This window comes from Lolium rigidum, chromosome 6 (genome assembly GCF_022539505.1).
Source record: "Lolium rigidum isolate FL_2022 chromosome 6, APGP_CSIRO_Lrig_0.1, whole genome shotgun sequence".
Classification (NCBI taxonomy): Eukaryota; Viridiplantae; Streptophyta; class Magnoliopsida; order Poales; family Poaceae; genus Lolium; species Lolium rigidum.
The window spans coordinates 222,516,310-222,588,398 of record NC_061513.1 but is presented as its reverse complement, the minus strand read 5'-3'; the positions used below and the strand labels follow the sequence as shown (position 1 = coordinate 222,588,398).

General features: G+C 43.2%; 4 protein-coding genes across 7 annotated transcripts; 1 reads left to right on the top strand and 3 right to left on the bottom strand.

Annotated features, from left to right (window-relative positions):
- The first annotated feature begins 1,088 nt into the window (after window positions 1-1,088).
- On the top strand, window positions 1,089-8,200 carry LOC124666085 (kinesin-like protein KIN-14B). 4 transcript variants are annotated; one of them, XM_047203434.1, is made up of 14 exons: window positions 1,089-1,438; window positions 1,552-1,732; window positions 1,861-2,022; window positions 2,293-2,600; window positions 2,679-2,762; window positions 2,881-3,045; window positions 3,135-3,241; window positions 3,374-3,552; window positions 4,493-4,654; window positions 4,870-5,085; window positions 5,192-5,229; window positions 5,331-5,458; window positions 5,804-6,890; window positions 7,884-8,200. In XM_047203434.1, the coding sequence occupies exons 4-14, from the start codon at window positions 2,381-2,383 to the stop codon at window positions 7,997-7,999; spliced, it is 2,502 nt and encodes an 833-aa protein (XP_047059390.1). In that variant the 5' UTR covers window positions 1,089-1,438; window positions 1,552-1,732; window positions 1,861-2,022; window positions 2,293-2,380; the 3' UTR covers window positions 8,000-8,200. The 4 variants fall into 4 exon arrangements, with proteins under 4 accessions (XP_047059390.1, XP_047059389.1, XP_047059388.1 ...); XM_047203433.1 differs by having other exon boundaries at window positions 1,089-1,456; XM_047203432.1 differs by having other exon boundaries at window positions 1,089-1,456; window positions 1,546-1,732.
- Window positions 8,201-8,619: 419 nt separating this feature from the next.
- On the bottom strand, window positions 8,620-10,128 carry LOC124658959 (pentatricopeptide repeat-containing protein At5g56310-like). Its single transcript, XM_047196937.1, has one exon. It carries the CDS (start codon window positions 10,126-10,128, stop codon window positions 8,620-8,622), a length of 1,509 nt encoding a protein of 502 aa, XP_047052893.1.
- A 24,838-nt stretch (window positions 10,129-34,966) lies between these two features.
- LOC124665255 lies at window positions 34,967-37,003 on the bottom strand. The gene is made up of 4 exons (XM_047202675.1): window positions 36,825-37,003; window positions 36,326-36,372; window positions 36,067-36,211; window positions 34,967-35,486 (listed from the first exon to the last, which is right to left on the bottom strand). The coding sequence occupies exons 2-4, from the start codon at window positions 36,361-36,363 to the stop codon at window positions 35,220-35,222; spliced, it is 450 nt and encodes a 149-aa protein (XP_047058631.1). The 5' UTR covers window positions 36,364-36,372; window positions 36,825-37,003; the 3' UTR covers window positions 34,967-35,219.
- Window positions 37,004-57,000: 19,997 nt separating this feature from the next.
- On the bottom strand, window positions 57,001-60,673 carry LOC124661538 (mediator-associated protein 2). The gene is made up of 6 exons (XM_047199400.1): window positions 60,564-60,673; window positions 60,044-60,149; window positions 59,863-59,947; window positions 59,053-59,136; window positions 58,005-58,118; window positions 57,001-57,529 (listed from the first exon to the last, which is right to left on the bottom strand). Exons 1-6 carry the CDS (start codon window positions 60,581-60,583, stop codon window positions 57,252-57,254), a joined length of 687 nt encoding a protein of 228 aa, XP_047055356.1. The 5' UTR covers window positions 60,584-60,673; the 3' UTR covers window positions 57,001-57,251.
- Window positions 60,674-72,089: the final 11,416 nt, after the last annotated feature.

Below are 72,089 nucleotides of genomic sequence, written 5' to 3'. Positions count from 1 at the left end.
CCTTTATTATATTTAAAGGAAGAAAGGGTAAAAAGGAAAAACTGGTCATGTCTTTACTCACCTGAGGGCTCAAAACGTGCTTGCCAGCGAGAGACAAGGGAGCCAGGAAGACTATGGGCCATACATAGGGTACGCAGGCAGGTACTGTACTCATGATCATACGATTCTTGTGGCCTATGACTCCAGTTTATCTTATCTTCCCAGATCTATAAAGAGATCCTTTGTATCATTTCTCAGCTTTTCTGTGCCCAGGAATGGCCGAGCTTGATCAGACAGATCAGAGCTCCTAAAGGAAACAAATACGCCCATTCATAGTTGAGTGAGACTTTCAAAGAGTAGGAGCTCTGCCCTTTGTATCCCAGTATCTAACTATCTATAGTCGATTCTGAACATTCATTTCTCTTTTTTATTGGACAGCAAAGCGTACTTGAAAATACAGTTCCATAATAGTTAAGGACGGAGACAAGCCAGATATCTCCAAAGGAGTGACGGGCCCTTGATTTATTAGTCTACAGTTGGTCACTGCCTCACCGGTGAAACTTCACTGCTAAGACCCACATATATCAACACAATCATGTATGTCCTTGCTTAACTGCCTCACTGGATCCTCCGGAAAATTATAAAAACTACTATTGCCTCACAGGAAGAGACACTAACATTTTTAGGCAGATCACGCCTAGTTGCACTTGCACCCGAAAAATCCTACCTGCTTCAGTTCTACTCTATAGTCTGTGGAAGGCGTCAGTAATGTACAATTCCTGGTATAGCGCTACAATATAAAATCACAACCGGATAAGAAAAGATTCCCTCCCGAGGCTGTCTAACTAGGGAATCTCCAATGACCAATGTTCAGTTATACCATGGGAAGGGAGTTGTTTATAAGTACATGTATAATGAACGTACCTGGTCGTCTGCAAAGACTGGGAGCATCTCGTGAATGGACAGATACCAGAATGTGCCACACTAGTTGCTGCGATATGATCGGGAATAGTGCTGCTGCTAGTACAGTAGTACGAGCTTACTGAAAAATAGCATGGCATTTTGTTCTAAACGATGATCACAAGATTGATCAGAACCACCTGTGGCCTCTCTGAAAAGTTCAGCATGGCACATGGTAGGTGAGCTTTTCCATGACAGCAGAACAGGAGTGATTTCATTTGCCAAACACACATCACGCCCATTAAATATTGTCGCCATACGCCAGAGAACATAATCTATCATGGGCACCATCATACTTAATCACCATCACTTCTTTCTCTCTCCTCTCCCTGTGTCTTGGTCTCTCTGTCCGTCTCTCCCTCCCTCTCTTCCCCCTGTCCCTGAGTCCCTCCATCTCTCTCTCTGAGGCAGACACTCAAACACACACAGAGCAGGGGCTACTGAGCTGTTACGGTTCTGACTGGATTTTAGCTCCCTTGACCAAAAGATTCCAGTCATGGTGCATATTTTTCCTTTTGTGAGTCTCTTCATCATGTTTTGATCACATAGTTGTAGCAGCGCCTTGATGGTTATTTCCCACATCCAAGTCCTCTGATTCATCTGTAGCTGCAGGAATTGCTATGGAGGTAGCAGCTATGGCGGATTCTACAGTCAAGATTCAAAATGCTGAAACCGATGTAGAATTGCTGTCACCGGTTGTGGTTGGACACAGTCCTCTTTGATAGTGACACGGTGATGCATATGGAGTAAAGAAACTGTCTTCAAGTTGAGAGGGGCTACTTGAGGAATTGAGGTATTGCAAAGTTTCTTCTGTTCCAATGCTTGAAAGCCTTATTTGACACTTGAATTACTCTGCAAGAAAAAGCGATGTATTCTTTCCTTTATCTTGCTTCATGATGGTCTCTGTTTTATCTAACCTAGGAAATGCAGTAGTTGAGGCCTTGAAGTAGAACTGACCTTTCCTTGAAGAAGTGATAGTGACCTGGGAACTCTAAGAAGGATTTAAGCAATGTATGGGTTCTCCAGAGGAAACTCCTTTTGCTCTTGCACACTCTAGGCATTTGACGCGGTATGGAAGTGAAGGTAAGAACTACTGATACCTCGTTTATCTTCCAATATGTGTGGTGTCTTGAAATTTCTTCGCATCAAGCATCCTTCTCCAGTCTAACTGCAACGAAACACTTGGTCAGAAAATTATTAGAAACCATACAGCAGGTCTTGGATGTCAAATACATGTGGTAGACCAGTCGACTAGTCGTGCTGAAACAGTCTAATTAGGATTATGTTTGACTTCAATAAAAGCCAATCTGTTATATTTTCTGTATAATTTTAGAATCTCGTTCCAAATGGCAGGCTGGATCACCAGCAAAGAAGGAAACAGGAGTACCGTCATAGAGATCATCAATACTGGTTCTTGGTGACAGCTTGCTTGGCACCATATATGGATGGGCAGTCAGAGAAAACCATGCGGACTCTGCCAGATACACTCTCATCTCTCAAGGAGTTCAACAAGTACCTCACACCTAGTTGGGTTGAATCAGTGTCTCACATCATCAAGGAGTTGACACCAACCAAGCCACAGAAAGTAATGGAAGATAAGGCCCAAGAGATATCTGAGTGCGATGACACAGAACCAGACACTAAAATTGCAAAGATTCAAGGTATGCACTTCTAATTCTTTGCCCTCAGAACCTCTAGCCTTTTCTGAAATACTCTCTTCCTTTATTATCATATGACAGATGAAATGGTTTCACTGAGTGCTCAACTAAAGGAGATAACGCTGCAGAAAAGAGAGTCATTAAATAACTATTTGGATCTGAAAGGTAGAAATTTGTTACTGAATTTACTATTGACGTGAATTTAATTGTGTCTGGTTTAGTGCACTTCTAGAAAAAATATGGGTAAGCTTATCTGCTTACTATCATGCCTTTTATTCCACAGGAAGCATAAGAGTATTCTGCCGTATAAGGCCTTTCAACCATGAACAAAGTTACAGTTCCAGAACCATGTTCACCCTAGATGAGAGTAACATTTTCTTAAGAGTTTCTGAAACCAAGAGAAAACAATACAAGTTCGATAAGGTTTTCGACCCATCCTCAACACAAGGTATTGAATCAGAATTTCAATATGACTGTAGGAGCTGTTATTTTTCGATTGTTTCAATTCAAGTTGCTTATGATAATATGCTTCGCTAGGTGATGTATTTTCTGAAGTCGAGCCACTGATAAAATCTGCTATAGATGGCTACAACGTTTGCATATTTGCTTACGGTCAGACGGGTAGCGGAAAAACTTACACAATGGTAAGATTTACTACATCCAGCACTTCATTATCTCCCTCCTTCCACTCACACAAGAATAAATCAAATGTTTAAACACCATAAACAGACTGAAAGGCAAATGTTGCACTCACAATCCATTACCATATGAATTAGGAAGGCAAGCCTACAGATTTGGGTGTCATACCACGTGGGATTCAAGTACTGCTCGATCGAGCTTCAGAGAGCAACAACAGATTTCTGTTCACTTTCAGTATGCTCGAGATATACATGGGGAACCTAAGAGATTTGCTAGTTCCAGGGAGCAAGACCAATGGGTTTAAGAATGTCCCAAGGTAATTGCCTAAACTTGATGGAAGGAAAAGGAATGACTACTTTTGCAAGACAAGGAAATAGTGGGGTTCAATATGGTTTATTACCATAATACTCCTTCGGTCACATAATATAAGATGTTTTGTTTATCTTTTTAAGTTTGCTAAAACGTCGAGACGAGGGAGCAGCTAAAGAAACAGATATGCTGGTTCTGAACTTCCCACTTGGAAAAAATATAAGAGATAATGAAAAGTTGGGGCCAGTTCCTGAATCCTGACTGTAATTTGGAAGCAGAAATGAATCTCCACTGTGCAATTATGTTGAATCAATATCCTATAATGTTGAATCCATATAACTATGGTTTAATATTTTAAGGAGATGTGTTGGATGTCATTCCAATCTCTTTGGATGCCATCTCCGGCTAAGCTGTACCCTTGTTTCGAGTCTAATGGCATGAGAGCTTGCTGAGTGACTTGTCAATATTTTGTAATTTTGGATAGCATGTGCCTCCACTGATATCAGTCTGAATTGTGTTGCGATGCTTCCTAGATCAAACGAAAATGCATGTTAAAAGGCCCTCCTGTACATATATGAACTAAGAAAGCATATCTCATGTCAGTATGAACCTATTTAGAATAGTTACTTTTGTCACATGATTACAGTACTTGTCTTTGTCCCTATGCTACATAAATGTGCAACAGAGCCAAAATCTGAATGTGGTCCAAGTTTTTTGAACACTGTAAATACCAATATGTGGAGAATCCAACTTCGAATTTTTATGCCATTGAGGACCAAAGTGAAAGAGTCATGTCCTAGTAAAGAGAATCTTACATTATCTACTGGAGATGTGTATTGTTTGGGCTGTTCGGCTCTTCCTGTATTTTTTATAGTGCGGGTTAAATAATTACTATATATATTCTTATCTGTTATGTAAACAATAGTTTAATGCATCTCTGCATACAGCCTTGCTATTAAAACGGATCCAGATGGTGGCATTGAGATTGAAAACCTAGTGGCAGTTACTGTGAATAATTTTCAAGAAGTGAAAAGATTATATGGCGTGGGGACCCGGCTTAGATCAACAGCTTCGACTATGGCTAATTCTACATCAAGCAGATCTCACTGGTAACGTATTTTATATTATTGAATAAAACACATGTATTTTCTATGCCAATTGAGAGATATTAACCATGGAACCTGGCAGAAGAGGCCTGAATCAAACTGGATAACAAATTCTCACTAAAGCCTACTACGCTTGCATAAAGAATAATGAATGATTATAGAAACAGAATATGATGGACCTGAAGCCTTATTTTTTGGGATATTCATTTATGCAACAGTTTGATTCGCATTTCAATGACTTCCTTCGACGCACCTGAGAGAAAAAAAGCAAGAAACAAATTATGGATGATTGATCTAGGTGGAAGTGAAAGACTTGTAAAGACAAAAGCAACTGGAAAAAGGCTCAAGGAAGGAAAAGCTATAAATTTGTCATTGTCAGCCCTAGGGGATGTGATTGATGCATTACAGACAAAAAAAACTCATGTACCTTACAGGTGAGTGGAATTCATCACGCCCATGTTCAACAATTAGCACATAAAATTACCATTTAATCGGTGAAGTTGAAGACATTGATAACCTTTCACTTTGTCAATTTTGCAGGAATAGTAAGCTTACACAAGTTCTAAGAGATTCTCTAGGTAAACAGAGCCTCGGCGACTGTTTCAAAGGAAGCTTCTTACTTTCTTGTTTTACAAACCCAGATTTCTTGTAGTTCACCATGCTGTATTCATGTTCACAGGATGCGAGTCCAAGACATTGATGCTTGTCCATATTAGACCAAATGAAAATGATTTGTGTGAGACAGTTTGCACCTTGGGTTTTGCAACAAGAGTAAGAAGTATCCGTCTAGAAAGTGAAGAATCGCCGGTAAGTTTTTGCAGTTACGAATAACAATCTTGTCAGAAAAGTAATCATTAACAAGAACATACATCCCAGAAAAAAATCATGTTCATCATTGCTATGACTCAAACATTAGGTGGGTTAATGCAAAGCTAATGCCAAAACCTTCCAAATTGAAAAAAATACAACTCAAAATACCAATGTGAGGTTGTATTAGATCTGACAAAATTAATAAACATTCCAGAAATTAACATGATGGTACATTGGTATGTAAGCAGATAAGTAACCCAGTTATTTTAGATGCGGGATTTAGTTTTTATCCACTTGGGAACACTCTTTGCTACAGAAAACTGATATTTTGGTATCGGTCAGGATGTAAAAGCAAGGAAGGAACAGTTCTTGATGGAGTTAGGACAGAAGGTCAATGATTTGGAACAAGAATGTGATAATATTAAAAGAAAAGTTAAGAAGCTTGAGGATACAATGGAGCAGTTGAAAGGGCCCCAGCTAGCGGTTAGCACAAATTTCGTCATTTCGCCTCCATCCACTGAAGAGCTGAAGATTAACATGTCAAAGAATGTAAGAAGTCTGAAGAATCATAGAGAAGTTTCGTCTGGGTTACCAAGGTTCATGAGGCCAACTGCTGCTAGCCAGCATAGGATAGGCCTAAATAACAACGTTCCCAGCATTAACAGACTGAAACCACCAGTGCCCCCAAAGAGAAGGCCTTCCTCCGTTTATGCTGAATCTATAAGGCTTCCAGTAAATGCAGACACTTGGCAGTCAGAGTGTAGTTCTGAATGCAGTATCTCCATGACAAGTGACATTAACTGGACACCGAGCATACAAGATGGGACTGAATATAGCCAAGATGCATCAGAGTACGAGATCAAACAGGTTATTTTCTCTGAACATGAGAAACCATCACAGGGTCAGGTGATTTCCTTCAAAGAATGGCAACTAGCAGAATCGGAGAATATGCAGAACAAAACTGAAGAAAGGGGCATTATAGACATTGATAACTGGATCCACCAACAAATACTTGAAAGCACTGTCACGTGTCAAAGTAAAATGGGTTTAAATGTCCCCAAAGTAACTGGAGATGAAACTTCCAATATTCGTTCACCAATTAAGATTGAAGGGGCTAAAGGTTGTAACAAGGCACTCGATGAAGAAAACGACCTAGCCCTTCACCCCCCACCACTCAGTGCAAAGGATATAAAGCAAGCAAATGCAGATAATCATTTCTCCGGAGCAGAATTACGCAGCCCTCCATCAAGAGAACGTTGCAGCAACAATGAAACGAACAAACATACGAATGAAAGTTTTGCATATCATGGGAGGTCCAGGAGATCTCTTCAAGAAAAACTGGATGATTGCATGCTAAGGCAGCCAGACAAGGAAGCTGATCTAAGTGCATGTGCTGAAATCAGGTCCCAGGAAGAAGAAGAACACATAGGTAATCTTGTCTAGCATAATAGCATTGCAGAATGTGCTTTTAGGATAATGCATATTCCAAAAGGGCATTATACATCTAGTGACATCTGGATGGGTCGATTTTATTTCGTATAAACTTCAAATCAAAAATCAACGTAGGAGAATGGCTTAGTGTAAACAAATTCTAGTATGCATGTACACAAGTAGATTACTTACACAAGTAATGCTTCAAGTAATAGGCATTACTTACAAAAATTGTATTGTAGTCACAGTATTCAAGTTATCACAAAAATCTGCAATGATTTAATATCAATTCCATATGTGGTCTAGATCTATTGCCTCCCTCTTACCCACAGTCTTTATTTTGCTATTATAAAGCACACTGAGAGTAGTACAATGGTTCTCATAGTATGATTACTGAAAAAGTACTAATAAGCGCAGCTGACGCAAAATAAATCGAAAGAATAGACAGGCGATAGATCATTCCAAGACAACCATATCAGCTTGCAAAATAAACTTGAAAACAAAAGCACATCGTGTGTGCTTTACACTAATTGAGTAATTGGTGCTAGCTAGTACTGTTAAACATATACCAAAGTTATATACTAAGCTATAGAGTCACATCCCAGAGTGAAATTGGAATGAGCATTCTAGAGCTTCTAAATTATGGTCAATAATAAAGATAAATTCAAGCTAACACGAGTTTCTGTGATTGTTAGCTGAGAATATCGGTTAAACTTTTCTTGAAGCATATATTAAGAAAAATCATGTCTTAATAGGATAACAGTTTATAAAGTTATTAATGAAACATGATGGAATATACTTAGCATTACACTACAAACATGCAATGTAATTTTTTTTTGTTGTTATCATATTATTACATAAAAAAAAACTGCAAAACTACCATTTGTTCATTATTTAGTGGCGTCAACTTCCACTCCTGAACTTCTATGTATGTACAGATGATCCCTATTACTGATGGCCCTATGTTTACTGAGTTTATTCTTTTGCACAGGAAAGCTAACAAAGTTCTTTCAAGCACTTCAAATAGCTTGGGTCGGTGTTGGTCTAGGATTAGGCACTGCCAGCCTTGGTTTAGAGGACGACTTCTTTCATAGCTTGATGCTCTGAAGTAACTATAATCCTGTCATTTCTAAGATGTAGTACTCAGTTTTGAGAGTAAACTACGTCAGGAGATGTATTGCTGGGTTGACAAAGTGGCAGGGAATTGCTATCTCAATCTGCGTTGCTGCCACACTTGGTTGATTCTTGTAGGACCAAAATGGAAGTTGCAAAAAAGTGCAGCAGTGAACAAACTATGATAATGAGACATTTGACGTATCATTCTAAACAGAAGCTGTTATAGCACATAAATATGAAAATGTAGTATAAACTCAGAAAGTATTTTGTTTGCTGACATAATTACATCTCACAGTAATGCATGCAATAAGGACTTGTTCATTAAAGCAACTTAAATTATACAGCATATTTTTAGCTAAAGCTGAAAAGGGACCTATGTGTTCTATGTATGCTGCAAAAGAAGAAGCAAGAGGAAACAAGTAATCGGTAACTATCAAGTAAGAAGCTCGTGCAGTCAGGAAATGGTTCCCGTACCTGTAACCAAAGCTGAAAGGCTTGTTCAGTTTGGATTATAAGAACAAATCTCTCAGGCAACGCTGAGTTCAAAGACCAGCTATCTCAATTTTGACCTTCTGCACACAAACACCGCCTATTTTATTAAAAAATGTGTCTTAATGCTTACAGTCTTGCTCTTCTTCAGTACCATTCAGTGCATCAGGGAGCAAGACATAACCAATGGATTTCATGTCAGTGGTAATATCAAATAATACTTTACAAATCTCATGTAAGGACGGATGAGATCCATCTCTGGAAGTGAACTCATGAACCATGCCATCAAGCTCAATAGAACTTGCCCCTGGCACATTTGTTAAGCCGCCGTCTTTCATCGCCTTTCGAAGTTTGCCCACATCATCCCACCTCTCCTGCTCTGCATAAATATTCGATAGGAGAATATAGTTCCCGCTATTGTGAGGTTCGAGCCGAATTAGATGCAACAGAGCTTGTTCCCCAAGCTCAGCATCACCGTGGGTGCGAGCGGCAGCAAGAAGAGCTCCCCATATCGCTGCATTTGCCATGAAAGGCATGCCCTTAACCAAGTCCTGAGCTTCCATCAGACAACCAGCACGGCCGAGTAGATCGACCATGCATCCATAATGCTCGACTCGCGGCTTGATCCCGTACTGGGACACCATGATTTTGAAATACCATCGACCCAGATCGGTCAGCCCAATGTGGCTACAGGCTGACAGGATCGCAAGAAAAGTGACGTCGTTCGGCGCCACATTCTCCCTCTCCATCCGGCGGAACATCTCAACAGCTTCCGAGCCCAGGCCATGCAACGCGAACCCGGCAATCACCGTCGTCCAGGTCACAACGCTCTTCTGCTCCATGCCCTCAAACACCTCGACCGCCCTCCCGACGCACCCGCACTTGAGGTACATGTCGATGACCGCGTTCATCAGCGGTATATGCCAGCACAGGCCCCGCTTCACGACGGACCTGTGCACCCATTCGCCGAGATCAACGGCGCCGAGATCCCCGCAGGCCGACAGCACGGACAGCAACGCTACCCCGTCGGGCTGGATCCCCTCCTCCAGCTGCATCCTCCGGAACACCTCGATGGCCTCCACTGGCCGCTTCATCTGCGCGTACGCCCCGATGAGAGTCGTCCAGGACACCACGTTCCTCCGCGGCATAGCGTCGAACAGGTCGCGCGCGCAGGCCAGGTTCCCGGACTTGACGTAGCCCGAGACGGTGACGTTCCAGCAGAAGATGTCCTTGTGGAGCGTCTGGTCGAACACGGTGCGCGCGGAGGCTACGCTGCCGCAGGAGAAGTAGGTCTGGATGAGGCTTGTGGAGACGTGCGCGTGGGAGGCGAGCCCGGCGCGGACGGCGAGGGAGTGGAGCTGCGGGCCGAGGGTGCCGCGCAGGTGGGGGATCCGGGCGGCGGCGTTGAGGGATACGGAGGGGTGGATGGTGCGGAGGAGGGCGAGGGCGTGGCGGCGGAGCGGGAGGCGGAGAGAGGCGAGGAGCAGCGCGGAGAGGAGGCGCGCGTTGTGGTGGCCGCCACGGGGGAGGAGGAAGGCGTGCGCCTGGAGGAGGTGGCGCGGGGAGTCGAGGCGGGTGAGGAGGGTGAACGCGCGGTGGAGCGCCGGGGGCAGAGGCGGCGCCGGCGGCATGCGGGGAGTTTGCGCCGCCGCCGCGGGGTGACTGCCGGACGGTGACTGGACTTGGCGCCGTTCCGTTGGTGGCGCGGGCGCGGGGTACCGTGTTTGGAAGTCCGAGCAAATGTTTTCTAGGAAAGTCCGAGCGAGATTTTTAGTCTGGTCCAACCAACTGGGCTGGAGTTCAATGTCTGGACGTGCCAAACTAATTTCGGCCCGGCTTAGATGCATTATACTGTACATTGTTCATTCGTTCATTTACATGGTGCACTGTTTTCTCTTCTCCAAAAGAGAGAGAGATGGTGTACTGTTTATTTTGATGCGTGGTATATTTGTAGGACGAGTCTTAGAGCATCTTCAATAGCCTCCCCCAAACGGCGCCGGATTAAGCGTTTGGGGATGTGTTTTATTCGTGCCGCGTTTGGGGTTGTCGCTCCCCAGCCGCGTCCCCAAACTCAGCTCCAAAACTTAAAAATTAATTTTAATAGATAGAAGAAAACTCTTTACTAATATTCAAATCGGAGCAACATAAACAAATTCCATATAAAAACTTCGAAAAAATAAAATCAAATTACATATAAATTATTTTAAACTACTACTACTTCTTCTTCTTTGATGATGGCCCTGCCTCGTCGTACTCATCACGGTGGCGCTTCCTGCTCGTCACCTCTTCCGAAGAGGCGGTGTCGGTCGACGCGTCGGAGGAACTTGTGTCCTCCTCGTCATCACCGGTGCTCGCCGGCTGCGCCTTGGCCTTGGCCTTCGCTTTCGCGTCCGCCTTCGCCTTCGCACGGGCCGCCGCCGTCGTCGCCTCCTCAGACCCTTCCTCCTCCGTCTCCTCCTCCACGCCCTGCCATTCCTCCGCGATGTCCATTGGCGGCGGGGAATCATCGCCGCTGCTGGGCGTCCGGACTCTGTCCCACCAATGGCGCCATCCTGCAAGCTTGCCCTCGCTGGAGGTGTCAGATGGAAGTTCAGAGATGTAGCTCATCGTGAGGAGAAGTTTGGATGAATGGCGGCCGGTTGAAGATCCAAAAGCGCCTGCGTACGGGTCTTATTGAGCGCCGATGAACGGCGGCGCAGAAGTCGAAGAGAGCAGCGGTTGCTCTTCCGAGGAGTTCGTGCTCCATTCCGGCGGTTGGCGCGTCGGTCGACGCGGTTGCCAATGCGACGGTTCCCCTTCTCGGCAACTGCACCATCGCTACGTAGGCGGCAGTTGAGCGTCCGAGCCGCTGACGCGTTGGGCCCGCGCCTCCTCGCCTCTCATTTCGGTGTCCGGTGTGCCCGGAGCGTCCCCTATGTAGCGGGGACGGGCTCGGGTCGCTGGACACCGTATTGGGCCGCACCGGACAAAAATGGCCTTTGGGGCACGCGGTTGGGAACGCTTTTTTGTCCGGTGCGCCCCAAATCGATTTGGGGGACGGTTTGGGAGACGCGACTGGAGATGCTCTTAGGTTAAGATGGAGTTTCAGCCATTGATTGGCCCCTTTTCTTCTTTACTGGGTTGCGACGAGGTTTTTTTGATAGCTATGCGAGTGAGGAATGCGACAATGCCAAGCAAGCGAGCGGCGGCGAAGGGCATGGAAGACCCAAAGGCTGCCTTGCAAAGCTCGGCCATTTTGCTACCCAACCCATGGTTTGGTTTGTTCACATAAACTTGTTAACATAGCAAGTAGTTTTTTAGTTCATGATTTTGTTTTATGTTGTAAATTCATCATATAATCAGAAAGTTATTTTCAGATCCTTAAGTTGTTTAGGGGATATTTAGGTGATTCTTATGTTCATATGAGTGATGTGTTCAGTTAAAGTTTTGTTCGTTTGTCTTTTTTTTTTAGTTTTGTAACCTAGCAAGTAATTCTTTAGCTCAGGTGTTTGTCTTCGGTTGTGCATTCATTTGTTAGAATCATAAAGTTCTTTCACATCTTTCATATGCATAAGTTGCTTCACATCCTTATGTGTTCCTTCTACTCGCCTTTGTTTTGTTGACATGGCTAGCATTTTTGATTACGTCTTTTTTATTGGCGTGATGGATTACGGAGCTACCTAGTCAGAAGTTGTCACTATCCCATTTGTCGGACTATCTTCCGGCACAGTCCCATTTGCCGGCAGCTGGATTGAGGTGACAATGAGGCATCTCTCTCCCGTGGTTGAGAGAAAAGCTTTCAAGGAAGAACAGAGAGTAAAATTCGGAATTTTGACAAAAGAGACTACCTTCCCCAATTCATTGATAAAAAGGACCACCTCTAAGGCAAAATGACAAAAAGGACCATATTGTGTGTGGCGGCAGAGCCCCCAAGCGACACGTGGAGGGTGCCGCCATATTGCGTGGCGGCAGGGGCCCGCCGCCGCTCTCGCCGGCGGCACGTTTGCTCGTGCTGGCGCCGTGAAATCGCCGTTCGTTGAGGTGGGCCATGCCGTCTTTGCATGGGGCGGCAGGTCTAGGTGGCACTTGCCGCCAAACTCGGTGGAGGCAGGTCTCGAGCACAATCTTCCGTCGGCCGACCACGTCTGGCGCTGAAGCTGACTAAAGCTGACTGCACTGATTTCAAGGGCCTACTAAAACTGTCGGAGATTTTCGCTCGATACAGGAAATTAACCACCGAAAGCGGCCTATATGCGTAGGAATTCTATGCTGATACAACAATTAGAGCACCGACAGCCGATACCAATAATTGTGCACTAATTTTTTTGGTACTGCTCGCACTAATTGAAGGCTATATAAGTCAGCTTCCCCGCATAAAAATCGAAACAGCAGGATCAAGTTTGCCTTCTCCACGTCTCTGTTTCGTGCGCAAATTATTGGAGTGAGTATGAGTGTGCCTTGCTCGGACCAGGATTTTAGGCCGATGAAGGGGAAGAATGCAAGCTTGCCACAGGGGGTGAGAGCAGAGAGGTGTTGGTGCGGCCGCCTTGCGAAGGTGAAGGAGGTGGTTGATTTTTCTGATAAGTTCGGCATGAAATATTTCATGTGCGCGAGCTATGATCATGATCCACCTAGACAAACAAGTTCATCGTCCTCGAGGCCTGCGGTATGTTGTAACATCATGATTAAAAAAATTATTTGAATGTCATTAATTTTCATTTATTAACCGTACTATTTGTGTTGCAGTCTATCCCGCCCCTTTGCATGTGGTTTCACTGGATAGACCAGGAGCAGCCGGATTGGGCACGCCGCGAGGTGGAGGATAAACAACAGTGTGCATGGGCAAGGTTCCATGAGGAGGAGCGTTGGGAAAAGGCTGTTGCTAATGATAAAGCAGAGAGAGACAGATACAAAAATTAAGGGCGGAGCAAGCTCGAAATCGCGAGGTGAATCAGAAGAGGATGGATGATGAGGCTGCACGTAGGTATGCAGAGGAAGAGGTGCGCAGAGAGGCCCGTGAAGCGGAGAGGAAAAGATTAAGGGAAAGAGCTGCCGAGGCGCAAGCAGCAGAAGAACGCGGCGACAAGTCTGGTGATATGGGGTTGCCCGATCTTCTCAGTAAGCGACGGGTGTTGATGAACACGTGATGGTAGCAGCGGATGAAATCGATGATGATGAGGAGGATAATTTGTATGACGCCGACGAAGTCTCTCGATTGATTCCTGATGCCAATGCAACAGCTCTCAACCCTGCAAGATATTCGCAACTCCACACACTTGCGCACGTAGCCGCCGACCACGAAGCGGTAAATTGCAATCTTCTAATCCCCAATGGAACAGCAGATCACACACAAACTTTCAGTAGCATAAAACTCCAGATCGATGCGAATTGGAGAGTAGTATTCAATAGTTTTGCAGAGCAAACAACTAAGAACTAGGGTTTATCTTAAACGTGGTCTAAAGCAACTTTGGGGGCGTCCCAGGGACTTATATAGGCGTTCGAGACGACCTCATGTCGAAAAAGTACGGAAATAACCGACCCAGAATAGATCTGGTCGAGACAGACTCGGACTCGGCCGGTCTGGGGGCCGGTCGACCGGGCCTGGGACCGGGTGGTCCGGTCCTAGACCGGGTCTGTGACCGGGCGGAAACCGGACGAAGGGTCCGTGTTCCCTGGATGTGGCCCGGATGGCACCGGTTCAAAATCCGGTTGGTGACCGGGTGGCCCGGTGCCACGGCCGGTCCGACCGGGCCTGGGACCGGCCTGAAGAACTCCTCCTCTCGCGCATGCCTCCCGCTCCTCCCTCGCGCGTCCATGGGATGTCTTCACGTCCAGCTCCATGTCCAGCTTCACGTCCAGCTTCTTGTCCAGCTGCTCCTCTCCTCCTCGTGCGATGCTTGGTTCCTCCTCATACCTGATCATACATAAGTAATACGACTTAGGTAATATAAAGTTCTCGTCGATCAAAGTATCGTTTAGGAACAAGTTCACCTGTTGTTTAAGTAGCTTCGCACGAGCTCGTGTCATTGGTCCAATCCTAACTTCATTGGACTTGAGCTTCACAGCTTCATCTTCATCTTGCAATGACGGAGGTAGTAGTGAGGTAGGGATGTCCTCATCATCTCCCCCCCCCCTTCAAAAGGCGTCGACCTCGACGCTCCAAGGTCTTCTCCGTCATATGGTGCAAAACATGTCGAATATGTATAATATGATCAGATTCATTGCGGCTGTAGATTAATATGTGTTTGATGACATTTTGTCATGGTTTTACAGATTACAAATTTCAAATCACAATTGCTAATGTATGCAAAATATCATCAGGCTTACCAAGTAAGAGAGAGAGAGAGCAGGGAATCACATACATATGACAAAGAGAAAAGGAGGCGATTTGGTTCAGGTACGAACAATGATTTAGTATGCATGGAAGACATGCATACGTGCTAACCACAGGAGTTTGCATGCCATGATAATCTCAGTGGGACTCACTATTGACAGAGATAATAAATGCACATGTTTTAATCGATTGCTATTTAGGCTACTCACCAGCACGTACATGTGTATGTGGCTTCTCCTAAGCACATGAATACGGAGTACATCCGAACCTGCCGCTGGCCGAGTCAGTTCAAACCGATCTTTTAGTTTGGATCTATAAGCATCAACAGCGCCCGAGTTCACGGAGAAGAGTCTTCGCCAGGCGCTGCAGAGAGGTAGTTCGGCGACCGGCGGCGCAACCCCCCGCAAGACCTAGTCGCTAGAGGCAGATACGGAGTACAAAAAAGAACTGAGGGGAGAGGAGCAGGGGCGGATCTTTTCCCTGGAGCCGGCCGCCAGTTGCGCAAAGTCAGATCTTTCTTCCCGGCCGCACGCGACGCCACAGCTCGTTTCCATAGAAGCCGATGTACAATCGCCATACCACACTCTGCGCATTGTCTACCACCTATTCATCAAGCTACATGTAGATATCACCAGGCCCAAGATGCATACCGGCGAGGATCCGAGGAGGCAGAAAGATCGCATGGCGTGCAGGTTATTTAGCAGGGCATCTCTATCTCCAAGGTTTTGAGCCAGCAGTTTATTTGGCGAGCAATCTTCATATCCAGATCACGGCTTTGAGCCAACAGGTTATTTGGCGGGCGATCTGTATCCTGAATTATGGCTTTGAGCCAGCAGGTTATTTGACGGGCGATATCCATTTCAGATCATGGCTTCGAGCCAACAGGTTATTTGGCGGACGATCTCTACAAGCAGGTTATTTGACAGGCGATATTTATCCCGGACGAGGCTTCGAGCCAAACAGGTTATGTGACGGGTGATGACCATCCCTGATCACAACTTTGTGCCAAGTAGGTTATATGACGAGTGATTTTATCTCCGGTCACAGCCTTGAGACAAGAAGGTTATTTTACGAGATCTTATCACTGACCGATGCTCCATGTCACACATGATATCTCACGGGTGTCCAACGTACCGATCACGGCGTTGTGCATGCAGGTTTTATGTGTCGCCCTCAATGGCACACATGGCTTCCTGTCGTACAGGTCATGACTTTGTGCTTATAGGTTTTAAGTGTTTCCCTTGAAGGCACACGAGGCTTCTAGCTATACAGGATATGCGATGGATAGTCATACATGCTTTGAGTCATCTTTTCCATGGCCAATGAAATTTATTCACACGTCCTAACCGACGAGGCGGGATTCGGTTTGTTCGCGACCAACGATGCCGAATACTTATTTTGGAGATGTATGAAGAATTCGGCAGATGAAACATGATGTTGGTAGATTATGATCATAGACAAGGCCAAGCAAGCAGCCGATACAAGATCATTGTAACATCTGATCTGATGTAAACAAATATTCTCATAGTGGATTTGGCCTCTGTGCCACCGTGGTTTTTTACCCAATTTGGGTTTTCCACGTTAAATATGTGTCTCATATGTGCTTCAATTTTGCTATTCATTTCGATGGGTATTATCAGATTTGTTAAGTTCAATGAGCTAACAATATGAGAGTTAATAATGATGACCATGCTGACGGTAGTTTAATCGGAGGTATTTCATGGATCTAAGCTAGTCCATGGATGTAATTAACTGGAAAGTCTTTCGAGGCTCGAGGAATCAGGAATTCTGCAATCGTCTTTGTCAGATATATTCAGGCGCAAATATAGAAAATACATCTGAGATGGGAATCTTTAAATTGTCAAGAATCGATAACACCCATTTCTATGTGTTTGCAACCATTTTCTTTGTATACAAATGTATACTGGCACGCCCGCACCTTAAAATGCCACTGCAGATAGATTTAAATATTTATCTCGCTAAAACAAATGGCACGCCCGGTGGGACCTGATTCTCCTCCCATCTTCGCTGCGCTTCAGTGGTCATTAATAGCGCATCATTCTTCTAAGGTCACATCTTGCATTGGTGATGAGGTCGTGTGCTTATTCCGTGAAAACAGACGATCCAAGGAGATAAGTGTTTACCTGCACCAGGGCAGATAAACTCGACTGGTATACCCATGGAAGATAAAGAGCAGGAAAGAAGCAGTATTTAGTTTGATGGAAGTGTAGATAATATCCAATACCATATGTTTGGGTGCTGAGGAGCTAGCGTGGGAAAGCTTAAACAAATTGAGTGTGGTGGTGTGCCTTTAGTTTCACACAAGATCGTGCGCTGGAATATCTTATAGCTAGTGCCTCTTGCTGAAATAATCATGGAGTTGTCTATCCTCTACAAGGCACCAGGACTCGCATGCAGTACACATAAAGAATACACTAGGGCAGACGGTGTTTTATCACAGTGTCACCTCCAGGTACACTGGAGTTGGTCATACTCACTTGCTGAAGTTTCTCCATGGTGCCACAATTTGCCTTCGATATGAGCATAATTATTCAAGTTTCAATGGTGACTTGCTCTTACAGGATCTTGCTCTGGAACTCAGCTTAATATTCGTGCCTCTTGCTAAGTTATGATCATAGAGGGGCAGCGTGTGATGAAAATACAAGGAATTATTTCCCCAGGTTCACCTATACTACACACTCGGGGTTCAACTTTTCTCCACATATACACCCATCAGCACCCCGAAAAGATGCTTTGTTGTTCAAGAAGACACATATAACTGGCGAGCAAATAGGTCGATCACTTCATTCCATCATCGTACCTAGGGATGCAAGGCGGCACCGTGCTCCAAAGTCGAAATCAGTTAGGTGGTGGACAAGATGACAAGTTGCCTCAACATATTAGGTGCAGCGGACACTATAATGTTTAGCAGGTGAAGTGAGGCAGCATAATTACATTTTTGCAGTTTGCTCGGCGAGAAAAAAATAAAAATAATAGAAGGAGTTCGGGTCTCTATGTTGAAGTGGTCAGAAAGATTTTGAGCTCACTCATATCAGAGGTCGCCCATCGGCAAACGGCATGAATATATTAGCGCAGGTGTCCGCAAAAAAAAAAACAAGCATGTGCTTGCAATGGGTATTCTGTAGTTCTTTCAGGCAAAAAAGAGGCACATACCAGGTACCACAAGTGCACAAGACACACACATCAGTTTGCGGTGCTACAAATTGAAGTACTGCGCACATGTGTCTCAGATTTAAAAGGTGACTGATTAATTCCTACTAATACTCTATTCATCAGAGCATGAATACTATCAAGATACAGTATACATGATCATGGCAGAGTCATAGCATGTTGCCAGGAAAGCCATGGTAGGTTGCACTACTGTTAATAGAATGCATAGGGAGCCCTAGCATATTGCTAGCTTTCCTACGAATATGAATCAAAGGTGATGATAAGTAAGATCGTAGGGATTAAATATCAACACCATCCAAATTGTTTTGGGTCCTTACAATTTGATGAGGGGCATAAACAATAGCTTATACTATATATATGTCCTAACAAGAAAGGAAGGCATTGACACAGAGAATCTCATTCACAAGCTTGAAGTCATATATGTTTATGTGTGACCCCAGTGAAACACATGGTACATGTCATACATGTGCCACCTGTGACACACAATTGTCACACAAGCCTTCATGTCATACAAGTGCCACGAAAGGCACCTGATGAATACACATATGTCATATATGTACTACAAGAGGTTCGTTTTCGATGGCGGCACACACGGTTTGTGACACACATATTTTAGGGGTGAATCACAGCGGATGGTGAGTTATGACAGGTGCAGATCCTTATTGATGATGACACCCAAGGCTCCCAGCCATAAACAATTTTTAGGTGTCCATCAACGTCCATGGCGCGCGGGGTTGTGGCCATACACATATTTTATGGTTTTTGATGGTGACCCATGGGGCCTCATGCCTCAGGGTTTTTCAGGTTGATTGTATTCATGGCTATATGTCGGGTCTCGGGTCCTATAGAATCTGTATAGGCAAAGGGCAGATCACCACTTAATGGTGAGACACAGGGTTCTAAGTTATAGTGAGATTCTACTGGTGTGGATCATCACCGATGGCCAACATGCAAGGCCTTGGATCATACAGACATTGGATGTGGAACATTGCTGATGATCGCACCAGGCTTTGAGCCATACATATTTGGAGGGGAAGGGCAGATCGGTATACCAACAATGAGAAATAGAGTTTTGTGCAGGTGAGGGATAATGAGATCCATGAAATTAACTTCGCAACATCACAAAAATGTAGTGCCATGAAACATGTGGCGGTCAAGGCATGCATTTTTTTAAATCCAGGTTTACATCTATTTAAGGGAAATCCAGGGGCAAGCACCTGGGGCAGTAAGAGAGAATTATTATGTTCTCACCTATACTATATATTGAAGCCATACTATTTCCAGAAGCACAAAAGCTTACTTTGAAATGGCCTATGATATTGGAGAGCATATTCCAAACGTGGAGAACCATTGAAATAAGGGGGAAGATGTTAGCTGAGTTGCAAAAACACGTCCCTTATATTAAAAGAAGGGCTCTATTGGTGGAACCATGTCTCCATTTGTGCTCACACTTTCTGACATAGGTATATCTCAAGAATTTGAGCCGCTGCAAAAAGGGGGAAAATAACTTCCAATGTGGTATCTCATTGAAAACACACATTCAAGTTGAGAAAGTATTTGTCCTTCAGTTAGAGGGAGTATGTTCTCAACCAGGTAGAAATAAATTAAACATGAAGTTGCCCTAGATGTCTGAGGGCTACCACAACAAGCCTTGCACACCAAATCTACTTTATCATGGGAATTCACTTATTCTCCTAGTGGAGCTCAATTGAGGTGCAAGGGGCAACATGAAAGCCCAATATTCAATGTGTCAGGATTTGCCCCACAATAACACAAACAAAGGTTTGCATGTGTCGGAAATTTGATTGATGTATGTATGAATATCAAATATTCAACATCAACCGACAATATATATACAATATCTTCATGTCTCCACCAACTACTAAATACTCATCGGAGTTGGCAACCCGGTGTTTGATTTGCCACTATATTAAGGAACAGTGAAGCATGCCAGTGAAGTTCATGTGGAACCGTGAAACCTTTCAACTTCATTAGTTGGTTGTCATCACAGCAGCAAGGCAATTGCAATAGAGTCGATAAAATTACTTTGAGGTGAGGCATTCTCTTTAGCGCACCTCGATATTAAGGGAATGTCACATATATAGTATGAGAACCTAGCTGGCACTGCTACCAAAAGACAGTCACAGTATATTCTTGGACAATGTAATGGTATGATATTTCGCCACATAATGCATGGTATGATATTTCGCCACATAATGCATGGTATGATATTTCACCACAAAATGCAATGGTATGATATTTCGCCATGATATGATATTCTGAGGAGCAGTGAGACATGCCAACGCGGTTCATGTCAATCTGTGAAACCTTTAACTCAGTTGGCTGGCACTGTATCTTATAACAGTCGCATCGGGGTTAAGAAAAATCTTATGAGGTGTGGCAGGTTCTTTCGCCATGACTTCATGAAACTTTATCATCTCATTGGCTGGCACTATTATAGTCGCAATGAGATTGACTTTCTAATGTGGCTTATACACAACATGGTTTATTCGTTGTGGCTTTGCCAACGACATTTATCATCCTATTGGCTGGGATCATCCTGGTCGCAATGGATTTTTTTCTATATCAGGCCACGACATGGATTTCGTCATGGCTTTGCAGGTTCATATATGATATTTATCATCCTGTTGGCTGGCACCATTATGGTCGCAACGGGATTGACTCTACACGACATGGATTTTCGTCGTGGCATTTTCAAAATACAGGTTCATATATGACATTTATCATCCTATTGGCTGGCACCATTATGGTCGCAACGGGATTAACTCTACATGACATGGATTTTCATTGTGGCATTTCCAAAATATAGGTTTCTATATGAGATGTATCATCATATTGGCTGGGACCATCCTAGTCGCAATGGATTTTTTTATATCATGCCACGACATGGATTGTCGTCATGGCTCTGCAGGTTTACATATGATATTTTTCATCCTATTGGATGGCACCATTATGGTCGCAACAGGATTGACTCTACATGACATGGATTTTTGTTGTAGCACTTTCAAAATACAGGTTCATATATGAGGTTTATCATCCTGTTGGCTAGGAACATCCTGGTTGCAATGGATATTTTCTTATATGATGCCACGACATGGATTTTCGTCATAGCTCTGCAGGTTTACATATGATATTTGTCATCCTACTGGTGGGCACCATTACGGCTGCAACATGATTGACCCTACAAGACATGGATTTTTGTTGTGGCATTTCTAAAATATAGGTTCAAATGAGATGGACTTTCTATTATGGCTTATACATGACTTGGTTTATTAGTTGTGACTTTGGTGTTTCGCTTATCATCTTATTGAGGGAGACCATTATGGTCACCAGGAGATTGAGTCTCTACCATGGATATACACGACATGGCTTTCGTTGTGACATCGGCAAAGTTCAGGTTAAGATGAACTACAAGGTTAAGAGATAAACTTTATCATGGCATGGATCTTCGCTGTGGTTTTGTCGAACATACATGTTTAACCCCAAATAATGTTCTTGTAAGCTTATAGCATGGACTTACGCTATCACGCTGTAACACTCTGATGCTGCACTTCAGCTAGAAAATTATATGTGCATGTTTTAGCGCTGATTGACTTAGGTATACAGGACAGGTTCAGGTATACTTGAGACAATGCATGATCAGCTGACAGTATAAGGAAGTGCCTTGAGCGGGTTTCATTTTCAAGAAGAATGAGCTGATGTATACTCGCTTTGAGCGGGAATAGAAGTCAAAGTTCAAGTACATGGTAAGTTGTATGGCTACTAGATATGGGCACCCAGTATCAGGGGATTCGATCTACAGTTATGTGTTGAATAGCACGGGTGTTGCAGAAGAAATTTATGGCATGAAGACTTAAAAATATAAAAGATGCTACAAGGATGTTGCTTTCTATTATGAATCTATGACGGAGGTTTACAACATTTGCGAGCTCAGTTTCGCTAAGCACAGTCCGAACTGCTACGCATTCGCACTCCACTTAGCGAGGGGCATTTGTTTGATGACATTTTGTCATGGTTTTACAGATTACAAATTTCAAATCACAATTGCTAATGTATGCAAAATATCATCAGGCTTACCAAGTAAGAGAGAGAGAGAGCAGGGAATCACATACATATGACAAAGAGAAAAGGAGGCGATTTGGTTCAGGTACGAACAATGATTTAGTATGCATGGAAGACATGCATACGTGCTAACCACAGGAGTTTGCATGCCATGATAATCTCAGTGGGACTCACTATTGACAGAGATAATAAATGCACATGTTTTAATCGATTGCTATTTAGGCTACTCACCAGCACGTACATGTGTATGTGGCTTCTCCTAAGCACATGAATACGGAGTACATCCGAACCTGCCGCTGGCCGAGTCAGTTCAAACCGATCTTTTAGTTTGGATCTATAAGCATCAACAGCGCCCGAGTTCACGGAGAAGAGTCTTCGCCAGGCGCTGCAGAGAGGTAGTTCGGCGACCGGCGGCGCAACCCCCGCAAGACCTAGTCGCTAGAGGCAGATACGGAGTACAAAAAAGAACTGAGGGGAGAGGAGCAGGGGCGGATCTTTTCCCTGGAGCCGGCCGCCAGTTGCGCAAAGTCAGATCTTTCTTCCCGGCCGCACGCGACGCCACAGCTCGTTTCCATAGAAGCCGATGTACAATCGCCATACCACACTCTGCGCATTGTCTACCACCTATTCATCAAGCTACATGTAGATATCACCAGGCCCAAGATGCATACCGGCGAGGATCCGAGGAGGCAGAAAGATCGCATGGCGTGCAGGTTATTTAGCAGGGCATCTCTATCTCCAAGGTTTTGAGCCAGCAGTTTATTTGGCGAGCAATCTTCATATCCAGATCACGGCTTTGAGCCAACAGGTTATTTGGCGGGCGATCTGTATCCTGAATTATGGCTTTGAGCCAGCAGGTTATTTGACGGGCGATATCCATTTCAGATCATGGCTTCGAGCCAACAGGTTATTTGGCGGACGATCTCTACAAGCAGGTTATTTGACAGGCGATATTTATCCCGGACGAGGCTTCGAGCCAAACAGGTTATGTGACGGGTGATGACCATCCCTGATCACAACTTTGTGCCAAGTAGGTTATATGACGAGTGATTTTATCTCCGGTCACAGCCTTGAGACAAGAAGGTTATTTTACGAGATCTTATCACTGACCGATGCTCCATGTCACACATGATATCTCACGGGTGTCCAACGTACCGATCACGGCGTTGTGCATGCAGGTTTTATGTGTCGCCCTCAATGGCACACATGGCTTCCTGTCGTACAGGTCATGACTTTGTGCTTATAGGTTTTAAGTGTTTCCCTTGAAGGCACACGAGGCTTCTAGCTATACAGGATATGCGATGGATAGTCATACATGCTTTGAGTCATCTTTTCCATGGCCAATGAAATTTATTCACACGTCCTAACCGACGAGGCGGGATTCGGTTTGTTCGCGACCAACGATGCCGAATACTTATTTTGGAGATGTATGAAGAATTCGGCAGATGAAACATGATGTTGGTAGATTATGATCATAGACAAGGCCAAGCAAGCAGCCGATACAAGATCATTGTAACATCTGATCCGATGTAAACAAATATTCTCATAGTGGATTTGGCCTCTGTGCCACCGTGGTTTTTTACCCAATTTGGGTTTTCCACGTTAAATATGTGTCTCATATGTGCTTCAATTTTGCTATTCATTTCGATGGGTATTATCAGATTTGTTAAGTTCAATGAGCTAACAATATGAGAGTTAATAATGATGACCATGCTGACGGTAGTTTAATCGGAGGTATTTCATGGATCTAAGCTAGTCCATGGATGTAATTAACTGGAAAGTCTTTCGAGGCTCGAGGAATCAGGAATTCTGCAATCGTCTTTGTCAGATATATTCAGGCGCAAATATAGAAAATACATCTGAGATGGGAATCTTTAAATTGTCAAGAATCGATAACACCCATTTCTATGTGTTTGCAACCATTTTCTTTGTATACAAATGTATACTGGCACGCCCGCACCTTAAAATGCCACTGCAGATAGATTTAAATATTTATCTCGCTAAAACAATATGTCATCAAAATACACAACCACAAACTTGCCAATAAAATCACGCAAAACATGGTTCATCAGTCTCATGAAAGTGCTAGGTGCATTAGTTAAACCAAAAGGCATTACTAACCACTCATATAAACCAAATTTTGTTTTCAAGGCGGTTTTCCACTCATCCCCTTCTTTCATCCTAATTTGATGATAACCACTACGCAAATCAATTTTAGTGAAAACAGCAGCACCACTCAATTCATCTAGCATATCCTCTAAACGGGGAATAGGATGACGATATCGAATAGTAATGTTGTTTATCGCTCTACAATCTACGCACATACGCCATGTACCATCTTTCTTAGGAACAAGAATAACAGGAACAGCACAAGGACTAAGGCTTATGCGGATATAACCTTTGTCGAGTAGTGCTTGTACTTGCTTCTGTATCTCTTTCGTCTCTTCGGGATTCGTTCTATATGGTGCCCTATTGGGCAGCGATGCTCCGGGGATCAAGTCAATTTGATGCTCAATACCTCGCAATGGTGGAAGTCCTGCGGGTACCTCTTCCGGAAACACGTCGCTGAATTCCTGCAAAACATTAGAAACACCAAGAGGAAGAGGGGTCATGTCGTTAGAAACCAAAACCGTACCCTTGTACATGAGCACAATAGGCATGGCTGTAGGATCCTCACAAAATTCTCTCATGTCTTGTTTGGTGGCTAATGAGACTAAGGAATTCACTCTCTCACTTTTCGTTATATCACTCACGGCATTACAATTCTCTCGTCTATCTATGGATGCATCCTCCAAGTTCACTTCAATCTTCTGACGAGACTCATTGACAATTTGCTGCGGTGACATAGGCTGTAAGTTAATTTTCTTGCCCTTGAACTCCAAGTGATATGTATTGGCGCGGCCATTGTGTTGCACAGAACGGTCATAGAGCCATGGCCGGCCCAACGATGAGGTGACAAACCGTCATAGGAACCACATCAAAGTCAATGGAATCCTTATACGGTCCAATCTCAAAATCAACACGCACCATGTGGCTCACCTTCATCTCACCATTATTGCTCAACCACTGAATATAATATGGATGCGGGTGCGGTAGATACTTCAGTTTCAGCTTGGCACATAACTCTTTGCTTGCTAGATTGCGACAACTCCCGCCATCAATAATGACCTTGCAAGCTTTATCAGGACCAACTAGTGCCTTTGTTTGGAACAAATTACAGCGCTGTGTAGATGCACTTGACTGCACATTAAGAACACGCTGCGAGACAACAATAGTTTGAGCTTCAGAAGGAAAAGCATCATAACCATCACTATCATAATCATCCTCATCTGGAGCATTTGGATCAACATCATCTCCAGTTTCGTACTCATTGTCCTCATTAATTATCATAACTTTACGATTAGGACAATCCTTCTTGAAGTGACCCTTGCCACCACATGTATGACAAACCATATCACGGTTGCGCGCTGTCGACATGTTAGAACTAGTTCCACTTGCTGCAGGAGCGGGCTTCTTTGTGTTGGTGACACTAGAAACCGGCTTGCTAGACGAAGAAGGAACATCCGCAGGGCGCGATGATGGCGCCATGGAGGGCGGCGCGCGGGGGTGTAGCGCCCGGCGCACGTAGCACGGCCCTTCATTTGCAGTTCTTCAGCCAACTGTGACTCAGCTTCTCTTGCATGATGTAGCAACTCATTCATAGTAGCATAAGTGTGATGACGCACAATGCCCTTGATGTTAAATCTGAGACCATTCAGAAATCTCTGTAGTGTCATCTCAAGAGACTCACGGACACGGGCACGCTGCATAAGCATCTCCATCTCCATGTAGTAAGCATCAACTGTCAACACACCTTGTTTCAATTGGGTCAACTTGTCAAAGACGGAACGCAAGTAATTGGTAGGCACAAAACGAGCTCTCATTGCCGCCTTCATAGCACGCCATGTGATAATAGGCAGCTCACCATCTTCTTCTCGAGCACTCACAAGTCCATCCCACCAACGCAATGCATAGCCATCAAATTCAGAGGAAGCAAGCTTGATCTTCCTATCTTCAGTATAGTCAGGATGTAAACGCCATAATCTCTCAATCTTTAGTTCCCATGTAAGATATTCTTCAACATCAGTACCTCCTTCAAATCTGGGAATTGAGAACTTGGGCTTACCCAAACCATCGTCTTGTTGTTGTAGAACACGTTGGGCTCCGACGGGGACAAAACCACGACCACGGAACGCATCACCAACGCCACGTCCAAGACCACGACCAACACCACGCCCTTGAGCATGAGCAGCTTCGGCATTGTCACCTTGCACACTGCCATCTTCATCAAGTGGTGGTTGTTGTTGCACCATTGTACGTATCTCACCAACGGCGGTTGTCAAAGCTTGTATAGATGCTTGAAGAGTCGTCACCGATGTTTGAACGGTATTAACCGCTGTAGTAGTCTCATCGACCTTCAAGTGAACACTCTGAATATCCTTGTCCAACGCTTCATTGGCAACACGGATTTCACGTTGTAGGTGATCACGTAGTGCCTCATACTCCAGCCAAGTAACCGTCGTTGGCTGGATCCTTTTTCTGCATCACATCAACATTCTCGGTAGAAGACATGATTAGTAGGTTAGTGCACTAAACAAAAATCTTTGGTGGTACTCTCACAACTCACTCAAAACTGATAAGAAAGTTAAATCTTACCGCTCCAAAGTGAATTAGTATTGCTTACCAACTTGGATTGACGGACTAGTGCACGGATGTAGCGAAACGAATGTCAAGGGTATAAGAACAATCACACGACAAAGCAGGATATATGTGGGGCTGTAGGTGGGCTACCTATTTGCACCAATAACAAGCTCTAGCGCTGACCGTAGACAACCAATGATACTCACACAAGGCGATATAATGGAGCAATGCAACTATATGTGGGAAAAGTTGCAATGCACAAGAGAGACGCTAGCAAAGCTCAACGAGACAGGCACAAGATTGCTCAACTACGGGTGCAGTAAAGTAAACTTAGGCCTTCACTTGATTCAACTAGCACAACACTTTTTTTTTTGGATTTTTCTTTTGTATAACACACGCAGCTATGTAGCTCTTTTTGCTTCTTATCAATTTTCTCTTTTTTTTTTTGACTCAACTCCTTGATAACACGGCCAACAGAAATTGCAAAGCACCAAAACCCTAACGAGCAGCCTGTCAAGCGGTAAAACTAGTCTCTTCTGGGGAAGTTCCTAGTCACTTTATATCGATAGGCTGTGTCTATGGTTGGGAACAAGCACACTGTACGCTATGTGGACTCGGAGTAACAAAGCCGACACACTATGATAAACTAGATGATAGAGAAAACACAAACCCTAACAATTCTACTAGAAGAAAGATAAAGATACGCAAAAACAACTACGAAAAGCAACTAAAACTCGAAATTAGTGCAATCTAAGGCTATGGCAAACCCTAACCCTAACTTTTTATGGCTTTTTCTGGATAGGAAAACACTCACAACTCAACTATGGGGTGGATTGTTGATGGCTTACCGAGAAAAACTGGAAATCTGATACCAAGATGATATGGGGTTGCCCGATCTTCTCAGTAAGCGACGGGTGTTGATGAACACGTGATGGTAGCAGCGGATGAAATCGATGATGATGAGGAGGATAATTTGTATGACGCCGACGAAGTCTCTCGATTGATTCCTGATGCCAATGCAACAGCTCTCAACCCCGCAAGATATTCGCAACTCCACACACTTGCGCACGTAGCCGCCGACCACGAAGCGGTAAATTGCAATCTTCTAATCCCCAATGGAACAGCAGATCACACACAAACTTTCAGTAGCATAAAACTCCAGATCGATGCGAATTGGAGAGTAGTATTCAATAGTTTTGCAGAGCAAACAACTAAGAACTAGGGTTTATCTTAAACGTGGTCTAAAGCAACTTTGGGGGCGTCCCAGGGACTTATATAGGCGTTCGAGACGACCTCGGGTCGAAAAAGTACGGAAATAACCGACCCAGAATAGATCCGGTCGAGACAGGACTCGGACTCGGCCGGTCTGGGGGCCGGTCGACCGGGCCTGGGACCGGGTGGTCCGGTCCTAGACCGGGTCTGTGACCGGGCGGAAACCGGACGAAGGGTCCATGTTCCCTGGATGTGGCCCGGATGGCACCGGTTCAGAATCCGGTTGGTGACCGGGTGGCCCGGTGCCACGGCCGGTCTGACCGGGCCTGGGACCGGCCTGAAGAACTCCTCCTCTCGCGCATGCCTCCCGCTCCTCCCTCGCGCGTCCATGGGATGTCTTCACGTCCAGCTCCATGTCCAGCTTCACGTCCAGCTTCTTGTCCAGCTGCTCCTCTCCTCCTCGTGCGATGCTTGGTTCCTCCTCATACCTGATCATACATAAGTAATACGACTTAGGTAATATAAAGTTCTCGTCGATCAAAGTATCGTTTAGGAACAAGTTCACCTGTTGTTTAAGTAGCTTCGCACGAGCTCGTGTCATTGGTCCAATCCTAACTTCATTGGACTTGAGCTTCACAGCTTCATCTTTATCTTGCAATGACGGAGGTAGTAGTGAGGTAGGGATGTCCTCATCATCTGGAAAATGGCCACGGTGGACGAAGGGCAAATAGAGTGATCTGTTGTAGTAGCTATGTATGTTAATTTCAGTTTTACTTTCTCGTTGTATCTTAAAATTCGTCGCAGTAATTAGCCGTATTATTCATTACATGTTGTATCTTAAACGTTTTTACTTATGTTGTATCTTCATTATTGGAGTTAATTTAGAAATTAAACTTATTGGAACTAATATTAATATGTCTCCGAGATACATAGAAAAATGTCTCATACATAGATTAAATGTCTGTCGCGCGCATAGATAAATGTGTATCATTCCTCTCGACGACGACGACGTTACCGGAAGGCGACAACCGAGGATGAGGGGGATGAGGTGGACGCAAACCTCGGCCGTACTGATTTTCCTCATCCTCTGTACGTGTCTCATCTGCTGGTGATGGAGTATGAAATACGTATGAAGATTCCTGATTTGGGGGAATCAAACTGGCATCTGAGCTGAAAATAGCACCTCCAAAGAATTCTTCAACTATCCCGGTAACATCATCGCGAGGTTGTTGGGAAGTGTTGCCTTAGTATTATGGTTGCTGCGTCATATCAGGCCATGTCGGGACTAAAGATTCCTGCGTATTGAACGGCTCCGTCAGAAACATGCACGTAATAATCATGTTGGTAATTAACATGCATTAACCTGAGTTGGGTATTGCGATTGCATGTGGTCACGACCCCGCAGTGGGGGCATATTATGGCCTAAACCTGTTGGAGATATGCCCAAGAGGCAATAATAAAAGTGGTTATTATATATCTTTATGTTTATGATAAATGTTTATATACCATGCTATAATTGTATTAACCGAAACATTGATACATGTGTGATATGTAAACAACAATGAGTCCCTAGTAAGCCTCTTAACTAGCTTGTTGATTAATAGATGATTAGTTTCATAATCACGAACATTGGATGTTATTAATAACAAGGTTATATCATTATATGAATGATGTAATGGACACACCCAATTAAGCGTAGCATAAGATCACGTCATTAAGTTATTTGCTATAAGCTTTCGATACATAGTTACCTAGTCCTTTTGACCATGAGATCATGTAAATCACTTATACCGGAAAGGTACTTTGATTACATCAAACATCACTGCGTAAACGGGTGGTTATAAAGGTGGGATTAAGTATCCGGAAAGTATGAGTTGAGGCATATGGATCAACAGTGGGATTTGTCCATCCCGATGACGGATAGATATACTCTGGGCCCTCTCGGTGGAATGTCGTCTAATGTCTTGCAAGCATATGAATAAGTTCATAAGAGACCACATACCACGGTACGAGTAAAGAGTACTTGTCGGAGACGAGGTTGAACAAGGTATAGAGTGATACCGATGATCAAACCTCGGACAAGTAAAATATCGCGTGACAAAGGGAATTGGTATCGTATGTGAATGGTTCATTCGATCACTAAGTCATCGTTGAATATGTGGGAACCATTATGGATCTCCAGATCCCGCTATTGGTTATTGGTCGGAGAGAGTTCTCACCCATGTCCACATAGTTCACGAACCGTAGGGTGACACACTTAATGTTTGATGTTGTAATGGTAGAACTTGAATATGGAATGGAGTTCGAAGTATTGTTCGAAGTCTCGGATGGGATCCCGGACATCACGAGGAGTTCCGGAATGGTCCGGAGAATAAGATTCATATATAGGAAGTCATTTTATAAGTTTGAAAATGATCCGGTGCATTTATGGAAGGTTCTGGAAGGTTCTAGAAGGTTCTAGAAAAGTCCGGAAGAAATCACTTTGGAAGGCGGAGTCCCGGAGGGACTCCACCACCCATGGCCGGCCAACCCTAGAAGGGGGAGTCCAAGGTGGACTCCACCTAAGGGGGCCGACCACCCCCCCTCATGGAAGGGTGGGAATCCCACTTGGGTGGGAGTCCCACCTTGGGTAGGTTTCCCTACAACATGGAAGGTTTTGGGTTGGGGTCTTATTCGAAGACTTGTAGTCCAACACTTGGGGGTTCCACCTATATAATGAGGGGCCAAGGGGAGGGGGCCGGCCACCACAAAGCCACAAGCTGGCCGCACGCCATAGAGGCCGGCCACCCCCTCTCCCCAAACCCTAGCCGCCCCACTCCTCCCCCTCTCCCGCAACGCTTAGCGAAGCTCCGCCGGAGATCTCCATCGCCACCGCCACCACGCCGTCGTGCTGCCGGATTCAAGGAGGAGCTACTACTTCCGCCGCCCGCTGGAACGGGGAGGTGGACGTCGTCTTCATCAACACCGAACGTGTGACCGAGTACGGAGGTGCTGCCCGATTGTAGCACCGTCAAGATCTTCTACGCGCTTTTGAAAGCGGCAAGTGATCGTCTACCGCAGCAACAAGAGCCTCATCTTGTAGGCTTTGGAAATCTTCAAGGGTGAGTCTCGATCATCTCCTCATTGCTCAATCTTCTAGATTGCATCTTGGCTTGGTTTGCGTTCTCGCGGTAGGAATTTTTTTGTTTTCTATGCAACGTATCCCTACAAAACCAGCTCCCATGTTGGACCACGTAGGGTCAACAGATTCCTGTAAACGTCAACGACATGTCATTAGTAGGCATGTAAGTAATCACGTGTCGGTAGGTAATTATTAAATATGAGCATACCTGAGTGTTGAATCTTTGCGAGTATTCGCCTTCTGTGTAGGAGAATCATTGTCCAGATGGATATGACGGAAAATGATCGTCCTCCTAATACAATTGAAAAAAAAATATATCATTGTTGTAAGTTCAGGAGGAATGTATGTACACAAGTTGATTACCTGTGTGGCGCCATGGCGTTGAGATATGTGTGCGGACTTAGATCGGTCAAGTAAAGATGAGTCGCGTCGTGGATTAGATGTATGCGAGGTAGAGGGAACTGGTACGGTCGGTGTGGAGGATGGCTGGCTCACACGTACCATACTCGGTCTGTTCGACGGTGCATCCGGCATGTCGAATTCTCGGCTGACAACATCATCATGGCGGCTGCAACCAAGACGCCTAAGCCCTTTAATGGCAGTATTAAAAATACGTTTTACCATGGATTTTCCCTCCGTACTATCCATATTGCGCAAGTTCAAAGTGTCCTGGGTGTCCTGTGCGATCTGCCTGAACTCGTCAATCTGAATGAAATAAAAAAATTAATATTGGCTATAAACACATATTTTCTTAATTACATTTATATAACAAGTACCGAAGTGTCACGGTGGTAAGCTGAGGCCCATGTGAGGTGTGTCGGACTCGATGGTGGGGGACTGGTGAGCAGAGTGCATGTGCTAGCGCGATACCATTTATTATACGTTGGTAGTATCTCACCGTTGTACCGTCTGCATCAGTGATAAATTACATTAGAAGGTACATGATGATAAGATGAATTAAAATATATAATTACCTATTTTCGCGTACTCCATCGAACTCTGCTTCATCAATCCATTTCGTAATCCATGTTTGATTACGGTGACTCTAGTCGAAACAACTCATGCCTTTATTGTCTTGTCTACAATCCAATAAATTTTATTAAATAATGAAACCGATTAATTGAAGTGCAATTCATTGTTTCTATTAGAGTGACCGAACTTACGTATGAACATCAGCAACAAGGCGTCTTGGTGATGGTGGGGGAATATCCTGATGCAGACCAAACTGCCGCATGACACGCTGTTGTATGGCTCAACCATCCAAATAAAGAGTAGGTTGCATCGTGTGAACCACAACCGTAGGTCTCGCAACATATCTGATGGTGGTTTAACAAGACCCAGACAATGTACACATCATGTGCCGTATATGGGTCCCATTTGACCATGGTCTCCTGCAGCTCCTCAAACTGTTGGTGGTATTCAGGGTAGCAACCATGTGCCACATTATTTGACCACCGTTTTTTAGCATGTACCCATCGACTTCCAAAAGTAAGAGGGGCATATTGTTCGGTCTCACTGCCGTATGGGTGAATTGGTTTCAGGATGTGGGGACGCCCAACTGGTAGGTACTCCCACGACCATAACTGAAGAAACTCTGCGCTTACAGCAAGTATATGTCCCTTTGAAGATGCATTGGTTTTCTTTGTTGCATCACATAACCCCCTATAGGTATACGCGAGCATTGCAGAACTAAAGTTGTATATAGGGCTGGGTGGTGGGGGCGAATCTACTATCTTCTCGGCTATCTTAATACCCCCAATTTCTATCACTCTTTACCTCCCGCAAACCCCAACGGGCAGGTGTCCCATCATTCCCTCCTACGACGATGAGAGCCTCAACGGTCATCTTCTTCCCACGCATCTCACGCCCTGCAATTTTATCCATCTCAGAATGTACACCCAATGGATTATTTGATCCATATTGATGCAATGCGGCCAGATGAAGAAGACTGAGTTGCCTGTCGGATCAATCTCTCGTAGACTAGGCCTCTATGGTTATGGCTTTGAGCTGTGAATAAGTGTTAAGGATTTCGCTTCCTCCGTTGTGCTCGGATGCATCTTCTAACATCCAAAAATTCTCTATTGACCATGTCTGTCACTACAACTTTCATCGACTCGCAGCGCGACACATCGACACCAGAAAATTCGTCGCGTACGACGTCTCCATAAAACACTAACACAGTTTCCATCGTACCTACCGCACAACCATATTTTTAAAATAATATTAGATTACAACACAACAATATTTAACATGTCACTAACAATTTTAAATAATCGTAACGCAACAACATCTTTAATATTTTTAACAGCATTCCATAATAATTCTATTAGAAGCCTACCGCTCACTCATTCCATAATAAATTTAACAGCAAACATAAGACGACACTATTTTTAAATACGCGACAAATTTTAATACTACCAACTACAAACTAAATTTAAAATAAGTACGGACGGATTTTAATACCTCAACTTCAGCCCGTGCGTTACACTTCTAATTATATCTTAAAATACTTCCACCTTATTTTAATACTCTCCGCACATTCATATTGTCAGCATCATACTATTATATGTCTACTTTAACATGGATCTTGAACAGATCATTATTTACTACTAATATTCACCATTACTTAGTCCACTTAGTCCTAATATGCACCATTACTTAGTTTAATTAGAAGAGATTATTATTTACTACTAATGTTCACCGTTACTTACTCTAATTAGAAGTTGATCATTCATACGAGATATATTTCTACGCACATAGTCTATATATTTTGCATGTTGCATACATAAAACATAAATTCTAAACGGCCCATTCAATTAGCTATTTACTCCTAATCTACACCATTACTTTGTCTAATTACAACATTTTTTTAACCCTGTCTATGTATGCAACCGGAGCACATGCACTAATGACACAAACTAATTACGTTCTAACTACATAAATAAAATATAACGGATCTGCTTGTTAAAAACCTTACCTTGATCTATCTTCTCTGCAGCTAAATCAGCTCCTGCACCGTAAACATAATACTTGAGAGAGCTGAGAGAGAGTGTGAGCGAGCTGAGAGTGAGAGTCAGAGTGTGAGCAAGCTGAGAGTGACAGAGTGAGTACGCGCATAGAATGTGAGAGCTGAGAGTGAGAGTGTGAGCGATTTAAATAGAAGAGGCTGTATAGCGTGTACAGAACTCACATCTCTTACAGCATCCGAATAAAAATGTAGCAAACTTCAGTCAGCCTCGTACTCAACGCAGTCATGGAAATCAGCTAACTTAACCTCAAAATCGAATCAATCAGCTAAAAGTCACCGCCCTGCCTTCATGCACAGAAATATTCGAGCGGGAAAGCAGCCTCGGAATCAACGCCGTCAGTCTCGGGAATCAGCGTGTCTCCTTGTCTCCTGCCGATGATTCCAGGCCGGGCCCTGCCTCCACCGAGTGCGGCGGCAAGTGCCACCTAGACCTGCCGCCCCCTGCAAAGACGGCATGGCCCACCTCAACGGACGGCGACTTCACGGCGCCAGCACAGGCAAACGTGCCGCCGGCGAGAGCGGCGGCGGGCCCCTGCCGCCACGAATATGGCGGCACCCTCCACGTGTCGCTTTTGGGGGCTGTGCCGCCACGCACGACGTGGTCCTTTTTGTCATTTTGCCTCAGAGGTGGTCCTTTTTGTCAATGAATTGGGGCAGGTGGTCTCTTTTGTCAAAATTTCATAAAATTCTACTAGTTGCTCCCTACGAGTTAGGAGTGTTCACTCCATTAACTCTTGATAAGGTGACTTTTGACACGGGCAGTGGATTTTGGCTCAATTTATATTCAGCCTATCTATGCTTTCTAGGGCTTTCTTGATTCTTGCAGAAATTCCCTTGCCAGAGAATAATAACGTTTTCTTTCCGCGACAGTACAAAAATTGGTCCAGGACTCCCCATGTGACAAACATGGTGATGATTACACATTGTAGAATACTAGTAACAAATACACATATGATCGAGTATTTATTTATGCATGAATTTGATCAAACAAATCAAGGCTACAAATGTTGGGAGAGCTAGCAGCGCCTAATCTCTGACAGGAATTTTCAATTTTTTTTTCGTTGAAGATTCGTGGTGCAGCAGCAGAAAAACTTCACTGAACATCAAAACCCTTCTCTTCGAGTTCCTGCACAACCTCGTTCCTCATCCGGAACCAGAGCTTCTGCGCTTCCTGCTCGAACTTCTTCGATTGAAGCTGCTTCTGCATGTTATCAGAGTCCATGTTCGTGTCAGCGAAACCTTTGGGTCCGATCGTGGTGCCCAAGGCGCCGCCGCTCTTTATGAATTCCTCCACCGCCGCCTCGTCTCCAGGGTACGGGAACTCCCGGCGCTCGTATAGATGCGCCATTTCTTTCTCTTCCTGGAAAATGTTTTGGAAAATTGGTTTACAAGAAACAATATAAACTGGAAAGTCAGGTGAAAGGATAAGCCACACTGCGGCGCCTGCTTTGGGGCAACTAATCTTTTGCCTGTAATTATTTCTGAACTTTGTATTCCCTCGTAAACTCAATGAAATGATGCGCAGATCTACTGTGGCTTATCGGAAAAAAAAAAAGGTGAAAGGATAAGAATTGGTGGAAAAACCACATGAGGCTAGTCTAGAGAATATTGTAGAAGAGAATCACACCTCTTTGAGTGATCACTAGGGATAATCATATTTCCCCACAAGATAGTTTAGTTTTCGTACAAGTTCTTTTTCATTCTAGCCTCATGTTCAAGTGTTGGAGGTGGCATATGATATGAGAAGTGCTTATCAACTAGTAATATACTGGAGTACTGCGATGTATTGACATTCTCTATTGGCAGATCTGAATCGTAGGTAGTTCGAAATATTGAGCATACAGCAGGACGGAATCTCACAGTCAAAACAGAATGTCACAACAATTCATTTTCCACCTCTTCCGGAAAATAAACTAACGGCCACAACTGGCAATACGTACCTTGGGGCGTGGCTTGAGCGTCCACCAGCCAAGCGGCGACGTCTCATTCCAGACCCAGGCGGCGCCAAATAGTGCGTATGTGCAGAGCATGCCCTTGCCCATCTGCTTGAAGAAGTACTCGTCCCCCTTCTCGAACCCCATCCTCCTGAACCCCCCACAACAACAATGACAGAGATGGCATCAAGTATCAATCTATGCACAAACCGAGGAACTGTGGAGCCGGTGAGCTGCCTATGTGAGGCTCGTCGTACTAGCTCACCTGAGAAGCCGACGGGCTTGAGGGAAGGTGCGCAGCATCGCTTTCACCTGCAGAAAAGCAAATTAAGTGAAGAGGGTTCAATGCGGCATTTGGTCAAACAGGTAGGCATATTGATTTGGAACATAAAAGGAAGAAACACAGATCACTAAATATTTTACTTTTGTTAGTACATTTGATTGAAGACTAAGTATCTTCATATCGATCACTCTCCAAACATATATTTTCCTGGAGTAATACGTCCTGTGTAATGAGTTGGTTTCTGCCGAGTGCCATAAACTTGTAAAACATTCATCACGAACAAGACATGCCCAGGACAGGAGCAAGAAGCATGCTTCGCTTCAACATGACCGCCACACCCACAGAGCATAGCAGCACACTCAGTATTCAGTGATCTATGTAGTAGCATAACTGCAAGCAGGTTGCGTGCATGGAACAGACACATATCTAGAAAAAAATGTTTCTCGGTCACTCGGTGGTCGATTTAGGGTAATGGAATTACCTGTAAGCTTTGCTAGGCTGGGGCAGGGAGCGGGGAGCGCCGGTGGCGGTCGGGCGTTGGGAAGCCGGGGAGATCGAGGGGATCAAACTTCAGAGGAGGAGGCGAGGACGCCAGGCGCCTAGGGCCGTCGTATGGCGGAAAGGCGAGGGCGTGGCGGGCTGACGGCAGGGCGGTGAGCGCTACGCCGCCGCCGTGCGTGCGCAACGCCAATACGGAGTCAGGATAGCCGCTCGGCACTGGACATAGGTGGGCTGAGCAGCTTGGAAAACAGACTATCAATGGTGTCTCGGCCCAGGAAGACGACGGCCCATTTCCTCGAAAAAGAAGAGGATGAAGAAGACTCACGCCCTAACCAAAAGGAACACGTAACGTAGGAAGGCGCTATCGGTCGGAGGAAACGATTATTCTATTTCCATGTGACTATTTAAGACAACGGCGTTTGAGTCATTCTTTGGCTAAAAAATGGATGGAAATAAAAACTCACACCTCCATAATTTTGCTTTACCTTTGAATCCTTCTTGTGCAACCAATTTGCCACTTGTTCACCGTCGCAAGGCCCGAAGAGCTTACCAGGTCTGGCGTCACCTAGTCGGTGAAAGGTAACGACTAACGGAAAGGCACATGACTACTAGCTCCGGGCGAGTTTAATCCACGCGGAGTGTAGCCTGATCCAACATGAACCCATGCAGTTGCTGCGTCGATTAATAAAGTTCGGAGGGAGTACATGCTTACACAGCAACAATGTCCCACCCTTGTTGTGCAAACAGGTGCATTCTCACATCCTACAAGCAGTTAAAAAGGACACGATGTTTAGCAGCGTGTATCTCAAGACTTTAAGCATCCAGCTCTGTATATTGAACGGGCTGCAAGGACACGATGTTTAGGACTGTCTCGTTTAAGCGTTGTCGAAAGGCAACGCTCATAATGCTCTAGCATTTTAAATAATGTCATCTGCGAACTAAGATGCGTATGAAGAACAGAGTTTAGGCTCTCGCTTCGCTAATTACTGCTCAATCCTAAGAAACATCGGCCCGCCGGATGTGGGGCGCACCATAGAAAAGCATCCCAAGCCATGCACTTGCCATAAATATATAACTAGCCCTACCAGCAATATTGTATCTAGTGGTGAACATGTAATAGCATGCCCTTTGCAATGTGATTATAACATAAATAAATTATTTTTCTACAGTTTGTCGACTGAATGTTGTCCACATCCTTCGGGATTAAGCTAACCACTTTAAATATTTTACACCAAGATTAGCAAATTCTCTGTACAAAAATTGAAACATGTGCAAGAACGTAATATGGTGGTGCTGCTGTGATGAAGATTCAAACCTAATGAAAAACTAGATTGAACCAACTAAAATAAACTCAGAAAACATGGCATGTTGGTGCTACAGATTACAATGCACGATAGGAAGGAACATTGGTAAGATAGCTGGAGAACATGGGGTGCTGCTTTGTGACCAGGAGGGAGGGCATTGATGAATTGGAGCCTACCGACGGCAACAGAGGCGATCGAAGGAGGCGATGTGAACGAGGAGGTAGAGACGCGTCCCATCGACACTCCGGCCAATCCCCGCAACGGAGGGGACGGGTCCGTGACTCTCCCGGCGATCCCCGTGACGGTGGGGCCGGGGGTTGGGACGGAGAGGGTGGCGGCGGCTGGCGGTTGCGACGGAGGGAGGGGCGCCGGTGGCTGGAGGCTGTGACGGAGTGAGGGGGCGGCGGTGGCGTCTGATACGTCTCCGGCGTATCGATAATTTCTTATGTTCTATGCCATATTATTGATGATACCTACATGTTTTATGCGCACTTTATGTCATATTCGTGCATTTTCTGGAACTAACCTATTAACAAGATGCCGAAGTGCCGCTTCTCGTTTTCTCGCTGTTTTTGGTTTCGTAAATCCTAGTAACGAAATATTCTCGGAATTGGACGAAACGAAGACCCAGGGGCCTATTTTTCCACGGAGCTTCCGAAGACCGAAGAACATATGAAGTGGGGCCACGAGGTGGCGACACCACAAGGCGGCGCGGCCCGTGGGGGCCCGCGCCGCCCTATGGTGTGGCCCCTCGTCCGGCCCCCGACTCGCCCTTCCGCCTACTTAAAGCCTCCGTCGCGAAACCCCCGAGGCGAAAAACCACGATACGGAAAACCTCACCGAGACGCCGCCGCCGCCGATCCCATCTCGGGAGATTCTCGGAGATCTCCTCCGCACCCCGCCGGAGAGGGGATTCATCTCCCGGAGGACTCTACACCGCCATGGTCGCCTCCGGAGTGATGAGTGAGTAGTTCACCCCCGGACTATGGGTCCATAGCAGTAGCTAGATGGTTGTCTTCTCCTCATTGTGCTTCATTGTTGGATCTTGTGAGCTGCCTAACATGATCAAGATCATCTATCTGTAATTCTATATGTTGTGTTTGTCGGGATCCGATGGATAGAGAATACCATGTCATGTTAATTATCAAGTTATTACATATGTGTTGTTTATGATCTTGCATGCTCTCCGTTTCTAGTAGAGGCTCGGCCAAGTTTTTACTTTTAACTCCAAGAGGGAGTATTTATGCTCGATAGTGGGTTCATGCCCGCATTGGCACCCGGGACAAGCGATGTAAAGTTCTAAGGTTGTGTTGTGCCGTTGCCACTAGGGATAAAACATTGGCGCTATGTCCGAGGATGTAGTTGTTGATTACATTACGCACCATACTTAATGCAATTGTCCGTTGCTTTGCAACTTAATACCGGAAGGGGTTCGGATGATAACCCGAAGGTGGACTTTTTAGGCATAGATGCAGCTGGATGGCGGTCTATGTACTTTGTCGTAATGCCCAATTAAATCTCACTATACTTATCATGTCATGTATGTGCATTGTTATGCCCTCTCTATTTGTCAATTGCCCGACCGTAATTTGTTCACCCAACATGCTTTTATCTTATGGGAGAGACACCTCTAGTGAACCGTGGACCCCGGTCCATTCTTTAATACCGAAATACAAATCTGTTGCAATACTTGTTTTACTATTTTCTCTCGCAAACAATCATCTTCCACACAATACGGTTAATCCTTTGTTACAGCAAGCCGGTGAGATTGACAACCTCACTCGTTTCGTTGGGGCAAAGTACTTTGGTTGTGTTGTGCAGGTTCCACGTTGGCGCCGGAATCTCCGGTGTTGCGCCGCACTACACCCCGCCGCCATCAACCTTCAACGTGCTTCTTGACTCCTACTCGGTTCGATTAAACCTTGGTTTCTAACTCGAGGGAAACTTGCCGCCGTGCGCATCACACCTTCCTCTTGGGGTTCCCAACGGACGTGTCAACTACATGCATCAAGCAAATTTCCGGCGCCGTTGTCGGTGAGATCAAGACACGCCGCAAGGGGAGTCTCCACTTCTCAATCTCTTTACTTTGTTTTTGTCTTGATTTATTTTATTTACTACTTTGTTTGCTGCATTATATCAAAACACAAAAAAATTAGTTGCTAGCTTTACTTTATTTACTCGTCTTGTTTGCTATATCAAAAACACAAAAAAATTAGTATACTTGCATTTACTTTATCTAGTTTGCTTTATTTACTACCGCTAAAATGGCTACCCCTGAAAATACTAAGTTGTGTGACTTCACTAGCACAAATAATAATGATTTCTTATGCACACCTATTGCTCCACCTGCTACTACAGCAGAATTCTTTGAAATTAAACCCGCTTTACTTAATCTTGTTATGCGAGAGCAATTTTCTCGGTGTTAGTTCCGATGATGTCGCTGCCCATCTCAATAATTTTGTTGAATTGTGTGAAATGCAAAAGTATAAAGATGTAGATGGTGACATTATAAAATTAAAATTGTTCCCTTTCTCATTAAGAGGAAGAGCTAAAGATTGGTTGCTATCTCTGCCTAAGAATAGTATTGATTCATGAACTAAATGCAAGGATGCTTTTATTGGTAGATATTATCCCCCTGCTAAAATTATATCTTTGAGGAGTAGCATAATGAATTTTAAATGGATAATGAACATGTTGCTCAAGCTTGGGAAAGAATGAAATCTCTGGTTAAAAATTGCCCAACCCATGGACTGACTACTTGGATGATCATCCAAACCTTCTATGCAGGACTAAATTTTTCTTCGCAGAATTTATTGGATTCAGCTGCTGGAGGTACCTTTATGTCCATCACTCTTGGTGAAGCAACAAAGCTTCTTGACAATATGATGATTAATTACTCCGAATGGCACACGGAAAGAGCTCCACAAGGTAAGAAGGTAAATTCCGTTGAAGAATCCTCTTCCTTGAATGATAAGGTTGATGCTATTATGTCTATGCTTGCGAATGATAGGACTAATGTTGATCCTAATAATGTTCCATTAGCTTCATTGGTTGCCCAAGAAGAACATGTTGATGTAAACTTCATTAAAAATAATAATTTCAACAACAATGCTTATCGGAACAATTCTAGTAATAACTATAGGTCATATCCTTATAATAATGGTAACGGTTATGCTAATTCTTATGGGAATTCTTACAACAATAATAGGAATACACCCCCTAGACTTGAGGCCATGCTTAAAGAATTTATTAGTACACAAACTGCCTTTAACAAATCTGTTGAGGAAAAGCTCAATAAAATTGATATTCTTGTTTCTAGAGTTGATAGTCTTGCCTCTGATGTTGATCTTTTGAAATCGAAAGTTATGCCTAATATGGATATTGAAAATAAAAATTTTACTACAGCAAATGCCATCCAAGTTAGAATTAATGAGAATATAAGATTAATGGCTGAACTGCGTGCTAGGTGGGATAGAGAAGAAAATGAAAAACTAGCTAAAAAGGAAAATGTAGCTAAAGTTTGGACTATTACCACCACTAGCAATGCTAATGATTCATATGTTGCTGCACCTCCTACTATCCATGATAAAATAATTGGTGTTAGCAAAGCTTCTACTCCTAGTGCAAAGCGCGCGAAATTACCTGAAACTGCTAAAACTGTCGAAACCGCTTGTGATAAAACCGCTGAAATTTTTTCCAACCTTGGGGATGATAATCCCATTGCTTTAGATTGTAATGATTTAGATTTTGATGATTGCCACATCTCTGAAGTTATAAAGTTCTTGCAAAAACTTGCTAAGAGTCCCAATGCTAGTGCTATAAATTTGGCTTTCACAAAACATATTACAAATGCTCTCATAAAAGCTAGAGAAGAGAAACTAAAACTTGAAACTTCTATTCCTAGAAAGCTAGAGGATGGTTGGGAGCCCATCATTAAAATGAGAGTCAAAGATTTTGATTGTAATGCTTTATGTGATCTTGGTGCAAGTATTTCTGTTATGCCTAAAAAAGTCTATGATATGCTTGACTTGCCACCATTGAAAAACTGTTATTTGGATGTTAATCTCGCTGATAATGCTAAAAAGAAACTTTTGGAGAAAGTTGATAATGTTCATATTATGGTTAACAATAACCTTGTCCCCGTTGATTTTGTTGTCTTGGATATTGAATGCAATGCATCTTGCCCCATTATATTGGGAAGACCTTTTCTTCGAACCGTTGGTGCTACTATTGATATGAAGGAAGGTAATATTAAATATCAATTTCCTCTCAAGAAAGGTATGGAACACTTCCCTAGAAAGAGAATGAAGTTACCTTATGATTCTATTATTAGAACAAATTATGATGTTGATGCTTCGTCTCTCGATGTTACTTGAGTTACACTTTCTGCGCCTAGCCGAAAGGCGTTAAAGAAAAGCGCTTATGGGAGACAACCCATGTTTTTACTCCAGTATTTTTGTTTTATATTTGTGTCTTGGAAGTTGTTTACTACTGTAGCAACCTCTTCTTATCTTAGTTTTATGTTTTGTTGTGCCAAGTAAAGTCTTTGATAGAAAAGTAAGTACTAGATTTGGATTATCGTGCAGCTTCCAGATTTCTTTGTCGTCACGAATCTGGGTCTATCTCCCCGTAGGTAGCTCAGAAAATTACGCCAATTTACGAGCATGATCCTCAGATATGTACGCAACTTTAATTCAATTTGAGCATTTTCGTTTGAGCAAGTCTGGTGGCCTAATAAAATCCATCTTTACGGATCTGTTCTATTTTGACAGATTCTGTCTTTTATTTCGCATTGCCTCTTTTGCTATGTTGGATGAATTTCTTTGATCCATTAATGTCCAGTAGCTTTATGCAATGTCCAGAAGTGTTAAGAATGATTGTGTCACCTCTGAACATGTGAATTTTTATTATGCACTAACCCTCTAATGAGTTGTTTCGAGTTTGGTGTGGAGGAAGTTTTCAAGGATCAAGAGAGGAGTATGATGCAATATGATCAAGGAGAGTGAAAGCTCTAAGCTTGGGGATGCCCCGGTGGTTCACCCCTGCATATATTAAGAAGACTCAAGCGTTTAAGCTTGGGGATGCCCAAGGCATCCCCTTCTTCATCGACAACATTATCAGGTTCCTCCCCTGAAACTATATTTTTATTCCGTCACATCTTATGCACTTTGCTTGGAGCGTCGGTTTGTTTTTGTTTTTTGTTTTGTTTGAATAAAATGGATCCTTGCATTCACTTTGTGGGAGAGAGACATGCTCCGCTGTAGCATATGGACAAATATGTCCTTAGGCTCTACTCATAGTATTCATGGCGAAGTTTCATCTTCGTTAAATTGTTATATGGTTGGAATTGGAAAATGATACATGTAGTAACTCTAAAATGTCTTGGATAATTTGATACTTGGCAATTGTTGAACTCATGTTTAAGCTCTTGCATCATATACTTTGCACCCATTAATGAAGAAATACTTAGAGCTTGCTAATTTGGTTTGCATATTTGGTTTCTCTAGAGTCTAGATAACATCTAGTATTGAGTTTTGAACAACAAGGAAGATGGTATGGAGTCTTATAATGTTTACCATATGTCTTTTATGTGAGTTTTGCTGTACCGTTCATCCTTGTGTTTGTTTCAAACAACCTTGCTAGCCTAAACCTTGTATCGAGAGGGAATACTTCTCATGCATCCAAAATACTTGAGCCAACCACTATGCCATTCGTGTCCACCATACCTACCTACTACATGGTATTTATCCGCCATTCCAAAGTAAATTGCTTGAGTGCTACCTTTAAAATTCCATCATTCACCTTTGCAATATATAGCTCATGGGACAAATAGCTTAAAAACTATTGTGGTATTGAATATGTACTTATGCACTTTATCTCTTATTAAGTTGCTTGTTGTGCGATAACCATGCTTCGGGGACGCCATCAACTATTCTTTGTTGAATATCATGTGAGTTGCTATGCATGTCCGTCTTGTCCGAAGTAAGAGAGATCTACCACCTTCATGGTTGGAGCATGCATATTGTTAGAGAAGAACTTTGGGCCGCTAACTAAAGCCATGATTCATGGTGGAAGTTTCAGTTTGGACATATATCCTCAATCTCATATGAGAATAATAATTGTTGCCACATGCTTATGCATTAAAGAGGAGTCCATTATCTGTTGTCCATGTTGTCCCGGTATGGATGTCTAAGTTGAGAATAATCAAAAGCGAGAAATCCAAAATGCGAGCTTTCTCCTTAGACCTTTGTACAGGCGGCATGGAGGTACCCCATTGTGACACTTGGTCAAAACATATGCATTGCAAAGATCCGGTAGTCCAAGTTAATTAGGACAAGGTGCGGGCACTATTAGTATACTATGCATGAGACTTGCAACTTGTAAGATATAATGTACATAACTCATATGCTTTATTACTACCGTTGACAAAATTGTTTCATGTTTTCAAAATAAAAGCTCTAGCACAAATATAGCAATCGATGCTTTCCTCTTTGAAGGACCATTCTCTTTTACTTTTATGTTGAGTCAGTTCACCTATCTCTCTCCACCTCAAGAAGCAAACACTTGTGTGAACTGTGCATTGATTCTTACATACTTGCATATTGTACTTGTTATATTACTCTATGTTGACTATTATCCATGAGATATACATGTTACAAGTTGAAAGCAACCGCTGAAACTTAATCTTCCTTTGTGTTGCTTCAATACCTTTACTTTGATTTATTGCTTTATGAGTTAACTCTTATGCAAGACTTATTAATACTTGTCTTGAAGTACTATTCATGAAAAGTCTTTGCTATATGATTCACCTGTTTACTCATGTCATTACCATTGTTTTGATCGCTGCATTCACTACATATGTTTACAAATAGTATGATCAAGGTTATGATGGCATATCACTTCGAAATTATCTTTGTTATCGTTTTACTCGCTCGGGACGAGCGTAACTAAGCTTGGGGATGCTTGATACGTCTCCGGCGTATCGATAATTTCTTATGTTCTATGCCATATTATTGATGATACCTACATGTTTTATGCGCACTTTATGTCATATTCGTGCATTTTCTGGAACTAACCTATTAACAAGATGCCGAAGTGCCGGTTCTCGTTTTCTCGCTGTTTTTGGTTTCGAAATCCTAGTAACGAAATATTCTCGGAATTGGACGAAACGAAGATCCAGGGGCCTATTTTTCCACGGAGCTTCCAGAAGACCGAAGAACATACGAAGTGGGGCCACGAGGTGGCGACACCACAAGGCGGCGCGGCCCAGGGGGGCCCGCGCCACCCTATGGTGTGGCCCCCTCGTCCGGCCCCCGACTCGCCCTTCCGCCTACTTAAAGCCTCCGTCGCGAAACCCCCGAGGCGAAAAACCACGATACGGAAAACCTTACCGAGACGCCGCCGCCGCCGATCCCATCTCGGGGATTCTGGAGATCTCCTCCGGCACCTCGCCGGAGAGGGGATTCATCTCCCGGAGGACTCTACACCGCCATGGTCGCCTCCGAAGTGATGAGTGAGTAGTTCACCCCTGGACTATGGGTCCATAGCGAGTAGCTAGATGGTTGTCTTCTCCTCATTGTGCTTCATTGTTGGATCTTGTGAGCTGCCTAACATGATCAAGATCATCTATCTCGTAATTCTATATGTTGTGTTTGTCGGGATCCGATGGATAGAGAATACCATGTCATGTTAATTATCAAGTTATTACATATGTGTTGTTTATGATCTTGCATGCTCTCCGTTTCTAGTAGAGGCTCTGGCCAAGTTTTTACTTTTAACTCCAAGAGGGAGTATTTATGCTCGATAGTGGGTTCATGCCCGCATTGGCACTGGGACAATGGACGTAAAGTTCTAAGGTTGTGTTGTGCTCGTTGCCACTAGGGATAAAACATTGGCGCTATGTCCGAGGATGTAGTTGTTGATTACATTACGCACCATACTTAATGCAATTGTCTGTTGCTTTGCAACTTAATACCTGGAAGGGGTTCGGATGATAACTCTGAAGGTGGACTTTTAGGCATAGATGCGATTGGATGGCGGTCTATGTACTTTGTCGTAATGCCCAATTAAATCTCACTATACTTATCATGTCATGTATGTGCATTGTTATGCCCTCTCTATTTGTCAATTGCCCGACTGTAATTTGTTCACCCAACATGCTTTTATCTTATGGGAGAGACACCTCTAGTGAACTGTGGACCCCGGTCCATTCTTTAATACTGAAATACAAATCTGCTGCAATACTTGTTTTACTATTTTCTCTCGCAAACAATCATCTTCCACACAATACGGTTAATCCTTTGTTACAGCAAGCTCGGTGAGATTGACAACCTCACTCGTTTCGTTGGGGCAAAGTACTTTGGTTGTGTTGTGCGGGTTCCACGTTGGCGCCGGAATCTCCGGTGTTGCGCCGCACTACACCCCGCCGCCATCAACCTTCAACGTGCTTCTTGACTCCTACTCGGTTCGATTAAACCTTGGTTTCTAACTGAGGGAAACTTGCCGCTGTGCGCATCACACCTTCCTCTTGGGGTTCCCAACGGACGTGTCAACTACACGCATCAGCGTCTGGCGGCTGAAACGGAGTGTGGGGGCGGCCGCGGTGGCAGGCGGCTGCGACGGAGGGAGATGGCGGAGACGGCGGCTCGCGTCTGCGATGGTGGAGAGGGGCCGGCCATGGCGGCTGCTGGCTGCGATGGAGGAGAGGGGGCGGCTGCGGCGGCTGGTGGCTGCGACAGAGGGAGGGGCGGCTGTGGCGGCTGGTGGCTGAGACAGAGGGAGGGGTGGCCACGGCGGCTGGCGGCTGCGACAGAGGGAGGGGGCAACCTCGGCAGCTGGCGGCGCAATTGAGAGAGGGCAGCAGCGCGGTTGAAGGAGAAAGAAGGAGGAGTTGATGAGTTTTTTCTGATTATTATTTGATGAGTTGACCTTAAGCAAGGGTGGCCTGAGTTTGCAAATGCCCATCGTGGAACGGTGAACGGCTCCCTAATGTTGAATGCTAAGAACGAAGGGTATAAGTTGGCAAGCTATAACCGCGACAGCTTCTCTTAGAGGATGTTGTTAAACTAATGATGCTGGTCAAAGGGGGTGTAGTAGCCCCAGATCTTACTATGCTTGTTGACGATAATGAGTTACGGTAGGCACGATCTTAGTCTTAGATGTCGTGAAATGATGTGGTTAAGTGTTGAACTGCTAGTATGTGTCTTTTGTATAAGGGTGAACATGACGTTGATGTAAGTATGTAATGATGCTAGTTAAGGTTGTTTGTCTGTATACTTCTATTATGATGTCTCTTTTAAAGTGATAAGGTCACCATAGACGAGAAGAAGTGACAATAACATCATGCAGGCAACCAAACATAACACATGTGCTAATGCAGACACAACCAAACACTATGACCTTACATTGATCCAGACGTAAATACATGCAACCAAGTGTCAAGCTCAATCTCACATGGATGTGCCCTAGTGAGCTCACCATCTGGTATTCTTCTGCTGAAGCTACGAGACATGGTGGGTGTGCGTCGCAGGAGTACCTTAAGGCACATCTAGATGAGGATCACTCCGTCCACACGGTGTTGTTGTGTTGTGACTTATGACCCTCATCGTTGTGGTGATGAGGAGTCTATTAATCACCTCTTTCCTTCAGTGCATAGTAGGTAGTAGCTAGATAGATTTGGCAAATCATTGCACAAATCTTTAATATTAAAATTGGAGATGATTATATTTATGTTGCTAAATTCTGGATAGCTAACGAAAAGCATGCAACGTTAAATTATGTTTGTACATGCTGCCACTCTTTGATTCCTCTGGAAAATAAGGAACGATATGATCTTTAATGGTCAACTTCGGTTGGATATTCGGCATGCGTCGAGGATGATCTTACACTCAGTAAAACGGTGGAAGCTCATTTTCAAGGAGACATGGAAGCGGGTGTGGAAATCTTCTGCTCAAGGGTGTCTCAAATCCTGACATCACTCCCAGCTCTGGAGGCTTGGCGGGATCCAAGGAAGCTTGAGCACTTCTACCTGCATGCTCGAGTCTGATGTGCTCAACTCGCCCTCGGCATCTTGATCACTAGTCTGGGTGTGATCACCTGTTCTTCCTGTGTTGTTTTGGCATGTTCCTTGTAGTCTTTGCTTTTGCGTGTTCATGTAACATGCTGTGAAAAAAGCGTGATGTAATCTGTAAAGATCTAACTTGCCAGGTTTCGTTGTTATCAATGGAACCGGGGATGGATGATCCATGTTGCTCTAAAAACCGCTCATCGTTGTGTTTTGGGGAGGAAAATGGAAGGGCAAAAAAGAGAAGCGGTAGTCCTAGGTCTTCGTTTCAGGTTGTGGTAGGATATCCGTTGTTGCGTATTTGATTCTCTGGTGAGGGGAGCCTCACGGAGGGTAGAGAGAGGAGGGGTCGTTGGGCGAGGAGTCACCGGGATGGGGTCACACGAGTTGACCAGCTTCAGACCTCGCAATGACGGCGAGATCCTACGTGCTGTTATAATTCACTATAAGGCAACAAGTGCGCGATTACAATGACTTGTGTCTTGCCCTAAGGGCTCTCAGGATCCAGCCGATAAAGGCTCCGGATCTAAAGTTACAAGGGTAGAGATCTAGCCGGATAGGACTAAGCCTAGACTGTGTACATGATTCCTTGTCCTGCGCATCACGGATCCGACCACCTTTAAGTATGGGATAGATCCGACGGCTTTGTCTCCATGCCAGATCATACCTTTGGAATCTCCGCAGAACTGGGCCACCCGATGGGCTATATGTCTCACTACCATCTTTGGGTCACCGGGGCACACCGGAATTAGGACTTTGTCGTTGTATACCTAGTTAGCATATCCACAATAATATCGCTTTTGGGATCGTCTTGCTTGGCATTCCTTGGCCTTGTTCTGGGCCGATGTTTGGCAGCTCCTTAAATTGTCGGGGGTTGTTTGGATTAGGGGTTTTGCTTCAGTGCCCCTTTTTTAAACTCTGGCCCCATAATAGGGATTTTTCGATACATTTTCGCAGTATAACTTATCCTTTCAACCTTGATGGTGAATGGGGTGTGAGAAACACCGGAGCACACCTCCCTCTTAATTAAAATTGATTGTTTAAGATGGTCATTTACTAGGGCTACAAAACACTCACGGGGTTCTTTTTCTGAATATATTGAAGCCATAGAGATTGATCAACGAGTTGAGTGGGCATACGTACGTTTGATACTGTCATCAACAGATCACTAGCTAGGGACCTGAGTCAGGACTTGAAGAGTGCTGAAAGCGGCGCGGTAGACGATCCATGAAGATGCCCAAGAGCCGGCCGCGCCGCCCGGAAGTACAGATGATGGATGCCGACACCTAATAGCCACACGTGACCTTGGCGTCCCACCGCGCGCGGTACCTCGAAAGCGCAGCGACGGCGAGAGCTGATGCCGATCCATCCCGTACACAGAGGTGGGCGCAGCCCCAGACCGCAGCATGACAGACTCACAAACTAACTCCTCGTCAGTCGTCACGTCAGTTGCTCGGTCGATGATGTGTACACTGGCAGGGCCAGCACGTACAGTACCTCACCTCTCGTCGCAAGTTGCACGAATAATTACAAGTGCCCTAAATTACGATTAACAAATGGCCACGCAGGCGAGGAGATTCCCAGAGATGTCGGCACACATGTTAACGGCCGCGTGTCGCCGCCTCCTTGTTGGAACCAATATTCGAAGCATATATATAGTTCCACCCATTTCAGCGTATCGGTCACTCATTTCAGTTCTTATATAATCCGGGTATATTCAAAATACTATAGTACTTTGGAATGGAAGGTAGGTAGGATGTTGAGTCTAAGTCGCAGGTATATAAGTTTAGGACGAAATGCATAAAGAACATCAAAACGTCGTCGCTCCATCAAAGTAGTTGTGGTTATGAGAATGACAATCAAATGAGAGAAAAAAAATATTGGTTGACCGTTATGTCTCATTAGAAAAGACTATCATGCCGTTGTTGCAATTTTTGAAGATTTTGACTAAATAACAGCACATTCATGTTCAATTTAATTTAGAGAGAGTTTTGCCTTGAGTTTTTTGAGATTCTGCAACATATTATGAACACGTTTATTACATCATGCCCAACTACCAAAGTTCACGTCATTTTACTTAGGTGGATCAGTGGATGTCAGGTGACGCCACACTTCACATGGTACCATGTTTCCACTCCTTAAAATTAAAATCTACAAGTTTCTAAAAAATTCAAAAAAAAAGTGAGTGTTCACAAGATGTTTGTTCAGAGTCCCTGTAATTTTCATAACCAAATTTGAGAAAACATATAGAGAAATAAAAGGACAAATATATATGTGAATCCTATTATTTGCGCTTTTCTTCTTTTCTTTGACACTATTAATGTTGGATTTGTCTATTACGTTTCTTTGTGCAGAATTTGCTTCTGAAAATTATAGGGACTCACATTATTTTTGAAATTTCCAGCAACATTTAAATTTGGATTTTTGAAAAGGTGATATCATAGTATCATGTGAAGTGTGGTATCGCGTGATATTTTCCCATTTTACTTAATCAGCCTACATACATGTTTCACATAATTTTACTTAGGTGGATATCAGCGGATACCACACCTCACATGGTACCATGATACCACTCCTCAACATTCAAATTTACAAGTTTATTAAAATTTGAAAAAAGTGAGTGTTCACAAGATGTATTCACCAGACCTATAATTTTTATAACCAAATTCGAGAAAACATACAGAGAAATAAAAAAAAATGTGAATAGTATAATTTGTGCATTTTTTTCTTCTTTCTGTGAAACTATTCATGTTGGATTCGTCTTTCTTTCTGTCTAATTTAGTCCTGAAAATTACAGGGACTACACACACACATCTTGGTGGACGCTCACATTCTTTTTGAAATTTCCAGCAACATTTAAATTTACATTTTGAGAAGGTGATATCATAGTATTGTGTGAAGTGTGGTATCGCGTGATATTTTCCCATTTTACTTAATCAGCCTACATACATGTTTCATCACACCACATTTCAGCAGTAAAGTTTCCTTTTGCTCCCCACGGCTGGGTTGTTATGCTGCAGCTACTTAGCTTCTTGTTTCCATGCTAGGGTTGGTTGCTGCATTGCTCCTTGTGCTCATGGATGGACTTGCAGGAGCTACGGTTGAGCTTTTTCTCTTGGTAGCTGATGGTGTTTCCTCTACGAAAACGGTCAACTGATAAAAGTCACATTCTTGGGAGGATGGCCCTCGTTTGAGGCATTCTCGGAACGGCGCTATTTTGATGACATTCTCAGAAAGCGGCAGTCTATATATTAGGAATTTTCTCTAAATTTATGCATTCACATGGTTTTCAATGTCACGCTTTCATTGTCACCATCAGTATTGATCGAAATTTTCTTTTTTGCAAAAGAGGTTGAAACCCTGGTTTTGGTGTATGGCATGAAACTTATTTCATGCATGATGGATTTAATCATACCAAATAAGTGTTACAAAATGTTTGTAATCTTATTTTTTGTTTAAACTGAAGGCTCGACGAGCCCGACTTTAAATTAACAAAGCCAACACGGCCAGGAGTACAACAAGAACACCCACAACAGAAAAAAGAAAAAGAAAGCGAAAAAACTGGGGTTGCCAGCTAGCGGTACAACCGTACAAGCACAAGTGCTAAGCTAAAGCCTAAACAAAGATAAAAACAGAGGAGCCGAAGGCCTAGCTAAACACTGGCAGCTCGGCCGGAGACTTCACGCACCGAGCCGCCGCTCCGAGGAACTGCACTAAACTGAAGAAGTACATTGGGCCGCCAAGCAGAAGACCACCGACGCCAAGGGAGCTAGCTAACTGCGCAAGAGAGCAGGTGAGACTCCAGAGATCGAAGGGGGAAACCTTCACGACAGCGCCTCCAGGAAGGGACACGGCGCTCACAAGCGTCGACGCTGTCGGCACAGAGGGGCCGTGCAATGCTTTCGCATGGGCTTCAACACCCACCCCATCACCTAGCTATTGAAAACCACCAGTGCCCCCCTGCATCGACCTCAACTCCTACAGCCACCCTAGGCCCGAGAGTGGGCGCGCAAACCTGGAGAACACCGTCTATGTGAAGCCGGTCGCATCAAGATGCAGTGCATCGACGAGAAGGGGATCCGAGGAGGATCTCGGAGAGCTCGCGAGTCAACAGGGCAGCAGACAGTGCCCAAGGGAGGCAACCAGCAGCAGGAAGTGTGTCGTGGCCACGTCTCCAAGGAGGTAAACGACATCCGTACACGTCGTCGTCGCCAGCAGTGGCCTAAGCCTGGCGGTGCTTTCGCGGACACACTCGAAACCGCTGGCGTCTCTGCAGGCCACACCCCGCAACACCAACCCAGATGGGCAGAACCGAGACGAACCGCCCCCACGGTTGTCACAGTGGCTGGAGGGGATCAAAACATCAATGGCGGCGGTGAGCCGTCACCATGCCATAGCCGCACCATCCTACCGGCCACGGGTCCCAATATCTCCCGAGCCGGAGCAAACCCGCGAGAGAAACTGGATGTCCTGGCCCCTACCACGAACATCCAGAAGCGGCCCAAACCTAGGCCCACCTACCCAGATCTAGGCCCGCCGCCGCCATCCCATGGCCAGGGCCGAGCTTGTCGTAGAGCAGAGCGCCGACGAGGAGCTTGGCCACCTGCCGAAGACGAAGAAGACCGCCCTACCAAGCCATCAGCGGACGCGTAGGGTGCCTTCTGCCACCCCGAGGCGCGCACGCGAATCAAAGGGCCCCTGCCCTTGACCGCCGGAGCAACCCGAAGAAGTCGACCTGAAGCAGCCGTCGCCGGCGAGGAGGCGACCGCGCCGCCGAGCTCCGCCGCCTCGACCTCGAGGAAACGCCTCGCCGCGGCGCGCCGGCCCGCCGCGCAAGGTGTCGTCGCTTCCTCGTAGAGGATCTCCACCGCCCAAGGGAGAGGCCCCGTGCCACCTCCACACGAGCAAGATCCAAGGGCCCACCGCCGTCGGCACCGCTTGGGCTTTGCCCGGCGGTTGACGCCGGCGGCGGCGGCGTGGGGAGCGGGGAGGAGGGGGCTGGGGCTAGGGTTTGGGGGAATCGCCCGCCCGTCGCCCGCGGGGAGCGACAGGACGGGCCGAAGCGTTTCTCTTCTTTCGTTGAGTCCCTTTTCTATCTTATTTATATAGAGTGACTAAATTGGCTTTTTTACTAGTACAGACTCTAGCTAGGACAACTTAGAGCAAGTACTTCCCATATCTTGTATCTCGTATCATGCAAGTATTCATCGCATGCACATATTCTCGAGCGCAATAATAAATGCACCAGTCATCCAAATAAAATAGGTAAATGCACGATGATTTACTTTGGCTCCCGGGTACCCGTGCTCCTGGTACAGAATTAACTTTTCAAATGTTTACACGAACAAGATGATTGTCAGAAATCACTAGAAGATCCGCAGCCGTAGTAATCTACTACATCTGTCCTAAATAAGTTTGTCAGTTTTGTCCAGATACGCTGTGACATTTAATTTAGAACAAAGGGAGTATATGTTTGTTGAACTGATAAATTTGCATAAAACAATTCAAGATAATTCAACATGTGTAAAAATACAAAGTTTTGTCATGTTTCTACAATTTTGAATTTGCGCTTTTGACCCATGCTGCTTGCTATTCTTGTACAGAATGCAAACATCGATATATTTTTTGAGCTTTTTTCCGTCTATAATGAACATTCAAATATGCACGCATGGCTATTTTGAGAACATTTTTCATGTTACTATGAGTTTTAATATTTTTTCGCACTGGGAGCATGGGTGCCCAGGAGCTAAAGAGCTGTGTCCGTAAATGTATCGCTACGCAACTTATTGAGGAAAAAAATGACATGATCAAACACCAAGTATCTAAAAATGGCTAGACCCAAATTAACATAACTGCTATGATCGCTTGTTATGGTGTGTTCAGTGTTTTTCTATGCTAGGAAAAATTCTGTCACTAATAACTTGCTAAACTTGAGACGCAACAAACCGTAGCAGTATGGTGTCTCGCCGCTCTGAAAGGTTGATTTTTTGCTTAATAGTACCATTTGTACGATTGGTCCAGGCGCGGTGCCCATGCAATCTGCAGGAGCTATCACAGTATATTTATACAATTGGCAGTTTCTGCACACCCCGCAAGTGGGCATCTGGTCCGTGCACAGATAAGATCAATCTGTCGATTTATTAAATTAGCTAGCCCAATCAGAGAGAGATGCATGGCGACTAAAGATAGCAGCATAGCATGACACCCTAACTGAAGATATGCAAGAAATTGAAGTCAAAGACCGGCTTAGAGAAATGAGCTGAGCATCTTATATCCTCACCTTGTTTTTAACGGGAAGTAGTAGCTGGGTATTGGGTAATGTCACCGCAAGCCGGCCTAACATGAGGATCAGGAGCTAAGGTGTAGCCAAGAACAACTCGCCGATCGATCGATGCATGTCATGTGTCATGAAATCTAATCAGCGTGGATGGATCGATCGGCAAGTCATCCTTGGCTGCATCATAGTCCCCAAGCCTAATGTTAGGCGACGGGCAAGCGAATCTGCTCGACCAACCGATCCATGGCTGAAGAGCTTAGCCTGATCTTTCGGCAGCCATGCTAGGAAGAAGAGAAGAAGGACGAGATGGGGAGAGGGGCATGAGCTGGAGGACACTTTGATTGATGGGTTTGCCGGGCCTTTTATAGATGCAGCAGGGGGCTGGTGAGAAATATAGATAAGCTTTAAATAACACTGAAAAGTGTATGTATATATATGGAAAACGTTGAATGCAATATCATGTGAAGATTTGAAGACGACAGGTCCTGGAAAGGACCTTGCGTAGCCGATGCCGATGGATGCAGCACATGCAGCAGGTATGGTCCAAGCGAGCTAATAAGGCGATGGCGATGTGTGCAGCCCATGCAGTACTGTCGTGGGGTTCATCGTTACATTTTTGCATCAGTATTCAGTGCCAAATCCAGTCACCATTACATTGCATTGCACATTTGCATCAGTAGCACATTCAGTACATGAACCTGGTCCCGTGAAAAATACATCATGAGTTCGCATAGAAACGCATATATACAAATGAAAATCTCCGCTTTCTAGCTAGCTAATTCATGCAATACTGACAAGTCTGAACTCTGAAGAAACGGCTTGATCTCCAAAGGGACCTTGTACTCTATGTATATAGGCGTCCCCGTGCGACAATTTTCTACGACGATAATCTGCAAAAAAAGAAGAGGAAGAGGTGTTATCAACAAATCCTGCTGTGATTTTGAATTCCCTGACGCTCAGCCTTGCTGTTTTACGACATCATAACTAGATTCCTCCCGCTCTCTGACTGACGGATTGATTAGCTACCTCCTTGTTAAGAAAATCTGTCTAAGAACCGAGAAAGCTAGCGCGCGAGACATGCGTGCGTGGGTGCGTGTGACGTGACTGACTGCAATGAATCAATCATGAACCAGAATTCATGATGAATCCGGCCGGCCGCCGGACGGTAAGTACGTACGGCGCTGTGCCGCTGTCTGAATTCTATAGCCATGTTCAGATGTTCAGTGTATCTCCCTAACTCCCTTAAATAAGTCTGTTGCAGCATCTAAGTTCATCCTGTTAGTTTGAGAGTAGTTAAGTGATAGTTAGAATGAAACGCTTGTAATGAAATAATCCTTTTAGGGGATGACGAGGCAACAAAAAAAACTGCACATATTGATGCATATTTCATCGGACTATATAATATTCTTTTAGAAAGTCTGTGCTTCTTCTCGCCGTATGATTGCAAGAGTTGTTTCGGTGACGTGATGCAGGTGCTACTAGATGATAATGGCAGTATGGCACGCACAACAAAGATCATGTGGCAGATCGCCCACGATTCCTTGAGGATGTTCAGACCTGATGAAGACAATATCTATGGCATGTTTCAGGGTATTGTGCGTGTATGCTTTACTCACTTCTTCACCTGAATTCTCCCTGCTAGTTCTTCAGGCAACCAAAAAGGAAACTGAATCAGTGAATAAAGGGATGTATGGATTGTAGGCAGGTATCGCCCGACCAATTTTTTAGCGTTGACTTGGGTGAGGGCGTCGGTTTGGATTGAGGCCAAAATATCAGATCCACACCATTTTTTGGCTAACCGTTCAGTTTTGGGGTGTGTTTGGTTTAGATCCCATGTAGCCTTGCCAAAAATGCCCACCCAGTTTTGGTCATTGTTTGGTTTGTAGCTAAAATTTTGGTTGCGAATGCACATCTACCCCTTTTACTTATTCTTACCAAATAGTTGGCTAAACAAGGGCAAATAATTTTTTGACCAAAACATTTGCAGCCAACTCTTATCAAATATCCGGTAGGGTTGGCGTGGGCATCAACCAAACACACCCTTTGCGCCAAAACGACTGGGCTAACCCAGAGCAGCAAAATCGTGTGGGCGCCATCCAAACAGTTCGATTATAACTCTACGCGCAGATCAGCATCACAGTAAAAGTACATGAAAATGGCAAATTCCAGTTCTTGCCGGGCTGACGATTCATGTTGACGCAAATTTTGCTGCACAAACAAGACTACAAAGGCCAAGGAACACACAACAAAGAATGATGCAGGAACAAGGTCCAGCCGAAGGTTATTACATCTCCGTCGCGGACTTCCTATGGTCTGACCACCCTCGGATTGCTCCGAATGTAACAATGCCCAAGAAGTAGGAACTACCATCAAGTTGGATGCTTTGAATTGTAAACCAATACTGGAGTATTTTTTTCCTGAGAACACTCAAGCACATTTAACCATAGAGTAAACCCAATTGTGCGTCCTACAACCAGCCTCCTTCCTCCGCGAATGCCAAAGCTCAAGACCAACTTCAAAGGGAAGAAGAAATCCCTGCTTGGTTTTGAATCATATAAGACCAGCTTGGATGCATTCAGAACGCTATAAAAGCTGGCGAAAATTACAGGAAGAACAAGACAACAGGGGAAGAAATATCATATCGTCTAATCGAGCAGTGACAACAAAGAGGAGCCACTACTGACGGTTCAGGGTAAATTAGCATATCTCTTCTCCAGGGTGTGTGGCTGACTGATGGCACTGCTGCCGCTGCCGCTGCTTCTGCTACTCTGCAATTCTAACCTTCTTCTTCTTCTTGGATTTCTCTACTGACGGTTGCGGTATCTTGGAGGTTGTGTTGCTTTCTGTTCCACGAGCTTGGGACCCTTGGGAGGACTTCCCAGACATGTTTGAGTGGCCCAAGCTGCTTTCGTCCCTTCTCTTCTTTTGCTTGTGTTTAGACACTGGCTCCGCACTATGTTGACCCAGAGAGAATGCTGATCCTTGGCTGCTGCGGTTCTTCGATGCACTAGTGAACCGAGACATAGTCTTCCTGGAAGAACCTGGAAGGTCATACGCATCGGTAAGTGACTGCCATGGTTATCATGAAAACTAGCAGTTGCTTCTATTCCTATGTGACAAAACGACATTTTGAAAACTAGCAGGCAACACTTCATCAGAGATGAAAGTACCAATGAATTCGACATCTTGCACATCAACATTAACACAATCAGTACATCCTATGAGGCTACTGTGCTGATGTTTTTGTATATGCAGCTATGCTTAGTTTAGCAGAGGTAAATGACACTGCATTCTTATTCTTTCTCTTCAAATACCATGGATGAAGATTTCTTAATGTATTTGATTCAGAATATTTTGGCAAATCCAGCTAAATCTTCCAGGTTTAACCCATTGTAATCTAGTGATTTCGACCGGCCGATGAGCAGCCGATTGGAGTGTTGTCCTGCCTAACTTGTCTGTGGCACTGAGAGCATAAAGATGGCAGTAGTGAAGAAATAAGTCTTTAAAAAGAAATACCTGCAGATTTCTTACTGCCAGGAGTCATAAGACTCCCAAAACCAGGTTTCTCTTTCTCCAATTCTTGAGGTTCAGGGTAACGGACCAAGCTAACTCTGCGTGAAATCTTGCCCACTGGAATTCGTTCATATATTTGTTAGTGAAAAGGTCAGTTTGCATACAGAGAGCATAACACAGAAATAAATATAAGGGGAAATAGAGTGCTCATAACTATTTGGAAAGAACACCACCACCAAGAACTGATATATTACCCCAGTTTTTGTTAAACCAGAGTGAAGCAAAAAGCACGACATTTCTTTCCCAAATTGTTTGTGTGCTTGTGTCAAAAACAAGAACAGAACAGAACTACTCTAGTTTATATACGTAGTTAAAGACAGGATATACTTCTATTACCTAGTTGGAGGATAGCTATTACACCAGCTTGTTTTTAAAATACATACATATAAAAGAGAATCAACGATTCTCCCGAAACACACAACAACGGAAGCATTATTTTAAAAAGGTACTTTTTATTAGTTGGCACATTTCCAACTCCTAGTATGTCAGTCAACCTCTAAGGTTCACTCTGTCTCCTCTTTATTGTGTTGATATTTATTTCCTTAGTTGCTTTAACACAGAGCAATAAGCCTGTGCTGCAACTCGTAATTGGTAGAAATTACGAGGAAAACTTTCAATGATGAAGTGTCATATACTGCTTCTACTTCTCGTATTTGTCATTTCCTAGAAGATCACAACAGCTCAAGTTGACAAGTAATACCGCATGGTGCCATAACAAATTAAGATGCACATTTTAAGCAATAAAATGTGGTGCTACAAACAATCATTGACTTGTATCCAGTGAATTCATGTTCTGGCAGACAAGCAGAATATTAGTATGTGTTCCTACGTAATGCAAAGTACATGGGTGTACAAATCTCTCAACTATGTCATCAATATTGCTTGAAAATATTAAACTAAGACCAAAAGAATATATTCCAAGCAATTTCACATTTCTTTAAGAAGGGCAAAATACTGTACAAAAAAGGTACTAATTTGACGTTCCAAGTACCAGCTTTCATTTCAGATCCTGATGGAAGAAATACGGTTGCATCTGGCTGCTGAGCAGCGAAGCTGACGAGTTCATATGATTTCCCTGAAAAATAATGTTGCATTAGAGATATCAATGAAAGTTTGTTGGGAAGTATTAATACTTATTTTAAAAAATAAAGCTAATTCAACTCTATGAAAATGGAGAAGGGACTAGACATGTCAGTTAGTACAAAAACTTGTTGCTGACGGAGTGATGGATGGCATGTCGTCAAGCTAGCTTCTAGTTAAGGAGGATGTAAGGGCCAATACATGAGGAAGTTGGCAAGTAAATTTCAGTTTAAACACGAAACTTGTAGATTCAGAGGCCGAAAAGAGTAACATCTTCTTAATGCAAACTTAAGTGTAACATCATGCTAATTCATATTTCTATTTCAAGGAGTGAATACAGACTAATATTTTGTTGTGTAAAGGTAAACAAGCAAATTTGAATAAGAGCAAGTTCACTCTAAACTAAGAACTGAAGCCAATAATTCTTTGTCCTGGCATTACATTAGTAACCATCAAAGAAGCAGCATTGCCGAATCATATTAACAGTATGAGAGACCAGTTTCACCATTGATAAGAAAATACTTCCATTTATATGAGGAACACTAGCTTTAGAAATAAAAACACACTTCAGAAAAAATAGGGTCGATCATCGCTGAAGCGTGACAGAATTTACCAAAAGCAAACTCAGGTGTTGCTGAATGTTGAGAAATTTTAAGATCACCGAAACATGTAATCCATCAAGTGAAAACAATTTCAACATAATACATGTCATTTATCTTACCCGAGAAAGACTCCAGGTTTCCCAAGTTTCCGTCTTTGTGAAGCTTAAGTGAAACTTCTTTTCCGTGAAAATCTGAAGCATCCACCTGTGTGATAACAGAGAAACATGTTACCAAGGAGCCCAAATGAAGCGTACCAGTAACATGACACATAGGTGGAAAAAGTCAGCTTCCAAGTTTTACATGGTTTATAGGCCACTGGATTAGCCAAAGTTCGGTGGAGTCTGACGGCGAGATTTCGAGCATATCCTCCTCTCCGCTCTCCTGAAATGCCGGTCCAGGCTCATAGCTACAAGGTTGCAGCAAGGTTCAGATGCAGGAGAACAGACACTTACAAGTTACAAATATAAGAAGCGACGCAAGCGAGGCCTAGCCGATACTAGACGGATTCCACGAAGGACGTCTAATTTCTGAACTGCAATATCCTGTTTATTGATAATGTTTCAAGTCTATCTACTGGCGTGCAGAGACCAAGAACGCCACGGGACCACAAACTGCCTTCTCTTCGTTGGCGAGGCCTGCCAGGACCGTGCACAGAGCCTGTGGCACCGGTGGAGAGAGGGTCCCCCGGCGGTGCTAGGGTTTGGACGCCCAAAGGAGTGAGACGGGAGCGGGTTGTTTCTTTTGTTCTTCTGGCATTGAAGACTTGAGGAGACCAACGCTGCCGGAAATAAATCGAGCGGGGTGAGTGAAGGGATCGTACCGGGTTGCTTTTCTAACCATCTCTGCCGCCGGCGAAGGAGCTCCGGCGCAGGGAGAGGAGCTGGCGGCGGCAACGGAGGAGAGAGCTTGGAGGGCGGCTGAGGGGAGCTTGCTGGGCTCACTTGGTCACAGATTAGAAATTCGGAGACGCCTACTTTTGCTGTCGGCGGGCTTGAGGTCCAGGGCGGGCTCGGGTATCAGGCGAGTGGCCGGCTGGGTAGCTGGGCTGACATGGGCCATGGCTAGCGTTAATTTTCAGGTGGGCCTAGTTGAAAGCGCGGCTACGGTGGAAGCGACGCAGTAATTTTAGGGGAACGCCAGGGGTCGGTCGCCCCAAAAATCGGTCGTTCTATCCAACGTTTGGAATCAACCGCATCGTAATATTTGCATTTTGCCCCCTGTTTTTCTGAAATTTAACCCGTAATTATATTCTTCCCCAGTTAAAGTGAAAGGTTTATCCCTTTAGGGCTGACCTTCCCCATATTTACAACAAAAATGCCACCTGGATCCAAGTTATACCAAGTACTAGCATAGAGCCCGTGCGGTGCTACGTTGCCACATAAAATAAAATAAATTTTATATTTTATATCCATATGGTGTCCATGGAATCGAATTTCACAAAGGCCTCTGTTTACTTGTTTCTGTGTAATGTAATATTGTGACATCAATTTAAATATATGATGATAATCGGAATAAGCCCTCAACACTCATGGCTTGTGCTTCCGTAGAACCCCAAATCTTAAAACAGTGTAACCACCCGAAGAGGTATCGTGGTATCATTTAATCTCAGCCATCCTACCCCTCATCTCGAGTTTAATCTCAACCGTTCTTGTGTTTCACTCACGAAGATACTTCTTCGGTGGTTTACATTGTTTTGACATTTGGGGTCTATGGAAGCACATGCCAACACTCAATAGAACAATACATTGTTTTTTGTTGTATAGTTTTTCTGTGGCAAATACATGAAACAACAACGATGCTTATTAGCTCACATAAGTATCCACCCGAACTTCCCAGGAATCCCAATCTGCTAGTGATGATGCATCTAGATTTTTTTTTAATGTCCTAGAAATTTAGGATTTAATTTCTGGCTTCCATAAAAAATGAAATCGCTACGCAAGTAAAGCGCATATACAGTATAAGTTAGCATATTCTTCACAGTGCAATAGCCAGTAATTAACCAAACTCGGTTGCTCCATTGTATCATTGTTTCTTCATTAGAGGCATGTAGCGGCATCATTACTTAGGATTTTTTTTCGAACATACAACATGCACATAACAAAGCGCTAAATCAGAAAATCAGAGAGAATAGAAACGATGATAGGTAACCGGTGCAGTTCACAGGAGTAGGGTAGAGTTCATCAGCTAGCTTGCGGGACAAATATGATACATAACCGGTTTGGAACAAATATCCAACTAATATTATGTGACTTTCAGTTGAGCAGAGATACAACCCTCTCTCTTGAGCTGTGGTCAGCGCCACAAGCCTCAAGGCCATTGTCGCTGACTTTGATCCCCATGGCGCCACCAGGCCTACCCGCTCTCCCCTCCTTCCCATCTAGCACATTCGTCCTTCCCCTTCGCGGTCCTTCTCCATCGACGGCAGCGCGCCGGTAGTCGCTCCTATCCCTCGCCTGGCTAGCTGTTCCCCGTCGACGTCTTGGCTCCGCGGATGACAGGCGACCGAGTGCAAACCGATGGATTCTATTTTGCTAGGCATGTGGGTTAATTACAGAACAATCGACGGTCCTAAGTGCAAACCAGCGCGATGTACCACGATTGTTCTATAATTGTTCTAATCATGTATGGGCCAGAGACGGATTATGTTTTATCTAGGCCGCTACGATCGTGCATGAGTCGGAAACAAATCGATCGATCAATCGAATTCATCCTGCACAGCGTCATATTGGCGTTTATATAGTAAAGATTGTAACAAAATCTCTCACCTGGTTTATAAAAATATTTACTATTACAACAAAATCTCCAAAAAAAATTCAAAAAAAGTAATGTTATACAAAAGTGATTAAACAACAAATATTTTGCTACACGTTGGTTTACAACAAAAAACCATGTGTTTGTGGTTATGAAAAATTGGTTAAGTGGTAGCTCCATATTTAGTTACAATAAAAAAATAGCTATTTTATGAAAATTTATAGATGATTAACAACAAAACCTACAAATGATGGCAGAAAAATAGGACAAAAGGGAAAATAGCAATCACGAGATGATACGGACGGGGAGAGCGGCGATTTTCCTGAGCAAGAAAACATTAGGTTTTCTGTAATATCCCAGGATATGTGGTTACAAAAATAGAGGAAACACTTGTGTGCATTGCATTCATGCATAGAAAATCTGGGGAATTTTCGCGCTTTAAAGTAAAACAATCCACAGAATGGCGAAGTCTCACTTGACCTTGGTGGAACCGAAGTAGCTCATCAAGTCAAGTGCTATAAACCTCAAAGTGACCTTTGCTAAAACCATGTCTTGGGTAGAATTGATTTGATCTAAGGGGTTAGATCAAATGGAACTAACACCAACACAAGCTTATTATTAAACCCTAGAGATGGGAGAGGTCTATACCATCAAAGAGATAAGAAACAAACTCTAAATTATCAACACTTAAAAATTGAGCAACTACCTTGAGGTACAATTAAATTCACTTTAAAACTAATTACTAAATATGGTAAAACACAAGGACCTAAGTGCATAAAAGCCACACATTCTTATTTTAAGCATAACTTATTAAATATGTGGAATATCACAAAACTAAATTCATTTACATTAAGAATTATAGTTCAAGCTATTTGAATAAAATAAAGTATGAGTATTTTGAAACTCATATGACCATGCCTTGTTGAAATCAAACATCACCATTCAAAATTGGAGTATAATCCTTGTCTTTGACATTTTGATCCCAATTATAATATAAATACAATCACATATGATATAGTGACTCACCCACAAGCATAAAACCATTCACAAGATATTTAGTAACAAAAGCCACTTGGCTATCCAAAAATAAATCACATGAGAGGATAATACTCATGCCACATAGGATGAAAATATCTTCATAGCTTGAATCCTAAGCAATGTCACCTCATGCTTAAAGGATTGCTATGGATGAGAGCATGACAACCAAGCACCTTACTCATCAAATTAAAACAAGAGTCATCCACCTATGTGTCATGATATTAGAGCATGCCCAAGCCTATAAAAGGAACCCTCTACCTCATTCATCTCATCATCTTGCACCATGATGCAAGAAGACCAACACATTGAGCCACTCCATCAAATAGTTAGGATCAAGATGAAGCAGCTAGGAGGTGGAGGCATGCCACAAGAGGCAGGTTTATCAGAATTCCTAAAGAACAAGCTACAGAAGATAGCAAGGTAGAATTCTTAGGAAAACCACATGCTCAGATAATCATACCATCATTCCTTAAGTAGAAACCTAGATTATAGTCCAAGTCCTTGTAGAGTGAGAAGGGTAATTGGTATAAACATATCCAAATACTTTTAGTAATACTTTAGGAAGCCAAACCTTTAATCATCACAACTTAGTAATGATCATAAACCCTAAGAACATTAAGTAAAGAACTATTAAGAATAAGATGCTAATGATAATGCCATGATTATGCTTGTGAGAAATAGAAGAATAAGTCATAAGTTAAACCCTATACGATAATTAGATATCATTCACCACATGAAATTATAGGAAGATCATTAGTAAGCAATCCTAGGCTTATATCCCAACCTTAACTTGTGAATCACTTGGTGATCATAAGTAGAATCCTACCAATCCATATTTCAATTATTTCGCAATTAAAGAACATAAGAAAACCTTAGAGTTAAACTCTATACTTTATATGGAGAGAAACCCTTCATCCATATAACCAAAGTTAACTATAAAAAGAACCATAACCACCTTATCATGGATAGGGGAGACTAAACCCTAGTTGGTGCATCATTTGGGTGATCACAAATATAAACCTAGTTCACATTTGAGTTCCAGACCATATGTCATTAGGTAAATAGCATTTGAACCCTAAATTTGCACATTAATTAAATACTATGCTCCAATTCTTAAACATAAGAAAAACCTTGTGCTACATTATATAATTAAAACCATATGTGAAGTGATCCACCATTTATCTTTATAACCAAGGTCCAACCATGAGGAGAGTAATATCTACTCTAGGTATTTCAAGGTGATACTAAATATAATTCTAATGCTAACCTTGAAATGGAATTATATAAAAGCTTACAAGACCCTAACAAATAAGTGTTCACATAAAATCATATGCAAGGGACTCAATTCTCAATTAAGAGATCAAGTCTTAATGATACCTTCTAAAACACTTGGACTATAATTATTAACTCTAACCATTCCAAAAGGGAGTGGTATTCCAAATGAAAAAGGAAATTAAAATGAATACTTAAATTCTTGCCTAAATGAAAATTGCAATAAGGCTCACATATATGTTTGTTCAACAACAATGGAGTAATACATTTATCCTTTTAATAGTCCTAATGAGATTCAAATACTCAAAATACCTGCATGGTATTGCATGAGTTAAATTTGAATTAAAATAGAATTATAAAACAGAATTAAATGAAATAGAAAACAGAAAAGAGAAAATAGAAAAGGACTTACCTGGACCTCACCTGACCGCAACAGCCCAACTGGGGAGCCCAGCAGCAGCCCAGTACCCCTTTGTTGAAATACGAACGAGAGGAGGTCGTCCTCATCCCCTTCTCCCGCATGGTCGACAGAGTGATACGTCCCAAACGTATCTATAATTTCTTATGTTCCATGCTACTTTTATGATGATACTCACATGTTTTATACACATTATATGTCATTATTATGCATTTTCCGGCACTAACCTATTGACGAGATGCCGAAGAGCCGGTTGCTATTTTCTGCTGTTTTTGGTTTCAGAAATCCTAGTAAGGAAATATTCTCGGAATTGGACGAAATCAACGCCCAGGGGCCTATTTTTCCACGAAGCTTCCAGAAGACCGGAGGGGTGACGAAGTGGGGCCACGGGGCGCCGCCACACTAGGGCGGCGCGGCCTAGAGGGGGCCCGCGCGGCCCTAGCGTGTGGGGCCCCCGTGACTCTCCTGACTCCGCCCTTCCGCCTACTTAAAGCCTCCGTCGCGAAACCCCCAGTATCGAGAGCCACGATACGGAAAACCTTCCAGAGACGCCGCCGCCGCCAATCCCATCTCGGGGGATTCAGGAGATCGCCACCGCACCCTCGCCGGAGAGGGGAATCATCTCCCGGAGGTCTCTTCATCGCCATGATCGCCTCCGGATCGATGTGTGAGTAGTTCACCCCTGGACTATGGATCCATAGCGAGTAGCTAGATGGTTGTCTTCTCCCCATTGTGCTATCATGTTAGATCTTGTGAGCTGCCTATCATGATCAAGATCATCTATTTGTAATCCTTCATGTTGTGTTTGTTGGGATCCGATGAATATTGAATACTATGTTAAGTTGATTATCAATCTATCATATATGTTATTTATGTTCTTGCATGCTCTCCGTTGCTAGTAGAGGCTCCGGCCAAGTTGATACTTGTGACTCCAAGAGGGAGTATTTATGCTCGATAGTGGGTTCATGCCTCCATTAAATGCGGGACGATGGATGGACAGTTCTAAGGTTGTGGATGTGTTGTTGCCACTAGGGATAAAACATCGATGCTTTGTCTAAGGATATTTGTGTTGATTACATTACGCACCATACTTAATGCAATTGTCTCTTGTTTACAACTTAATACTGGAGGGGGTTCGGATGATAACCTGAAGGTGGACTTTTTAGGCATAGATGCATGCTTGGATAGCGGTCTATGTACTTTGTCGTAATGCCCCGATTAAATCTCATAGTACTCATCATGATATATGTATGTGCATTGTTATGCCTTCTTTATTTGTCAATTGCCCAACTGTAATTTGTTCACCCAACATCCGCTATCTTCTGGGAGAGACACCGCTAGTGATCCGTGGACCCCGGTCCTATTCTTTACATCTGAAATACAAACTGCTGCAATTGTTCTTTACTGTTCTTCGCAAACAACCATCATCATCCACACTATACATCTAATCCTTTGTTTACAGCAAGCCGGTGAGATATACAACCTCGCTGTTTTTTGGGGCAAAGTTCTGTGATTGTGTTGTGCAGGTTCCACAATGGCGCCGGAATCCCTGGTGTTGCGCCGCACTACACTCCTCCACCATCAACCTTCAACGTGCTTCTTGACTCCTACTGGTTCGATAAACCTTGGTTTCTTACTGAGGGAAACTTGCTGATGTACGTATCACACCTTCCACTTGGGGTTCCCAACGGGCGTGTGCTTTACGCGTCATCAAGCTAAATTTCTAGCTCCGTTGCCGGGGACCTGAAGAAAAGTTACTCCACAAAGGTTTTTAACTCACACGTCAACTCCACGCCAGCAATAAATTTCTGGCGCCGTTGCCGGGGAGATCAAGACACGCTGCAAGGGGAGTCTCCACTTCCAATCTCTTTACTTTGTTTTTGTCTTGCTTTGCTTTATTTTATTTACTGCTTTGTTTACTGCATTATAACAAAACACAAAAAAATTAGTTGCTAGCTTTACTTTATTTACTGTCTTGTTCTCCATATTAAAAACACAAAAAAATTAGTTACTTGCATTTACTTTATTTAGTTTGCTTTATTTACTACTGCTAATATGGGTACTGTTGAGAATACTAAGTTGTGTGACTTCACTAGCACAAATAATAATGATTTCCTATGCACACCTATTGCTCCACCTGCTACTACAGCATAATTCTTTAAAATTAAACTCGCTTTACTGAATCTTGTTATGAGAGAGCAATTTTCTCGGTGTTAGTTCCGATGATGCTGCTGCCCATCTTAATAATTTTGTTGAACTATGTGAAATGCAAAAGTATAAGGATGTAGATGGTGACATTATAAAATTAAAATTGTTTCCTTTCTCCTTAAGAGGAAGAGCTAAAGATTGGTTGATATCTCTGCCTAGAAATAGTATTGATTCATGGACTAAATGTAAGGATGCTTTTATTGGTAGATATTATCCTCCCGCTAAAATTATATCTTTGAGAAGTAGCATAATGAATTCAAGCAATTAGATAATGAACATGTTGCTCAAGCATGGGAGAGAATGAAATCTTTGGTAAAGAATTGCCCAACCCATGGACTGACTACTTGGATGATCATCCAAACCTTTTATGCAGGATTGAATTTTTCTTCGCGGAACCTATTGGATTCAGCTGCTGGAGGTACCTTTATGTCCATTACTTTGGGGGTGGCAACAAAGCTTCTTGATGATATGATGATAAATTACTCTTAATGGCACACGGAAAGAGCTCCACAAGGTAAGAAGGTAAATTCTGTTGAAGAAACCTCCTCCTTGAGTGATAAGATTGATGCTATTATGTCTATGCTTGTGAATGGTAGATCTAATGTTGATCCTAATAATGTTCCTTTAGCTTCATTGGTTGCCCAAGAAGAACATGTTGATGTGAACTTCATTAAAAATAATAATTTCAACAACAATGCTTATAGGAATAATTCCGGTAACAACTATAGGCCATATCCTGTCTGCTAATGGTAATAGTTATGGTAATTCTTATGGGAATTCTTACAACAATAATAGGAGTGTACCCCTGGTCTTGAAGCCATGCTTAAAGAATTTATTAGTACACAAACTGCTTTTAACAAATCTGTTGAGGAAAAGCTCGATAAAATTGATATTCTTGCTTCTAAGGTTGATAGTCTTGCCTCTGATGTTGATCTTTTAAAATTGAAAGTTATGCCTAATAAGGATATTGATAATAAGATTGTTACTACAGCAAATGCCATCCAAGTTTGAATTAATGAGAATATTAGATTGATGGCTGAATTGCATGCTAGGTGGGAAAGAGAAGAAAATGAAAAACTTGCTAAAGAGAATAATGTAGCTAAAATTTGGACTATTACCAGCACTAGTAATGTTAATGATTCACATGTTGCTACACCTCCTACTATCAATGGTAAAATAATTGGTGTTGGCAATGTTACTACTCCTAGTGTAAAGCGTGCAAAATTGCCCGAAACTGCCAAAACTGCTGAAATTGATAAAACTGCTGAAATTTTTCAAAATATTGGGGATAATGATCCCATTGCTGTAGATCATAATGGTTTATACTTTGATGATTGTCACATCTCTGAAGTTATAAAGTTCTTACAAAATCTTGCTAAAAGTCCCAACGCTAGTGCTATAAATTTGGCCTTTACAAAACATATTACAAATGCTCTCATAAAAGTTAGAGAGGAAAAACTAAAACTTGAAACTTCTATTCCTAGAAAGTTAGAAGATGGTTGGGAGCCTATCATTAAGATGAGGGTCAATGATTTTGATTGTAATGCCTTATGTGATCTTGGTGCAAGTATTCCTGTTATGCCTAAGAAAATTTATGATATGCTTGACTTGCCACCATTAAAAAATTGTTATTTGGATGTTAATCTTGTTGATAATGCTATAAAGAAACCTTTGGGGAGGATTGATAATGTTCGTATTATGGTTAACAATAACCTTGTCCCCGTTGATTTTGTTGTCTTGGATATTGAATGCAATGCATCTTGTCCCATTATATTGGGAAGACCTTTTCTTCGAACTGTTGGTGCTACCATTGATATGAAGGAAGGTAATATTAAATATCAATTTCCTCTCAAGAAAGGTATGGAACACTTCCCTAGAAAGAGAATGAAGTTACCTTATGATTCTATTATTAGAACAAATTATGATGTTGATGCTTCATCTCTCGATAATACTTGATACACACTTTCTGCGCCTAGCTGAAAGGCGTTAAAGAAAAGCGCTTATGGGAGACAACCCATTATTTTACTTCTGCACTTTATTTTATATTTGAGCCTTGAAAGTTGTTTACTACTGTAGCAACCTCTCCTTATCTTTATTTTATTGCATTGTTGTGCCAAGTAAAGTCTTTGATAGTAAAGCCAATACTAGATTTGGATTACTGCGCAGGAACAGATTTCTTGCTGTCACGAATTTGGGAAGTAGTCCCTGTAAAAAAATCAAAAAAATCTGCCAATTTACGTGCGTGATCCTCAGATATGTACGCAACTTTCATTCAATTTGGGCATTTTCATCTGAGCAAGTCTGGTGCCACTTTAAAATTCGTCTTTACGAACTGTTCTGTTTTGACAGATTCTGTCTTTTATTTCGCATTGCCTGTTTTTCTATGTTAGATGGATTTCTTTGTTCCATTAACTTTCAGTAGCTTTGTGTAATGTCCAGAAGTGTTAAGAATTATTATGTCACCTCTGAATATATGAATTATGCACTGACCCTCTAATGAGTTTGTTTTGAGTTTGGTGTGGAGGAGGTTTTCAAGGGTCAAGAGAGGAGGATGATACAATATGATCAAGAAGAGTGAAAAGTCAAAGCTTGGGGATGCCCCCGTGGTTCATCCCTGCATATTTTAAGAAGACTCAAGGCACCCCTTCTTCATCGACAACTTATCAGGTTCCTCTAGTGAAACTATATTTTTATTCCGTCACATCTTATGTGCTTTACTTGGAGCGTCTGTTTGTTTTTATTTTTGTTTTTGTTTGAATAAATAGGATCCTAGCATTCTTTGTTTGGGAGAGAGACACGCTACGCTGTTTCGAATGAACACACATGTTCTTAGCTTCATCTTTAATGTTCATTGCGAAATTTGAACTACTTCATTCATTGTTATATGGTTGGAAACGGAAAATGCCGCATGTGGTAAATGGTTTAATGTCTTGAATAATGTGATACTTGGCAATTGTTGTGCTCATATAGATCTTGTTTAAGCTCTTGCATCATGTACCTTGTACTCATTACTGAATAACTACATAGAGCTTGTTAAAATTTGGTTTGCATGATTGATCTCTAGAGTCTAGATATTTTCTGGTTGAGGTGTTTGAACAACAAGGAGACAATGTAAAGTCTTATAATAGCTACAATATGTTCATATGTGAGCTTTTCTGCACCTTTTATGCTTGAGTTTGCTTCAAACAACCTTGCTAGCCTAGCCCTGTATTGAGAGGAATTCTTCTCGTGCATCCAAATCCTTCAGCCAATAACCATGCCATTTGTGTCCACCATACCTACCTACTACATGGTATTTTCTCCGCCATTCCAAAGTAAATTACTTGAGTGCTACCTTTAAAATTTCTATTCTTTGCCTTTACAATATATAGCTCATGGGACAAAATAGCTTAAAAACTATCGTGGTGAAGAATATGTACTTATGTGTCTTATTTCTTAATAAGTTGCTTGTTGAGCGGTAACCATGTTTTATGGGGACGCCATCAACTCTTTTACCTTTGTTGAATATCATGTGAGTTGCTATGCATGTTCGTCTTGTCCGAAGTAAGGGCGGTTCTCACAATCCAATGGTTTGAGTATGCATACTGTTAGAGAAGAACATTGGGCCGCTAACTAAAGCCATGATTTATGGTGGAAGTTTCAGTTTGGACAACTAATCCTCAATCTCTTATGAGAATATTAACTGTTGAATGCTTATGCATTAAAGAGGAGTCCATTATTTGTTGTCTATGTTGTCCCGGTATGGATGTCTAAGTTGAGAATAATCAAAAGCGAGAAATCCAATGCGAGCTTTCTCCTTAGACCTTTGTACAGAGCGGCATAGAGGTACCCCTTTGTGACACTTGGTTGAAACATATGCTATGCAATGATAATCAGTGTTAATCCAAGCTAATTAGGACAAGGTGCGAGCACTATTAGTATACTATGCATGAGGCTTGCAACTTATAAGATGTCTTATACATAACTCTTATGCTTTATTACGACCGTTGACAAAATTGTTTCTTGTTTTCAAAATGAAAAGCTCTAGCACAAATATAGTAATCAATGCTTCCCTCTGCGAAGGGCTTATCTTTTACTTTATTGTTGAGTCAGTTTGCCTATTCTTTCTATCTTAGAAGCAAACACTTGTATCAACTGTGTGCATTGATTCTTACATGTTTACTTATTGCACTTGTTATACTGCTTTATGTTGACAATTATCCATGAGATATACATGTTGCAGTTGAAAGCAACCGCTGAAACTTTATCTTCCTTTGTGTTGCTTCAATGCTTTTACTTTGAATTTATTGCTTTATGAGTAACTCTTATGCAAGTCTTATTGATGCTTGTCTTGAAAGTATTATTCATGAAAAGTGTTTGTTATATGATTCATTAGTTTACTCATTATCTTCATCATTGCTTCGAATCGCTGCATTTATCTCATATGCTTTACAATAGTATGATCAAGATTATGATAGCATGTCACTTCAGAAATTATCTTTGTTATCGTTTACCTACTCGAGGGCGAGTAGGAAGTAAGCTTGGGGATGCTTGATACGTCCCAAACGTATCTATAATTTCTTATGTTCCATGCTACTTTTATGATGATACTCACAAGTTTTATACACATTATATGTCATTATTATGCATTTTCCGGCACTAACCTATTGACGAGATGCC

Bases quoted from the DNA above. Each gene is read 5' to 3' on its own strand.
- LOC124666085 (XM_047203434.1), top strand. From the start codon at position 2,381: ATGGATGGGCAGTCAGAGAAAACCATGCGGACTCTGCCAGATACACTC. The intron at 3,553-4,492 runs GTAATTGCCTAA...CTCTGCATACAG, and splicing joins GGGTTTAAGAATGTCCCAAG to CCTTGCTATTAAAACGGATC. The intron at 5,230-5,330 runs GTAAACAGAGCC...TCATGTTCACAG, and splicing joins AGTTCTAAGAGATTCTCTAG to GATGCGAGTCCAAGACATTG.
- LOC124658959 (XM_047196937.1), bottom strand. From the start codon at position 10,128: ATGCCGCCGGCGCCGCCTCTGCCCCCGGCGCTCCACCGCGCGTTCACC.
- LOC124665255 (XM_047202675.1), bottom strand. From the start codon at position 36,363: ATGCTGCGCACCTTCCCTCAAGCCCGTCGGCTTCTCAG. The intron at 36,212-36,325 runs GTGAGCTAGTAC...TGGGGGGTTCAG, and splicing joins CAAGCCCGTCGGCTTCTCAG to GAGGATGGGGTTCGAGAAGG. The intron at 35,487-36,066 runs GTACGTATTGCC...AACATTTTCCAG, and splicing joins CGCTCAAGCCACGCCCCAAG to GAAGAGAAAGAAATGGCGCA.
- LOC124661538 (XM_047199400.1), bottom strand. From the start codon at position 60,583: ATGGTTAGAAAAGCAACCCG. The intron at 60,150-60,563 runs GTACGATCCCTT...GCAACCTTGTAG, and splicing joins ATGGTTAGAAAAGCAACCCG to CTATGAGCCTGGACCGGCAT. The intron at 59,948-60,043 runs GTAAAACTTGGA...GTTATCACACAG, and splicing joins TCCAGTGGCCTATAAACCAT to GTGGATGCTTCAGATTTTCA.